The sequence below is a fragment of the Meriones unguiculatus genome, chromosome 11, assembly GCF_030254825.1.
Source record: "Meriones unguiculatus strain TT.TT164.6M chromosome 11, Bangor_MerUng_6.1, whole genome shotgun sequence".
Lineage (NCBI taxonomy): Eukaryota > Metazoa > Chordata > Mammalia > Rodentia > Muridae > Meriones > Meriones unguiculatus.
Window position 1 is genome coordinate 92,918,268 of NC_083359.1, and position 60,948 is coordinate 92,979,215.

The 60,948-nt window shown below is 50.2% G+C and overlaps 3 protein-coding genes across 8 annotated transcripts; all 3 read left to right on the forward strand.

Moving 5' to 3' along the window:
• Positions 1-20,380: 20,380 nt before the first annotated feature.
• Slamf9 (SLAM family member 9) lies at positions 20,381-23,476 on the forward strand. The gene is made up of 4 exons (XM_021650593.2): positions 20,381-20,515; positions 20,933-21,274; positions 21,973-22,245; positions 22,971-23,476. Exons 1-4 carry the CDS (start codon positions 20,473-20,475, stop codon positions 23,168-23,170), a joined length of 858 nt encoding a protein of 285 aa, XP_021506268.1. The 5' UTR covers positions 20,381-20,472; the 3' UTR covers positions 23,171-23,476.
• Positions 23,477-26,460: 2,984 nt separating this feature from the next.
• Igsf9 (immunoglobulin superfamily member 9) lies at positions 26,461-44,391 on the forward strand. Of its 5 annotated transcripts, none has more exons than XM_021650582.2 (21): positions 26,461-26,585; positions 28,846-29,106; positions 29,323-29,511; positions 34,144-34,296; positions 35,181-35,335; positions 35,586-35,703; positions 37,072-37,213; positions 37,327-37,472; positions 37,574-37,716; positions 38,894-39,034; positions 39,609-39,725; positions 39,927-40,077; positions 40,292-40,415; positions 40,652-40,827; positions 41,098-41,348; positions 41,559-41,643; positions 41,732-41,908; positions 42,190-42,232; positions 42,488-43,348; positions 43,588-43,715; positions 43,934-44,391. In XM_021650582.2, the coding sequence occupies exons 2-21, from the start codon at positions 29,049-29,051 to the stop codon at positions 44,104-44,106; spliced, it is 3,531 nt and encodes a 1,176-aa protein (XP_021506257.1). In that variant the 5' UTR covers positions 26,461-26,585; positions 28,846-29,048; the 3' UTR covers positions 44,107-44,391. The 5 variants fall into 5 exon arrangements, with proteins under 5 accessions (XP_021506257.1, XP_060220692.1, XP_060220693.1 ...); XM_060364709.1 differs by having other exon boundaries at positions 39,999-40,077; XM_021650580.2 differs by lacking the exon at positions 26,461-26,585 and adding an exon at positions 26,871-26,976.
• A 1,343-nt stretch (positions 44,392-45,734) lies between these two features.
• On the forward strand, positions 45,735-52,461 carry Tagln2 (transgelin 2). Of its 2 annotated transcripts, none has more exons than XM_021650585.2 (5): positions 45,735-45,870; positions 50,378-50,586; positions 50,850-51,024; positions 51,288-51,390; positions 51,690-52,461. In XM_021650585.2, the coding sequence occupies exons 2-5, from the start codon at positions 50,407-50,409 to the stop codon at positions 51,829-51,831; spliced, it is 600 nt and encodes a 199-aa protein (XP_021506260.1). In that variant the 5' UTR covers positions 45,735-45,870; positions 50,378-50,406; the 3' UTR covers positions 51,832-52,461. The 2 variants fall into 2 exon arrangements, with proteins under 2 accessions (XP_021506260.1, XP_060220694.1); XM_060364711.1 differs by lacking the exon at positions 45,735-45,870 and adding an exon at positions 46,862-46,998.
• Positions 52,462-60,948: the final 8,487 nt, after the last annotated feature.

The following is a 60,948-nucleotide window of genomic DNA, read 5'->3' on the forward strand; positions in this document are numbered from 1 at the left end:
CTTATACCAACCAGGACTCTGGGGCTCAGGTGAGGGCACCACCCACAATGGGCTGGGCCTGCCTCCATCAGTCACTAATTAAGAAAATGCCTTGCAGGCTTGCCTACAGGGCCACCTGGTTGGGGGCATTTTCTCTTGACTCCCAAATGATTCTAGCCTGTGTCAGCTGACATAAAACTAGATGACACAGGGTCTTACTGTGTAGCCCTGGCTCATCTAGAACTCTCTGTGTAAAGCGGGCTGACTTTGAACTCATAGAGCTCTGCCTGACTTTGCCTCGTGAGGGTGCCGTCTGCCATGCCCTGCCTAGGAAAAATATTTTTGGTGAAGGTCGGTTGGATCTTCAGTGGCAGAGCCTGAAGATTAGCAGGCTTAACAGCGCTGCTTCTGTGTGCATGTGTGTTTAAGACAGAGGCGGCTGCGGTATCTTCATCTGTTGCAATCCACTTTTTTTTTTTTTTTTTTTTTTTGAGACAGAGTCTCTCGCTGAACTTGGAATTCACAGATTCAGCAATATTAGCATATTAGCCAGCCAGTGAGCTTCAGGGATCCTATCATGTTCGCTTCCTCCGTGCTAGGATTACAGGCACGTGCCACGACGCCTGGCCTTATAGATTGGTGCTGGGTGTCCAAACTCGGGTTGTCATACTTTCGTGGCAAATACTTTACCAATGAGCTATTTCCCCAGCACTGTTCTTTTTTTTTCACTAGTTACAAAATTCAGAAATTCTGAAGTTAGTTATCTTTCTATTGATGTAATAAAATACTGTGTGACCATAGCAACTTACAGCAAAAAGAGTTTATTTGGGTTTATGGTCCCAAAGGGATAAGCATCCATCATGGCAGGGAGACATGACAGCGAGCAGTAGGCATAATGGTAGGAGCAGAAAGCTGAGGGTTCATATCTTGGACCATAAGGACAAAACAGAGAGCATGGTAATTGTGTGAGGGTTTTTTTTGTTGTTGTTATTTTTTGTTTGTTTGTTTTTTGTGTTGTTTGTTTGTTTGTTTGTTTTAAGCTCTCAAAGCCCAGCCCCTGTGACATACTTCTTCCAATGAAACCACACCTCCTAACCCTCCCCAGACAGTGTTAGCAACTAGGGACAACCATGGGGGACATTTCATTTGAACCACAGGCCCAAACAAGGAGCTCCTGGTGGACCGTGGCAGCTAGAGACATAGACCTGAGGTGCTCTTTGCTTTTGGGGTTCACTTTCCCTATAAGTCTCTTCTTAATCACTCTTGCTAATGCATACAGAGCTAGACTATGAGGCTCTTTGCTTCTCTTCCTTTAATACAAAGCTAAGAGAAGCTGAAAACTTTAGACTTGTGTTTATAATAGACTAGGGAAAACCAAAAAGGAATGAGGATAGGTCCCAGGAATGTGTTTCATAAGACACAGGCTATGTATCTTTATCTGCATTGCCTCCGTTGACGGCCTGTCTGAAAGCCATCTCATCCTATTCATCTGCTTCCTTTAAGCTAGAGCAGGCTCCAGAGAGAGAGAGAAGAATTTCTTCTTAACTGCCTGAAACCCTCCATGTCAGATCTGGTGCCCTATCTACAAATCTACATTTTCCCCAATAATTAACACAACAATCCAGTTCTCTCTTACAAAGTTCCACACCTATCTACCTGTCCACCCCTGCCTCTTTCCAGCTTCCTTCTTAGAGGATGTAGTAATTGTCACTTAAGTACCATCTGGTCTCTGTTCATTGTTCCTCCTGGAGCAGTAGTGGAGGGAAATGGAAGAAGGCATTTGGGGGTGGAGAGCCTACAGCTAGGGTGGTCAGAGACTGCACAGAAATGCTCCTGGGGAACAGAGCAGGAACTAAGGCTGGGCAGGGCAGTGAGCCTGGGGCCTGGCACTCCCCACATCCGCACAGAAAGTATGAAGAAGGGAGCCCACAGATCCCCTATGCACACCATTACAATCCTTAACGATTCCTTCTGCCAGGAAGCCCCTATTATTTCCATCTAATCCCCCCACTTTTCTCCATTACAGGTTCCTGTCGTGGAAAGTTTGGTGAGCCTTTAATTTCATGTTTCTGCATGTCTCTGTGTCCTGTTCCTGTTTTCATGTCCCATTCTGACCACCCACACATCAAAGAGGACAGCTGTCTGGCAAAGGGTTCCACAGGCCCTGACTTCAGATCAGTCAGGAAGTCTAGCTCCATTCTACTAAGCTCAGATTTTTGTGCAGATCCGCACAGTCTGTCCTGATTATCTGAAATCTGCGAACATGTGCACTTCTTTTCATTTACAAGCAAAGGTCCGTTACATACATAACTTCACATGCTGCTTTTACTACTGCCCCTCCCCCAATTCCTTATCTTCGGACTCATTCTATACATGTATTTAAGAATTTATCTATCTATCTCTTTTTTTTCTGGTGGCTCTGTCACAAGCTGTATAATTTATTATACAGCTACGTTATAATTTATTTAATTAACCCTCTATAGTAAACATTTTTGTTGATTTTAACTTTTTGCTCTTATAAACTACACATATCATATTATATACAGTCCTGATAAGTTATTGTCGACTTGATGCATGCCACAGTTATCTGGAAAGAGAGAACCTCAACTGAAAAAAAAACGCCTTCAACCGGACTGACCAATAGGCAAGCCTCCAAAGAAGGCATTTTCTTAAGTAGTGGTTGGTGTAGGAGGGCTCAGCCCATTGAGGGTGATGCCACTTTTGAACTGTTGGTCATGGGTTATATAAGAAAGCAGGCTGAGCAAGCCATGGGGAGTAAGTTAGTACTCCACGGTCTCCGCTTCAGTGCCTGACTTGCCTTTACTTCCCTGGATGGTGTCCTACAAGCTCTAAGATGATATGAACCCTTTCTTTCCCAAGTTGCTTTTCGTATTTATCATAGCAGTAGAAACCTAAGGCATGAACATATTTACATACAAGAACAAAGGAATAAGTATAACTCAAACACACACACACTCCCCACTTTACCCGCCATGCTTGAGAACCAAAGCACTCTCCCCACACAATTGTCATCATTTATCACCAAATGTTAACGACTCTCAAAGCTATCTTCCAGTCCAGAACAGACACTTAATTTATAGGCTCTAAATTGATGTATATCTCTACCAAGCAATGCCAAGAGCACCTCCCCTTAGGACGAGTACATTTTAATGTATCATTTCCTCCCTACTTGAGCTCCTTCTCAGTCTCCTATCTCCAGCCCCCTCTCTCCGCACCCTCTTTCTCTGTCATCAAGTGCTGGCTATCTACTGCCAACCTCACTCACACCCATTCCCTTATTTCCCTTTCTTTGCCGGTTTCTCAGCAGATGCCCTCCTCTCTTGCCTGAGAAGTTGCAGTAGCCTCGCCGTCTTTTTTATTCACCCCCTTTTCTGACCCCTCTTCCCAGTGACTCTGTAGGATCTCACGTATAAATCTAATTGTAGTACTCTAAATCCTAATTCTTCCCGTCGTTCTGGAGTAATGTGAGCTTCAAGGGTCACTGTCTCTCCAGACTCATTTCTCCAGTACCACCCTCTTGCTTCTCCAGCCTCGACACATTCCTCAGAGTTCAAGAATTCTCCGGACTCCTACCCTTTCCTTATGTTGCCTCCATCTTGAAATGGAATTTCCTGATTTCTCCGTCATACCAAACCTATATTTCCGTCATACCATGCCTATACTTCAAGGTGAGGTCCAGATGGCCTTTCCTAGTTGAGCCTCCTCTCCAGGTAGGACGGAATGACCACTTTATACATTCACACTTACAATTCTTCGGCTCTTTTCTTGTCTATCAAGACTCGAATCATCACATTTCCTCAGTGTATGGCCTGTAGAATGTATTTAATAAATGTTTGATGGATGAATAAGTCAATGAATTAATAATAAGTAAACCCTGTTTCTCTGCCTTCCAGTAAATTGATAAAAAATGAGAAACTGACAGACACATTGAGTGCTCAGACTTCTGGTGAGTTATGAAGGTCACTTCTTGTGGGAGAGAGTACAGATACTTGGAAACTCAAGGGCTCCCTGGCTAGTACAGAACTAGAGACCACGCTTGGGAAGCGAGGAGTACCCTCATAATTCTACAGGTCTTCTGTGTCTTAGGAGTGAGCCAAGGTACCCTGTGGTCCAGAAAGGAGCTGTATTCATCTTCTCACAACAAGAATGGCATGGGAACCCCTCAGTGCATCTTATTTCTACAGTTCTTCATCATAATATTCAGACATGAATACTAGCTGTGGATTTTGGCTCTAAAGGCTACCTTGGATATATGGGGTTTGCTCTGTGAGGCATTCAGAGCCAAGAGAAAGACCTCTTTTTGTTGCATCAGGATGTTGCTTGGGATGAGAACCAGTAAGGAAGCTGCATATCTGGGTGGAGTGAGGAATCTGGTGGTTTTGTGTACTGGTGTGTTTCATAAATATGGACTTTCAACCTGGCAAAGCCTCTGAGTGAGAAACTGAAGGTTGAGAATCCATATTAGGCTTTTGGGTTTTTTTTATGATTTATTTCTTTATTATGCATAAAATGTTCTGTCTGCATGTACACCTGCACACCAGAAGAGGGCACCAGATCTCATTATAGATGGTTGTGAGCCACGATGTGGTTGCTGGGAATTGAACTCAGGATCTCTGGAAGAGCAGACAGTTCTCTTAAGCTCTGAGCCATCTCTCCAGCTCCATACTAGGCTTCTTAATCTTGGAGTTCTTAAAGTCTAGACTTGAACCTGACTCTGGAAGTGGGCCTCTTAGATCTGCCCTTTGAAATGAGGACAGGTGTAAATTGTGGACAAATGGGAATGTCTTCAAGAAGAATAACGCAACTACCTACATAGAATTAATCCAGTTAGAACGAAGCCTGTTAATGAGGAGACACTTCTAGTGTATATAGTAAGGTCATGGAGGGAAGAAAAGGAAAAACAAACATTCAGAGGTAAGAAGAGAACAAGAAGGAGAGGAGAAGAAAAAGGAAAGGGGTGAAGGGAGGCAGAATTCTTGTTCCATTCTGGTCCAGCATGACGGACTAGAGACCCAGATAGCTACAAAGATGCTTTCTAGGAGCCTTAGCCTTGGAATAGAGAGAACAGTAAACCAACGGACCTGTGGTTGTATAGTAGGTCCTGTCCCCAAGTCTCACAGCTAGGGTATATCACCAAGTTCTGTCAAACTCTGTGTTGGAAGGAGACACGCTGTCTCTGCAGTGCCAGAGAGAGAGCCCACACTGTCTCAAATGAAGTTCTACAAAGATGGAGAACATCTAATTTCTCTAACACAACAATCCCTCTGTTCCTAGAAATAGCAGCGGTGGCCGGTAGAGCAGGTTATGTACTCCATACAAGCCTTAGCACCAACCACGGTGAATCAAGTCCATGGTGAATTACCAGCTGGGGGTTACTGTTGGGACAGAATAATGACAGTAGGGGGTCCTAGCCCTCCAGGGAGACCCAGGCTGCTCAGGGATCCAGCCTCTAGTGGTCAGTAGCTCTTTGTGCAGGAGCCCTCTTTCCAGCTGATGCTGGACCATTGCATCAGGTATGATGGTTTCTTCAATGACGTCCAATGTCCCTTCATCCCTATGGGAGTGTGTCTAGAGCTAGGAGCAGCAGGAAATTAGGAAGATTGTTGGACACGCCCAACCATTTATCCTTTCCCTCCGAGGACTGGATGACCACTAAGGCTTTCTGGCTGCAAGTCTGGGAATGCCAGAGGGCCCCGTCTATGGGAAGTTGTTTAGAGTCACTGGATAAGGATAAGGCAGGCTCTGGGCATGAACTTATCTCTCATCTGGGTTTCATAATTTCAGTCTTGTGTGCTATGCTGGAGCTTGGTCCTCAACCTCATGGGCTTCTCTGTCCAGGGCTCTTTTCCTGAGCTCTGAGCTTGTGTCTCCCCAGAGCTTTTTTAGACCTCTGTGCTGAGCCCCATCCCATTGCCAGAACCTGAAGAGGGCAACCAGATGACTCTGAGGAGTCCGATGAAGCTGAACCCCTCAGTACTGGCTTCATGTTTACTCTTCTCCATGCATGAGGTGGACATGCCTGGCAAAATGTGGTCATCACCCAGAACTCTGCATCCAAGAAACCAAAGAGGGAGACTCAGGGCTTTACTGATGTGAGGTGGCCCCCAAGGATGGCTGAGTTCAGGAACAGAGCTCCTGACTATAGATCAGACTGTAGGATAAGTGGGAAAGGGAGAGGAGGTGCTCTCTAGAGATCTAGGCATCAGGGGTCAGAACTCTCTGGTGGTAGAGGAGGGTTGTCCATGGAGGAGGAAGCCTGCAGCCTGAAAAGTAAGGCTGGCCTTCTCACCTTATCTGTCATTCAATTGCCAGTGTCTTGTCCTCTCCCCTCTCTGTGTGACAAGGGCCTCTTGTCCTGTTGTGGGAATCATAGTTGAGTTCTTCTGTCTTCCGTGCTCTACCTCAAAGGGGTGATCTTGGGAACTGCCTGGCTCCTCCTGGCATAGTTGCTTCCTTCTTCTTCCCAGTGAAGGTAGAATGGAGTACTGATTTTCTAAGATCTCCCAGTGCTACGCCCTGTGTATCCTGGCCTCTGAGAGAGGCATCTGCCCGGCTGGATGAGGGAGACAGGCACACAGCACATGAATAGAGAGACACAGAAGTGCATATGTCTTGTGTATAGTTGAGATCAGGAGGCCTACAAGTGCCCATCACTCTCTGAGGTTGGTAGATGTCTTCCAGAGCTGACAACATTTTCTGTATTTCCTGATTGGATGAGCCACTGGCATGAGTCTACATGCCATGTTTCATAGAGAGTGTTGAGGAGGGACAGCAGCTGTTTCACTGAGGTGCTACTGAAGGTTTCTTCAGAGTGGCTTGCAGGCTCTGGAGTCTGAAGGTCAACTACATTGTCATGTCAGTGTCTTTCTCAAATGGTCTTAAATTTCTGCTAGCAATCCCACCTTCTACCATACATGAGTCCATCCCAATCCAAATACACGAGGCAACAAAATATGCCGAGACAGTCTGAATATCTGTGCTTTCTTTGGTCCCAGAGATCACTGAAGGATAGCCCCCCTCACCTTCCTCTGAGTAATGGGCATCCTGGTTCCTGTCTCCACATTAGGGTGCCACAAGCAGTAAAATCAGTTTACAAAGTGGCCATTGCCTTTGGTCATAGAGTCCCATTGATTTCTTTCAGGGGACTTGATCTCATTATCAATGAAGATCAATAGACTGGTTATACCTCTGTTAATTTGATTCTATCAGTTATTTTCTCCATCTTTATCTTACCCTGAAGACAAATTTTATATGTGACATAGTAAGAAATTAATCTTCCCTAAAGATTGTTCTAGCTTTATCCTGAGCTCCTGCGATTTAATTTTAGAACCTTTCATGCAGGTATGATAGGAATGTCTATTTGCCCAGGGGGGTTGGTCACCAGAAAATTCAACAAAGCCATTTACCATGGAGGCAAAGAGCCAAATATGATATTTTCTCCAGAGAACTGTAGATTGAAGCTATCAGCCCAACCTTTGGATGGGCTGGGAGCTCTGGATTAGCCACATGGGTGGCAGTCTGTGATCCACCTCCAGTAAAAATTCCAAGGCTTGGGAAATAGTCATAGTGTGTAGGGAAATGCTGTCCTAACTCACCAGTGGCGTCATGCTTCATAGTTCTCTGGACTCCTACGTGCTGCTTCTTCAGGAAGACTTTACTCTGCCCCCTCTCCCTATACTAAATCAGTTAGGAGTGTAGCAGTTTCAAGTGTGTTCAGTGAGTCCTTCTAGCAAATCATCGAAACACAGGGTAGATTTCGGGAACCCTCAAACTTGGCAAATGGTGTCAGAGCTAGGGCAGCCTTTGTGTGGACTGTCTTCCCTCTAATGGTGGTTGAAAAGCTCCCATGCTGTTCAGAGTCTATGTAACTTGACAAGATAAATGCTGACTGGTTAGGAATGTGAGGTCTGAAGAAAGCAGGGTAGGAGAAGCAGTTGCAGCAAGGAACGAAGTCAGTGTCTAAATTCCATCCATTAGAGCTCTGTCCCTGGGGTCAGAAAGCACAGGAATGCCCAGAGAAATGCTGTTCCTTCCAGTGGGAGGCATTTTTCTTTTTCCCCAAAGAGGACACTCAATGGTAACAAACAGAGTTGTGGTCCCATCTTTTCCATTACTCCAACGAATTGTCCCACTTTATCACACGCTTTTACCTAAGCTATGGCTTTTGTAGCAAAGCATCTTAGTAGGCAAGCGTGCACAGTCCCCTTTGATATGGCTCAGGTTTCAACATCCTTATCGCCCAGCTTTCTCAGGTTAATGATTTGCAGCATGGGCTCTCCTTCCTTCTTCCAACTCTGAGGAACCTCTCTGCCAAAGCAGGCCGCAATTACTGTAAGGGCAGGTAGCATTCTTGTGGGGCTAAGTCAGAGATAGGGTGATAAACATGGTTTTAAAGGGTTTGGTAGGGTTGCTCGGGAGGATTTTAGAAAAAGCAATCCATCACCTTCTGCGGAAGTCTGGCAATCCCACCTGCCAGCTCCCGAGCAGAGTGTCTATAGGGCCCTTAGAGCTGAAGACTTGCCTGGGGCTTAAAGAAATACTGAAATGGGCTAGACTGGTCCAATTTTCATTGCATTGGGGTTCTTGTAACATTTCCACTGAAGGAAAAGCCTGGATTTTTTTTTTGTTGTTGTTGTTATTCGCCTGTTTTTAAATTATTTATTATTTTTTTATGTGCATGGTGCTTTACCTACATGTATGTGGTCTTTTGAGAAAATGAAGTGGTTGGGATGAGGTGCTAGCCCCTCCTCCACCCCCAATACAGTCACTCACAATGACTGCAGGGATCACCAAGCTTAAGAAAGTTCTTCTCCTGTCTCACAATCTCACAATGGTTGGTCTAGACTCTAAGTCTCCTTAGTAAACCAAGGTCAGGCTCCCACACAGAAGAAGAGTGTAGCCCTGAGAACAGGGTGTCATGGAGAATCAGGAAGCCATCTTAAGTGACAAGCTCTTTGAGGAACTTGACAGGAAGGATGGAGCATTTTGCATGTGATAACTTGAAGAGAGAAGATGAAGTTGCCTTCTCATGCCAAAGTATGAAGTCCAGGCTGAGGTCATCCAAGATGAGACATAGAAATTATCTATAAATAAGTGAATAATCAAATGAAGGCTTATACCTTATTAAAAACATTAATAACAGGGTTCATGGACATACTGAAGCATGAGAGTCATGGAAGGACACATCCTGGCCGTGCCAGCTGAGATCTGTCTGGGTTCTCTGTTAGCCGGACCGCGGTATTCAAGGGCCAGCAGAAGGAGCGGCATTACAGAGATGAATGCAATAGAAGGCTGCTGTTTCCCCTCACAGTACTTCATTACTTGATATAGATATTCACTGAGTATTGCTCATCTTTTCCTTAGCTCTACCCCAATGATAGTGAGAGCCTCTCAACCCCAATATCCCACACCTGGAGTGCTGCCTTGCATCTAACTGATGCTTAACAAATATTTGCAGGATGAGTAGCTGATTTCACGTTGGCTGATGAAAGTTCTGATGAAATGAAGAATGATCATGGGTTCTGATCAGTTCTGAAGCCTGAAGAGTACTGAGTTAACTAAGAAAAATGCCAGCACGTGCAAAGCTGTCTGTGTGGCCAGCCGGCGCTCCTCAGGCAATCCTCTCTGCTTCCTAATGCTTGCTGCATACACCGCCAATCTTAAATGCAAATCAATAATAACAAATGACCACATAGGTAATTGATAATGACACTAGCTGCAGTAATGGCAGTTACTAACATACTTTCTATGTGCAAGAATGTCTCCAGATTTGGGCCTTATTATCCTGCAAAACCATTTAATCAAGTAAGGTACCAGAAGACATTCCATCTCACCCCGATCAGGATGGCTATCATCAAGGAAACAAATGACAACAGATGCTGGTGAGGAGAAGAGGAACTCTTTTGCCCTGCTGACAAGAATGCAAACTCTTGCAGCTGCTATGAAAATCAGTACTTGAAATACTAAAAATAGAAGTACCAACCGTGCTAGCATTCTTGTGTCTGCTCAAAGGAACTGAAGTCAACACATCACAGAAATACTTGCACATATGTGTTTGTTGGCACACTATTCACAATGGCCAGCCAGGAAGCCGGACTAGCCTAGATGTTCATTCATCGACAGATGGATGCATAGAGAAAATGTGGTACATATACACAATGGAATTTTATACAACTGTGAACATAGATGAAATCATGACATTTGTAGAAAAATGGACAAAAGTTGAAAAATTATTAAACAAAATTAGCCAGATTCAGAAAGATAAAAATTCTTTTCCCTCATATGCACAACCTAAATTTAAAACCCTTCTCTCTTTTTCTCTGTCTCTCTGTCTCTGTCTCTGTTTCTGTCTGTCTCTCTTTCTGTGTGTGTGTGTGTGTGTGTGTGTGCCACAAAATTGGAAAGGGTGTCATGAGAGGGGAAGAAGAGCTTTTAACTGAGGTGGGAAACAGAGTAATGAATATATTTAATTGAAAAGCAAAGTGGGGGATCAGTTGGGGAACCAGCAGGAGAGGACAATGGGGAAGGAAACCAATTGAGGCCAGAGTAAAACCGCTCATATGCATTAAGACGCTTTTTCTTTGTATTTTTGGCTAGTGTCCAAATTTTTTTTTAAGAAAAAAAAAAAACACAATAAGACAAAACAAACAACACTAAACAATAACAACAACAAAACTGATTTTGGTCCCAACTGTGCATTAAATTTTGTGGACTTGAAGTTGTTCTACATTCTGGACTTGTGGATTTTGTTTTTGTTTTTAATTTGTAAGATAAGAAGCTGGACAAGCTCAGATGATTCTAGGTTTTATTTTCCCCCCTGTGGTGTTCTCTGAGGCAACCTACTTTCAAACAAACTCTGCCCCCGTGTGTGAAGAGATAAAAGCAAGAGTGTCAGGAGGAAGCTCTCCCCTCCACCCTGCTGCAGTCTGTGAGGCTGCTCTGTGGAAAGCCCAGGAGAACAGGTTAAAAGCTGGTAGAGCCCTTCTCGCGCTCCCCAGAGGCCAGTCCAAGAGGAAACCAGGCAGTGTCGTCTCGTGGCTTTGCCTAGGGGAAACAAACCTTTTGTGAGTGTGGACAAAAGACATCACCTGGCTAGAGAGCTTCCTTTCTGCTCTCACAGCATTGAAGAGCAGGCTGTGGCTCTATGGTTTACAGCAGAATCACTTGGTGATGCTGCATGATGAGCTGGGCTTCATAATGCCAGCCTTCAGTATCCTCCACAGCTCACATTCATTGAGACCTCATCATGGACCAAGCTCTATTCTAAGTGCTTTTCGGGTATTATATCAACTTGGTTTTAACCTGAGGCGTGCATGTGTGAGAATCCTGTTTTGCAAGGAAAAAGCCAGGCATCCTAGTTCCAGTATTATAGCTTTTCCCACCATCTATTCCAGCGCAATTTGTTGCCCATTAAAGCCAAGGATAGCTCCTTACTTTCTTGATACATGCAAACCTTTCCCACATATCTGCCTATTCTTTCTGATTTTAAGGGAGGACAATCTTGTGATCTAAGACAGGTCCCTTTTCCTGTGCTCGGGATGTCATTCCATACAATCTTCTGGGTGAAGGATGGGTGGGGGAAGAAGCCTTACTCCATTCCTTATCTCCTCTTCGCCTCTATTTTCAACATCTTTTTTTATGTCTCCTTTCCTTAGCATTTGAATACAGTCATCTTTCTCCCAGCACCGCTAATAAGGTTCCCTCATACACCATGCTTTCCCTTTTCTCATCACTTATTTCCTTTCCTCATCAAAGGTAAATCTGAGAGAGTATGATCCATAATCTCTTGTCATGTCTGTAGAAGGCCTCTAGAAGCCCACACCCTTATGTGGATAAGCCTTCTGTTACTCTGCATTAAAAAGCACAAGTCCATATTCTTGCTCTTCTTTGTCTTTCTTTTTAAGCCCCTCTCTTCCTCTTAACTTTCATGATATCACGATTATTAGCATTTCCAACTCTGCTTTATTATGCTGCCTAGTCCTGAAATTCTTTTCAGTGTCAGAGTAGCCCGTCCAGCCTCTAAGGATTAAGAGGATCACTCAGACCCCTGTGCAGAGCGGTTTCTCTACTCTTCACCTTATCTTAACCTTTTTTCTGTCTGCCTTTCTGGTTCTTCTGCTCTAGATGCTCTCCGTGCCTCAGTGTGCTCTGACGTCTCTGACCTCTCTTCCACCTGGATAATGAATGTCTCATCTTCATCCCTCTGCAGGAGTGCTCTTTTCTCCTCTGTTTCACAACGACTCCTTTGGATGCACTTCAACAATTTGACGATTGTTTTGCTCCAGCCACCACTGGATAATCATCCCTTTAACAAAGACATCTAAAAAGGAGCAGGGAAAAAAGGGAAAGCATTTGTTAAATGCACAGGCCTGCTCCACAATGGAGGATGGAGGATGCATGCAAGCCGACCTGTTTTGTTTTCAGGGAAAGAAGACTTGCTTGGAACTTACTAGCTCCTCCAGGACCATAGCTCTTCATGTGGTTCCCCATCTTTCCAGATCCAAAGAGAGCTTTCTGGATTCAAACAGCAATTTTTTGCTGCCCTTCCTCCCAAGGTTTTATATAAGAATTAGAATGGGGAGATTTATTTCTCATTGACTTACTTGCTTTTAAAGACCCAGATAGAAGAGAAAGGCTACCTAAACTTTACTGGTATGAGTCCATCACCACGCACAATAATATCTTAGCGTATTGTGGCTGCAGATTTTGATTGCCATCTTGGCAACAGTAAGGAACACCTTTGTATGTGTCTGTTTGAGGACTTTTAGAGGATTAATTGAGATGATAAGAACTGTCCTGTATATACACAATATCATCCTCTTGAGTTGGGGTCCTGGACTGAGCAGAAAAAAGAAAGCCAAGTGAGCACCAGCACTCATCTTTTTCTGCTTCCTGGTCTACCATGAAACTATCTAAGGTCACATGTTTCTTGCCATGATGAACTGTATCTTCCTGAACTGTGAGCCAAAATAAAGTCTTCCTCCCAAGGTTGCTTCTTCTCCAGTATTTGGCCACATTGATGAAAAAAAAAATCACTAAAATACTGCTTTTCCCCCTAAAACACAGCTTTGGAAAATAACCTGGGGGGAGGAACTGTTTCTTGGGGGGGGGGAGAATGGTTCAAGAAGGAATGAGAAAAATGAGCTAAAGAAAGAAGAAAAGCCACTCAAATGTGTGCCAAAGATGAGTGCTGATGTGTACAATGAAGGTCTCATCACTCTAAAAGCCTGAAGTTCTCTGTGGATCTCTGCGAGTTCAAGGCCAGCCTGGTCTACAAAGCTAGTCCAGAACAGCCAAGGCTACACAAGGAAACCTGTCTTGAAAACAAAACAAAACAATAAAACAAAAAACCACCAACACCACTGACAAAAGGAACCACAAGGAACATGCCTCAGAATTGTCTCCTGGAAGGTTGAGGAGGCTGAGGCATTTACCCACCCATTCCCCCACCATCCATTGACTGGTTTATACCTACCCTTTACTTCTAAGCTGCACCTGTGCTTGGGCTGGGTTAACCTCTCTTTGCTATAGTAAAATCAAGGCAACAGAAAAGCAGAGCATGCCCAGGATAAAAACTTCAGCAAGTGAAGTAGGGAGGATGACTTAATCATAAAAACTCTCTAGGACAGAAATTCGGTGTCAAAGAGACACACCGCAGAAAACCTTAAGTGCATGGTATAAACAAGATGTTGGGATGGATCTCTTCCTGCTTGGCTACCCTGAGCTGTCAACAAGACAGCTGCCAGAAGATCAAAGGCAGTGTGAGGGAGGTCAGATGGCCCGTTGTAGTGGAAATTAAGAAGAACCAGCATCATTGCTCTTAGAACCCCTTTTCCATGGACAGAGGGCTGAGAGAGGGCACCTGAAAACACAGCGTCTTTGGATAGAAGCATTACTTTGGAAATGTTCCCTGCAGAAGACAGTCTGAGGGCACAGTAGCCTAATAGAAGCCCGGAAAGTTAAAATTGATTATGGACTAAGGTCTGACTCCTACTAAGGAGCCAAGAGCATGATGCTATACTGTAGGTCCTGAAATCTGCCAGGGAGGGAATATTTACGGTGGCCAACCAATGAGACATGGCCTGCTTGGCCACCCAGACAGCAGCACTATGATAGGGGCACTTGAAGGTGTGTATATGGTGTGTGTGTGTGTGTGTGTGTGTGTGTGTGTGCTCTGCGATTGTGCAGGGAGACATATTTCAGATGTCTGGAAGAGGAAGGAGTTGAGAAATACCATCCAGAATAGAGATGTCGTAACGAGCAAAATTCAACAGAAAATAGTTCCTTTTAGCCATCTCCCAGGACACGAAGTACGAAGTCACTCAGCCAGATAATAACAATTTGTTATTCCCACGCTACTCCCTCATCTTTCTGGAGAGGGAATCATGAGCTGTAGGAGACCTTGCTGAGCACCAAGAAGGAAAGGGGAGAGGTGGTGGTGAGCTGAGGGTGAGTGGCACAGAGACCTCCCTCTCCCATTGGGTACCTATGCTACTAGAGAGAGATTATTTCACCGTAAGTTGGGTCTGGAGTTTTAATTTATCACGCAGGATAAGAACTTCTCAATTCCGAGCTGAGACCCTGGGCAAAGTTCTCACCCTGGGCAGCAGGAGACTGCAGATGTGAACAAGATGAAAGAGACAGTGGGATAAAGAAAGGAGGCGTCATTTGGATCAAAACCCATGCGCTGAAGCAACAATTCTTTGAAAATCATTTTGAGAAGTGGCTCTCTCCATACTGGACTGGAGGAGCTCAGTGCAGAACGGAGGTAGCATTTACTTTCCTCTTTCCGAAGATGCAATGGACTGTTTGTATTTATGGGGCAGGCTCAATAAATGGCCTGTCACCCCGGGTAGCAGCGTGCTCACTGTAGCAGCGATGGAGGCGGCCTCTTCCTCTCCCTTTAAGAGATAACTTTCTGAGCTGTTATGTTAGGAGCTGACAGCCTTCAGCTACCGTCCTCTGGGGTTCACCATTTTTACGGCAGCCCTAGCCAAGAACTGCGTACATGCTGGACACTGATATCTGACACTCTTGCGCAAGACCTGTACAGCAGGCTGTGGCCCCTCCCTCCCTCCTTCCCTCTTCTCCCCCTATGCCCCTCCTCTAGTCCACTTATAGGGGAGTCTTCCTTCTCTTCTGTCTGACCCTAACCTAGCAGGTCTCATCAGGACTGGCTGCATTGTCTTCCTCTGTGGCCTGGTAAGGCTGCTCTCTCCTCAGGGGGAGGTGATCCAAGAGCCAGCCACTGAGTTCATGTTAGAGACAGCCCCTGCTCCCCTTACTAGGAAACCCACATGGAGACTAAGCTGCCATGGGCTACCATCATTTTAGGTCACCTCCATGCATGGTCCTTGGTTGAGGTATCAGTCTCTGCAAGGTCCCCAGGGCCCAGTTTTGGTTTTGGCTCTGGCTCTGTTGGTCTCCATTTGCAACTCCTGTCCTCCCCCCACCAGCTCTTTCTATCTCCTCCTTCTTTCATCTTTTATTCTTGACTCCAACATTTGCACTCTTTAAATCCTGAACATTATACACGTAACCTTGTTTTCTTTTTATTTTTGCTTTAATTTTATTTTTTATTTTGTGTAGTTCATTCGTGTACATAGTGGAATGACTAAATCAAGTTAAGTAACACAGTGTTAACTGCCTCAAATCATTTTTGTACTACAAGCACCTAAAATTGTCAAAAATCTCTGAGAATACTGTAGTTATGAACTGTAATCGCCACACTTTGTACTGTAGATCTGTTGAATTTACTCCTCTGTCCAACTGAAACTTGTGTCCTATGACTATTTTTTTTCCCCATTAGACCCCATCCCCAATTTCTGGAAACGACCACCCTACTGTCTACTTCGGTGGGTTCAGTTTTGACAGTCCTATATCATGTGACGTTTAATTTTCTCTGTCTTGTTCTACTTAGCATATTACATCCAGGTTCATCTCTGTTGTTGAAAATGGGTTTCTTTCTATTTTTAAGGTCGAATAGTATTTCAGCAGGCATATGTCGCACATTTGCTTCATCCATCCATCCGTTCATTGATGGATACTTGGGTTGATTCTGCCTCTTGGCTGTTGTGACTAACGCTACAGTACACACGGACTGCAGACAGATCTTCAACATATTGGTTTCATTTCCTTTGGACGCAGATCAAGTAGTGAAGCTGCTGGATCTAATTTCTTTTTAAATAGATGGGAAGACTGGTTTTAAAAACTTCTATGCTTAAGTTAAATCCTGACCTATATTTATGGAAAATCCAAATGAAAGAGGCTTGGTACTCACAATTTGCAGCATAAGAAGTATCGCTTTCTGTCCTTCACTTAGCAGACCTTTCTCATTCTTGAGGTTTTAGCATCAACATCTCTTCTCTCTCAACGTTTTTCCTCATTCCTCCTGACTGCAGCTTTGCTAGTTGGAGGCCCTTTTGTTTTCTTTTTTTGATAATAAAATACCATGTTTGCGTCCTTGTCACAGCATGGGCCTTGTTGAATTGGTAGAAACTTAAAGACTTTCCAGTTTGAGGATCCATCTGGTGCCAGAGATGTCATAGAACATTCAAGCCAGTGACTGTCCAGTCTTTTTTTTTAATTAATTATTTTTTAATTAATTACAGTGTTTTCACTTTGTATCTCAGCTGTAGCCTCCTCCCTCATTCCCTCCCAATCCCACCTTCCCTTCCTCATCTTCTCCCATGCCCCTCCCCAAGTCCACTGATAGGGGAGGTCCTCCTCCCCTTCCCTCTGACCCTGGTTTATCAAGTCTCATCAGGACTGGCTGCCTTGTCTTCCTCTGTGGCCTGGCAAGGCTGCTCCCCCCTCAAGGGGAGGTGATCAAAGAGCCAGCCACTGAGTTCATGCCAGAGATAGCCCCTGCTACCCTTACTAGGAAACCCACTTAGACTCTGAGCTGCCATGGGCTACATCTGTGCAGGGGTTCTAGGTTATCTCCATGAATGGAGATATATTTGGAGTATCAGTCTCAGAAAAGATCTCTGGGCCCAAATTTTTTGGTTCTGTTGCTCTCCTTGTGGAGATCCTGTCCCCTCCAGGTGTTTCTATCTCCCCTTCTTTCATAAGATTGGTATACACTCACTTATAAGTGGATATTAGACATGTAATATAGGATAAACATACTAAAATCTGTACATCTAAAGAAGTTAAGCAAGAAGGAGGACCCTGGGTAAGATGATCAATCCTCACTCAGAAAGGCAAAGAGGATGGACATCAGAAGGAGGGAGAAAACAGGGAATGGGACAGGAACCTACCACAGAGGGCCTCTGAAAGACTCTACCCAGCAGGGTATCAAAGCAGATGCTAAGACTCACAGTCAAACTTTGGGCAGAGTGCAGGGAATCTTATGACTGTGCAGTCTTAGTTTAAATACAGGGGATAAAAACTATCTAATGCAACCTACTACATCATTATAGCCAAAGCTTAGTTTTTCTGTTTTTTTCCCTTTTCTTTCCTTCCTTCTCTCTCTCTCTCTCTTTCTTTTTAACCATTTTCTTTTAAAATTTCAATGTGTGTGAGTCTGTGAAGGAGGTCAAAGGGGTATTAGATCACCTGAAGCTGGAGTTACAGACAGTTGTGAGCTTCCTGATTTGGGTTCTGGAGATTGAACTTGGGCCTTCTGAAAGTGCTCTTACCCACTGAGCCATCTCTCCAGCCCAAGAGCTTTTCCTTTTTTAAACTTCCTAAATTAGTATATGTTCTACAAAAATAACGGGTTTCCCTGTAATCCTTTTACTCTGTTTTATACATAACATACTTTGATTGTATTTGCTCTCTATTATCTATTATCTTTTTTTGTCTTTCTCCTACTCTTAAGTAATCTTCCTTTTACTTTCATGTTTTCAAAAATCTGGATTCCGAATGTGAGAACGAAAACACACTGCTTATTTTGTTTAGCACAATTACCTCTGGTTCTGTTTCCATTCCTACAAGTGTCATAACTTCATTGTTTACAGCTGAATAAAATTTAGGTGCGTATCCATATCACACCTGCGTTATCCAGTCACCTGTTGAGGGGCCTTAGGCTGTTTCCATAATAGCTACTGTGAATACTATTGAATGTGCAGGATTACTGCAGTACCCTCACTTAGATTCTTTTGAGTATATTACCCAGGAATAGTATAGCTAGATAAACTCCATACTGATTTCCATGGTGACCCAAAAAATTTAAATTCCTACTAGTTTCAGTTCTACTTCTAGTTTCATTTCTGTGACTGTGATAAAATACCCCAGTAAAAAGAAACTTGGGAGAAAAACAGTTTATTTTGGCTCATGATTCCAGGTTACAGTCTATCAAAGCAGGAAGAACAGTATCAGGAGCCTGAGACAGTTAGTCACACCAGATTAACAAGAGCAGAGAGAAACGAATACACACATGGCTAGCCACATCACACACGCAGTCAAGAACAGAGGTAAGTGAATGCATGCATGCTTGCTTCTTTGCTTGTGCTTACTTCTTGTACAGCTCAGGACCCCTGTCTAGGGAATGGTGCTGCCTCTAGTGGGCTGGATTTTCCCACATCAATCAACCCCAGAGACATACCCACAGGCTAACTCAGTGTAAACCATCCCTCATTGAGACTATTTTCCTAAGTGATTCTGCATCGTATCAAGTAGACATGCAAAGCTAACCATCCATTACACAACCAAGAGTGTACATAGGGCTTTCTTTTCCAGGGGATGTTTCTCACACTTTGATTCTCTACAACCTCTTTTCAAATCAGCTTTTTTCCTATATTGTTTCTATATCAACACTGATAATATGAATGATTTGAAATCTTACCATGACACAAACAACTCTTTTTAAAACCATTGTTGTTATTATTGCTGTTTTCCTTTTGAGACAGTGTATCACTGTGTAGCCCTGCCTGGCCTGGAACTCAGAGTAATCCCCTGCCTCTGCCTTCTGAGTGCTGGTATTAAAAGGTGCATACCACTTTTTTCACTAGCCTGAAACTGTATTGTAAAAGAGAACCAGCCTTTCTTTGCTGCCCAGGGAGGGGTCTATACGGTGACCCTCTCAATTCCCACCACAATTTAAAGGGACACTCACACAGTGTCTGAAGCCTTTGCTATCCTCCAGGTGGAGAGGAGGATGTCCTCACATTCCTTACAGTAAGAACCCACTTAGGTGGTGTCACCAACCTTGGATTCCAGATGGAACAATACATCTGCAAAGGGCAAAGTGATGTTATCTACATCAAAAATCTGAGGAGGACCTAGGAGAAGCTGCTACTGACAGCTCCAGCCATTGTTGCCACTGAGAACCTTGATGATGTCAGCATCATCTCCTCCAGGAACTTCCTCCAGCCAGCTGTGCTGAAGTTTGCTGCTGCCACTGGAAACACTGGCCATTCACTAACCAGATCTAAGAGGGCTTCCGGGAATGATGTCCCCTGGTAGTCTCCAGACCGAGAGCTGACCTCCAGCCACTCACAGAGGTGTCCTATGTGAACCTGAGAACCATTGCTCTGTGTAACAGAGATTCTCCCCTGCCCTGTTGACATTGCCAGTCCATGGGACAAGGGTACTCACTCGGTGAATCCTGTTTGGTGGGTGCTGGATTGGAAGTTCTGCACATCGGTGTCACCATCTCTGGTGAGCACCAGAGATTGAGGAGGAATAGTAAGTGCAGCCGAAAAAAGCCGTGACCATGAAGGAAAGTCAGGGTGGAAGGGTTGTACCTGCTCCTGCTCTTTCCAGATGGAGGTGACAGGCTGGTCTGGAGGTGTACAGGTGTCCTTTGTGAAGTCCTCTCGTGAAGCGTGGGATGTCTAGACGGCTGCTGGGGACTAGTCTGTGGCACTCATGATCAGGCTGCTGGATCAGGTGGGAAGCGCCACGCAGTAGTCATAAACTGTTCTGGAGACATCTAAGCAAAACAGAAATGTGAATAGAAGACAGTTTGTTCAAAAGAGATCAATCTCCCACCCCCAAATAGCATCACAAATGGGAATACAAAGAGCTTTAAATAGAAAGACTTTCCTCACTCATCCATTCTAATGCTATGAAGATGCATTTAGCAGGGGCCAGGAACAGTGAAACATACAGAGGAAATAAAAGATAAACTCTGTCAGGGGAGATAAAGATCACAGAAACATAGGAAATACTGAGTGGGTGGGGAGAGAATGCTGAGTCCAACAGCAGGCTATTGTGTGCATATATAATTTCTATTGGATCTGGGCATGCAGAGGGCTGGAGATAGAAAGTCTTTATTAGGAAGCGAGATTTGAGCTGAGTTTGGGGATGGGCAATCTTGAGCCAGTGAATAAATCATCTGTTAGGCAAGATGTCTTCCAGGGAGGAGCTTAATGGGGACAGGGGAAGTTGGAATAAAAATTATTTCCCGCTCTGCTTCCTGTCAGTGTCAGTTAGTCATTCTGCCTTGAGGAACCCCTTAGCAGTGTGTGTTCCTACAGACTGGGGGACTGACCAAGTCACCCTTTCCAGACAGGAGCTTCTGACATGGGGGCTCTTCTGTGGTCACTTCTGCTGCTGCTTCAGGAAGGTGAGTGGCTGCCTGATTCTGCATAAGACTGTCTCTGTACCACTCCGTTCTGCTTGGCCTTGGGTTAGCAAGACCCTTCATTTAGGGATGAATGTGTCAGCCCTTTTGTTGACATGGATTGTGCTGGGTGTGTACCAGGAGTGATATAGCAAGATGGAAGTTTTGAAGAACTTGTATGGGGTTGCAGTTCCAGAAGGAAGAGGAATAAGAGAAATTTTGGATGGTGAAGAGATAAATGGGAATTGTCCCCAGTCAAATCAGGTGCAGTTGAGATCTAGAACTACAGGAGGTAGCTAGAGAGTCGAACTAAGCATGGAGCTAGAGAAGGCACTCCAACAAGGATGAGCCCGTAGCTACCATGTTAACTAGCCTCAGCTACCCAGAGATATCAGCTGGGCTATATCCATCTCTTTTCAGCCAAAGGGTTTTCTGGAGATGATGAGGCTTCTGAGGAAGTGGTTGCAGTCCTTCAAGAGTCTATCAACCTCTCTTTGGAAATACCATCCAATGAAGAGGTTAAGAACATCATCTGGACCTCTCAGAAAAACCTTGCCGAAGTGATGCCAGGTAGAGAGGGACAGCCAGCCACAATCATCGTGATGGATCCTCGTTATGGGGGCAGATTGGGCATCACAGAGCCTGGATACTCCTTGTGTATCAGAAATCTGACCTGGGAGGACTCAGGGCTCTACCAAGCTGAAGTCAACTTGAATTCATCTGAGCTCTACATCACCAAGTCTTACGATCTCCGTGTCTACCGTGAGTTTACACTCCTTTCATTCTGGCTTTCCTGAGCTTGGAATGGAAGCTCAGGAGCTGAGGTAAACTTTAAGAGGCTGAAACTGGAAGGCAGACTGCCCCAGGTCTGTTCTGTTCTAGTGCCTGAGCTTCAGCTGCAGGGAGAGTGAGGTATTGGGTACTGAGGCTGTTTCCATGGAGGTGTCTAAAGAAGTAACAGAGTAAGGACTGAGTATAGAGTACCTAAGGCCCCTTTCTCACTCAGGAGACTGCTCTAGACAAACAGCCCTGGAGCCAGTTATTCCCATGTGTGATTTGAGGGTTGATAATAATTTCTTCTCCACTTGAACAAAAATTTCTTCTGTCCACCTGCCACACTGAATCCACTTTGGATCTTGGAGAGCCGATTACAATGGAATGTATTTAGGGAGGGGAGGGATGACGACATTCTGTGTACTTAGTGAGGCAGAAGCCGATTTGGAGGAAAGAGGAGTGTAAAGCTAGGAGAGTGAAGTTAGAAGGTGCCAGTGGTGGACATCTGTCAGCAGATTCTCTGGGACTCTAACTGTAAGTTTTATGGTGGTTTTATCTGGTTTTGCTTATTTGTTGTTCGAAAAGGGCCTCTCATGAGAGCAAAAATACCCAAGGTTTGAGATACCGAGGAAAACTGACCCAACTCCAGAATGTTCAGTAGGTCTTTGTGTTTTCTTCTCTTTTAGGGCGGCTGTCAAAGCCCCACATCACTGTGAACTCTGCGATCTCCGAGGAAGGTGCCTGTAATATATCCCTGATGTGCTCTGTAGAGAAAGCAGGCATGGATGTGACCTATATCTGGCTTTCATCACAGGACAGCATTAATGCATCCCATGAAGGCTCTGTCCTCAGGACATCCTGGAGGCCTGGTGACAAAGCCCTTTCTTATACTTGCAGGGTCAGCAACCCCATCAGCAACTCCAGTTCCCGCAGCATTCATGTTGGGTCCTTCTGCGCAGGTACCAGAACCCAAGAGACTGAGCCTATGCACATCCTGTGCCTCAGGGCACTACCTCTTCCTCTTTCTCCAATGCCTATGGTTCTTCTTCTGAGACAGAGTTTTTCTGTGTATCCCTGGCTGTCCTGGAACTCACTTTGTAGACTAGGTTGGCCTTGAACTCAAAGATATTCTGCCTGCTTCTGCCTACCAAATTCTGGGATTAAAGGCATGTGCCACCACTATCTGGCAAATCTGTGATTTTTTTTTTCTTTTTTGGAATTTTCAAGACATGGTTTCTTTGTGTGGCCTTGGCTGTCCTGCATTCACTTTGTAGACAAGGCTGGCCTGGAATTCACAGAGATCTGCCTGCCTCTGCCTCCTGATTGTTGGGATTACAGGCATGTGCAATTGTGCCCAGCCAACCTGTGACTTTTAAGGAGAGTACATAAACTCCATAACATAACCCTGTCCTGTAGAGGCTTGCCACTTTGTCATGGCTGTAGAGGCCAGCCATTTTGTCCATTGCTCTGGATTTCCAGGTCATCTTCTGTACTTGGCTGGAGATTGATGGCCAGATCTCAGTCCTTGAGCTCCTGTGCACAGAATAGGCATTTCTCGAGACATTTGCCATAAGATACGAGCTTAGGATTATCCCAAGAGCCTTTCTATGAAACTTTAGGTAGATATCTGCCCACTAACGTTACCGTTCATCTAATGAATTCCTTTCCTTTCTTTCTATCCCAGATCCTGGCTACCCGGAGAAGCCTTCAATGTTCTGCGTTCTGGCCAAAGGCTTGCTCCTTCTCTTACTCTTGGTAATTCTAGCCGTGGGATGCTTCATGTGCCAAGCCTGGAAAAAACGTGAGATGGCAACGGTGAGGAATCTCAGGAGAAACCGCATCAAACTAAGGAAGAAGGAGAAGCCTGGCCCTAACCCAGTCTGACTGGCATTTGAGGACCTCTGTTCTGAGCTTTGTTTCAATCTCCAGGGAAATCCTTGTGGAGACAGGCGGGGGAGGGGATCAGAGTTGAACACCTGCGAGGGCCGTATTCCCCAGAGACACCATCTGACCATAGAGTCCAGTCCCCTTCTCTCTGGAGGGGCTGCACTTGGTGTTTCCATTTGTGCTGGGCAGCCCAGGAAAAATCTGTTTCCCGCCTTCGCTACCTGTCCAGTCATCTTTACTGAAGCCCATGCTCCATCACAGGCTTGCCTTTGGGTGGGGAAAACAAAGCTGAAGACCGCGTTAGAGTGAAGCGCTTGTGTTTACTACATGCACCCCATCTCCACCAACCCAAATCTTTATATACTCCAAACTACACAAGAGGCTTTCTCAGCTAACTCAACTTGTGAGTCCTAAAGGACAGCATTCACTCAGAATTCTGCCTCAGTGTCCTGCCTAAAGGCTCTTTGTTCTCCTGCACCATCCTCATTCTGGCAAAGAAACTGAACTCTTCTACCCAGCGTGCCAAGTCTACAGAAGTTGTCCCACAGTAAGGTGGGAAGGGCCCCTGCTCAGTCCTCTGGGTTATAGTTAAACTTGGTGACCTCTGATATCTCCCTGATACCAGCTGCTTTGAGCCCTGCTGCTCACCTGGCAGGAGTGACAGCTTGCAGGATCAATTGCCAAGATCTTGGACTCTTGACTTTTGTTTCAGGTTGACGTTGTTCAGCTGGGTGTGGTGGTGCTCACCTTTAAGCCCAGCCCTTGAGAGGCAGAGGCCAGTGGATCTCTGTGTACAAAACCAGCCTGATCTACAAATTCAGTTCCAGGACAGTCAGAGGCTCCAGAGAGAAATCCTGTCTAAATTGATGGGCTTTTTGATTGGAATCTTGGATCAATGTAGAGCTCTTTGCATTTGCTCATTCCATAGCCCTATGTCTGATGTGCCTATCCAATCATTTTTCCCCAAATCAGATCTCGTGTATTTTACTTAGGCCAAATGCTAGGGTTCAGGGGAGGAAGGAGTACAAGAAAAGCCACTCAATCAGTAGGACAGGGATAAGTAAGAAATGAATCAGTCAGGGTGATATAGGATACACCAAGGAGGGAGCTGAGCAAGATCTTAGGACACTTAGGTGCCCTAGTCTGGGATACTGTGCTTACCCAACAGGCTTGGGGCACAGTTCCGTTCCACAGAGAACACATAATTGAAAGGGAGACATAGGGACTTCTTGGAGTTCTTACGGAGGCTCTGTTTCCACCAAGTTGGTATCTGATGGGATCCCTGCAGAGCCTTGAAAGAGGTTCCTGAAAGGTAGGAAAAGAGCCATGTGGCATGATGTCCTCCTCATCTTTGAGGAGGCTGCTGATCTCCAAAGTGTCTTCCAAGAATAAGACCATGAAGTCTATGGTAGAGGAAGATGCAACTGGGGACTCGTGGAGACCAAGGACACTTGGCTTTCAGGAAAGCAGGGCATCTGATCTGGCAACTAGGGCAGTCTAGGAAGAGGCTCTGTGAGAAGCAGGGGACAAATCCAGAAGCCAAGTCCATGTGCACAAAGAACATCCCTGGGTTTCTGTGAAGGAGATGGGGTCTCTCAGAGCTTGGGTAGGATGGTAGGATGTGGTGAGGTCGAAAACTAGCCCCCACTGAGCTCCCAAGACTGCAACCTGATCTACACCATTGTCTAAGAGCCAGGGCCCTTGACCCTCTAGAAAGCAGTCGCTGGCCTGAGACTGGTCATCTGGGCCTCCTTTAGGTCTTGAACAGTCTTGTCTTCAAAAAAGGTCTGTGGCCTCAGCTTCCAACACTTTCCATGACTGTCATAAGAGGTGCCACTTCAAGGTGAGGACCTGCCTGGGAAACCCACCTGGAGTCCATTTTATCCTGTAGAGGGATTGCCTATTTCTCGTGTCTTTTAGGAGTTGGCATAGTGAAAGCAAATAGAGAAATGAATGGTCCCTGTGTGGCTGGTCCAGGGATCTCCCTGGAGTTGGCAGAGTCCCTTCTTCTCAGAGCCAGTCTCTGAATAGAGAAAGCCCAAAACAGCCTGGAAAAGGAAGGCTGAAACCTCAAAGAGAGTGTACCCTCAGGAGCCAGGATAGTAACCTGGCAGTATGCTGTAAGATGCTCTTGCTCGCTGTTTGAAACAGGTTAACGCAAACTACCACCAAGCTTGTCACCGTGATGATAATGGACTAAACCTCTGTGTGTGCCAGCCCCGATTAAATGTTCTCCTTTGGAAGAGTTGCTGTGGTCATGGCGTCTCCTCACAGCGCCGGAGACCCTAACTGAGACAGGGGTAGTGGGGGAAGGCTGCGCTGATGCTCCAGCCTCCTCTCCCCGTAGTCCAAGTTCTTCCTGTGATTCAAAGCACCCAGGCACTCACACACCGCGGAACGTTCCAGCTCTCAGGACTTCCAAGAGGTGGAAGGCCAACCACAGCAATGGGATCGGATCTGGGTGACCATCACAGGGGGTGGGCGACAGTTACTGAGGTGTGCTAAAATCTTGTCCGCTCCCCACCGTGCTTTCATCAACTATATGCGCAATGCACCCCGTTTCAGTTTTCCCCCACTCAGACTGCGGTGAGGGTGAAGTCGCTTTCATGGAGGGTTTCCAGAGGAGCTCCCTGGGACAGACCTGGGAACAATGTCGCTCGCTCGAGCCTGGTGGGACAGCAAATAGCAACCCTGCTTCCCCACAGCAGAGCCAGGCTGAGTACAAATTTCTGCCTGTGGGCGAAATGTCCCAGGGTCACGTGATGACTTGGCGCTGAGGAGGGCCCTCTTGGGGAGCACCTGGTGTTCAACCGCGCTTTCGATTGGATCTAAATGCAGGCTCTGAGGGCTTAGATGGGAACTCTCCGGCAGGTTTCTTACGCCGTGTGGTCCGGCTGCTTATTCTCACTAAGCAAAAGGAGCTTGCACTCATTTGGCGGGTTTTCAGAGCAGATTACGGGAGCAATAAACTAACATGCATCTACCCCAGGGTCTGGCACCCTGCAAGGGGTTCAGGGGAGGACAAGACAGTTCTTTCTCTTTCCACCTTCGTTGTCAGGGTACCTGCCATTCCCCCCCCCCTCGGGCTTATTTCTCTATGTCGTTGGTGTTAGAAGTTCCGGCCATCCAAACCTGGAGCTCAGCCTTCAGCAAGCTACACACAAGGGAGGCGCCTGGGCAAAAGCTGGGAGCTCGCCAAAACAGACAGGTATTTCCAGTCCAGCGAGAGGAAATGAATGGGGGTGGGGAAGACGATAGGAGAGGAGATCAGATGGGCCCTGGACTTGGGTGGATCCCCAGGGAGGGGGCGGGGAGTCGTGCTCTCCTCGAAGTGCTCTCGCTCCTGGCTCAGATTTCAACCTCCGATGCCTCCTTTGTGGTGCCGTTGCTCGGAAAAGGGAGAAGGCCACAGGTAGGTTATAAAGGAAGGAGGGCATGCACGCAGCCTGCAAAGGAGGTAGGCTCCCGGGGCCCTTGGTGCACCGGTGTCCCTGACCTAGTAGTCCATCTGACTCGAGGCGGGAAGCGGCGAGCAGCCTTCCCACGCTTAGTTGTACAAAGCTCCACGAGAGGGCGACCAGAGCCCACGTGCGACTGCGTCCTTCTCTATCTAAACTACAACTCCCAGGCGGCTCGGGGGTCCCGCCCGCCTGGCCCGGCCTCTGTTGGCTCCAATTGGCCGCCGCGGGAGGGGGATTGGCGGTCTCCAGGGCGACGGGAGGCGCTCGGGGCATCTGAGGCGGGGAGGCGGGTCCGCCCCCTATTGTGTGGCTGCGAGAGCAGAGCTGTGCGGTGCGAAGCAGGTGAGGGTGGGGGCGTCCTGGGGCTCAGAAATGGGGTGCCGGCGGGGATAAGGGGAGCAGTGCGGAGTTGTGGGGAGCAAGGGGAAGCGGGAGAGCTCTAGAGAGAAGTGAAATCATCTTGGGGGGGGGGAGCAGAACTAGGGTAGTTCTGGAAGCGAAGTGGAATTGCTAATGGGTGGGGGGGGTGGTTCCCCGAGATCTGAAAGAGTGTTAAAGGTGATGTACGGGAGTTCCTGGCGGGTTCCAAAAGAAAGGCGTTCCAGGAGCCAGATAATGCGAGGGAAAAGAGAATTGTTGTGGTAGACTATCAGAAGTGTATTGTGGGCTGAGCCCATGAGGATTGGGGTGAGGGGGGATTCCCGGGAGAGCAGGGTGGGGAAAAGGGGGAGGGCAAGTGGGAATTCTGGAGGAGGCCAGCCGGGGGTGCTTTGAAGCGAGATCCTGATGCAATTGGTGATCAGGTGTGAGAAGCTGGAATTTTGCAGACACTGGAAAGTGTATGGCTGGGATGGGAGTCCTGGAGGAAAGCAGTGCTGGATGGGAAGACCAAAACGACGGAGGATGGATGGGGAATAGGAGTTGGAAAGGTTCCAGGAAAAGTGGGGTAAATTCTGGGGATGCCTGATCACCAGGCATTCTTGGTAGAATCACCAGGATTCTTGGTAGAGCCAAAAGAGAATGGCCTCTGTGGGGTACAATTTGAAGGGTTTCCAGGGAAGTCTAGGAGAGCTGGCTGGGTGCAGCAGGAGGCAAGGGAATTAACTGCCAGGAGTCAGGCATACAGGGGTATTATGGAGAACCAGGGATGGGACTGCCCTGTGGAAGGTATTTTACAGTGTTGAACTGCGTGAGGCCAAGGACAGGGTGGAGGCCCCAGAGCAGAGTCCACTTGGTTTTGCTGGGCCCAGGTCAGGGCCCTTTGGTCCTTTGTGACTGCCTTAGATGCTGAGGGGGTGGTACTGTTAGGAGTGCTTACCTTCCGTGCCTCAGGGTTCATTTTGTGTATCGTAGGGACTCCAAAGCTTTTTCATTTCTCTCTGATCATACCTCGAGGGTTAGGGAAGGGAGGGCCTGGTAAATCCCAGCACCCCCAGGATACTAGAGAGAAGTGTGTGGGAGTAATTAGGGTGAGGCACTAAGTCAGGGTGTCTGACCGAGGGAGGGTTCTCTGGCAGCATCATGAAGAAAGTAGCTGCAGCTGCCAGCCCAGGATCTGTCCAGACCTGGGCGATGCTGCCTCCCTCTCCCACCCGCCATCCTTCAGCAGGTGGGGAAAGGCAAGCTCCTCCTACCCCAAGTCCCTGTCTCACTCACTGCCAAAAACAGTGTTGACTGAGTGAAGAATGGCTCCAGGCTCCTGGGCTCCCCATAGAGGATGGGAAATGTGCTGAGGGATCGGGTATGTCTAGTCCATGATGGTATTCGTCTCCAGGACTTCCCTGATAAATCCCTCTTCTCTTGTGTGAGAACCCCCCCCCCCCCCCAGTTCTCTTTGCTCACTTTGCTAAGAACACCGTATCCCTTGCCAGGCATTCCCAGACTTCCTTTGCTTTTTCTAGGATCTGTTTCCTTACCTTGGTAGCCTCAGCCAGACAGCACTCTCGTGTTCTCTAGTTCACATCCTAGCTTAGTCTCAGGGCTTCTAGATCTCCAGTTTGTGAGCTAGGAGTGTGGCTGGCTATGGTAGAGTCTGGCAGGAATGAGGCCCTGGAGTTGATTCCCAGCGGTACAAAGCAAACGATCTCTCTAGCCTATGTGCAAATCCCATCCTTTCCTCTACGACTTCTTCTTTTTTTTTTCCCTTGGCTTGCTCTAATGGGGCTTTCTTCTGGACTCCTCCACTGACCGACTCTTAAATTTTGCATTTAGATCTGGTGGCTCTCCAGACTGGAACAACACCCTCTGTTGCGGGAGCTAGGCTCTAACTGGAAGAGTGAGAGCTGAAACCGGTTGCCCGAGGCAGATCAGAACCACCGATGCCCCCTGGGATTGCTGGGCAGTGGACATCCCTCCGGCCCCTCCATCTGGGCTCCTGTGGATAGGAGGGGCCGGGTGAGCAGGCCAGCTGGGCTATGATTTGGTGTCTCCGTCTGACCATCCTCAGCCTGATCATCAGCCCGGGGGCTGACGGTGAGCCAGAGCCCAGGGGACTAACAGCTCTGTGTTACACTAAGGGGCTGTTTCTGTGAGGATGTGAGAGCAGGAGAGGGCTAGGACTGGTTCGGAGAGGTTGGGGGTTCCTCCAGGCACGCAGAGTCTTAAGGAAACTAGGGAGATGTTGATGGAGCCTCCCTTCCATTTCTCATTTTGATCCCTTGCTGTTCCCTCATGCTACCCACCGCGTAGGTCGAAGGAAGCCTGAGGTGGTCTCTGTGGTGGGCCGGGCTGGGGAGAGTGCAGTGCTGGGCTGTGATTTGCTGCCTCCAGCTGGCCGCCCCCCTCTGCATGTCATCGAGTGGCTGCGCTTTGGATTCCTGCTTCCCATCTTCATCCAGTTCGGCCTCTACTCTCCCCGAATTGACCCCGATTACGTGGGTAAGACTTGTCCTTTAGGTGGAAGTGGGGGTTAGTGTCACCAACAAAGGCGGGCTGAGTAGGCTGCTCTGTGCCCTCTCCAATCTCATCTCCTGCTCTGCTGCCCTAACTGCTTAGCAAGCATGGTCCTGCTCCCCAGTAGTGCTAATTCGTCGAAGGATTCATTTATTTATACACGATGCATGCACACATTGGAGCTTTGCTCTTTTAGCTATGTGCGGCGTGTTGCATGGGGGATCCTGCAGCCGTATTTCCAGTATCCATCCTCCTAACTTGCTAATTGTTTGGTCCTCATCTCACTCAACCTTCCAGACTCCATCCTGATCCTCTGTAGTTTCTGCCCTTAGCCCTCTGCTGGTCTCTGCATCCTCTATCTGCTGCTCTATGTCTTACCACCCTCTACTGTCCAGAATGCCAGTTTGGAGGTTCCAGGCTTTGAGGGAGTGGGCTGAAGGGACAGCAGAGTGGGTAGGGACATGGGCTCTTTGGGTATGAGGAGCATAGTCTGATTCTGAGGAGCAGAGAGCATGAACGCAGACACGGGTTGCCAGGAGAAGCTCAGGTTCAGTTCCCCAAAGGTCTCGGCATAGATGGGATTGTCTGGGTCTCTGTTTCCGAAGGCTTCTGCAGATGTGTACTGTAGTCCTATGCAACACACCTCAGTACACCTATACAAGCACCCCAGTTTGTTCCTAATCTTGGATGGAGCCTTAATCTGAGTGGTTTACTATAAGGTCTCAGAGGGCCTGTAGGAGGTCCTAACGATGGATCTGGGCTGCTGGGTAAGAAAGAGCCTTGGCGCTTCCTTTCAGAAGTGAAACCCAGAAAAGGCCACCTGGGAAGATGTTGATGGGGTACCTTTTCTGCCTTTGGTTTGAAACCCGAGGGAAATCCTGGGATTGGCTGGGCTCTTGTCACTGGCTGGCTGGGCTGAGAGGGGAGGAGGCGCTGGTAGGTGCCTGCAGGAGAGAGTTTATTTTCAAACTGGGGGCAGTTGTTGGCAAACAGCCTAGTTGGGAGTGTGCTTGTCTCCACAAGCCCTGGGGACCTGATGAAAGTGGGCCTCAATTAGCACAGGTAGGGAGAAAGGCCCGCACAGCCGGCCTTCCTGTCTGTGCTTGCCTGTGCCCAGGGGGCTTTGGCTGCAGGAGCTGAGGCCAGGCAGGGGGAGGTGGAGAAGAGGTGGGAAGGGCTTTCCTTGGGACTCCACCTGGGAGATGTGAAACGCGCCTTTGCTCCAGCACCAGTCTTTTCTTTTGGTCCATTGGCAGATAAGCCACGAGATGGCTAGCTTTCTTTCCCTTTGCCGTCTACCTGTGGATTTTCTCCAGCCTGTAAGGTTGCAAGCCTTTGAGTTTCCCCCCTTACCTCTACCCTTTGTTCTCACTCTTGCACCAGAGTGGTCTGCAGCTCCTGACCAGCCACATGGGCCCTGCTCTGGTGAAGACCCCAGAGGGAGGCCTCTGAGCCCATTAACCCTTTATTGCTTTACAGTTCAGAAGGGGGCCTCTCGGCCTTTGTGCAGGGGACTCACAATTGCTGTTGCTAAGCAACAGGAGGTGGAGGTTGCTGAGGACAATGCTGTTCTGTCATAAACCCTGTGGGCAACCGGAGGGGTGATGGCCTGGGACTGACTGCATGAGGCTGGTGGCCTAGAATATTCGGGGAATCATGAGATAGTAGTTTTGGGAAGCAACCTGAAGGGAAAGCTGGTTTTGTATGGCTCTAGAAGCTGTGTAGTAGAGGAACCTAGGTGTATAAACCAGCACAGAAGTGCTCGAGGCATTATAAAATGACCTAGGACTAATAGATTAGGTTAGCTACTGTATTTAAAGTATTTAGCATAGCATCCGGGTGGTGTGAAACTGACTGGGAATTGGGGAAAGGCAGTCGGGGCTTAGGTTTCCTGAGGTGGGTGTTAGACTCTCTCTGAATCTGTGCAACTGGTTTTTGACCCTTGATTTTGTGCTGTTTTTTTCTTGGGAGTTTCAGGGACTTGTGTTTTACCACTGTGCTAAGTAACTTGACAGATCAATTCTGATTGTCCATCCAGAACACCCAAAGCCCCCTCTAATAATCTCCCCTTTCTGCCTTTGAGCCTTCGAAGCCGTCTGCCTCACTACATCTTCCCAGAAGGCCTCCTTGTGCCCCTGGCTTCATAGTGCCGTATGTGGGTACAGTCACTATCATGCTGTGAACTTCTATGTGAGTGTACACTCGTCCATCTTCACGGTTAGATTTAGTGTGGGTTTCTTGCCTTTCCAGAGCCCAAGGGAGCAGGCTCTCTTCTTCGCAGATTCTGCACGTAGGCAGATCCGAAGGCCATTTGTTTTGGCCCTGAAGATGGTAGGGCAGGCCTAGAGGAGGTGGGGCCTAGGATGCAGGAAGTCATAGGACTGCCATGCTGGCCACCTTCTTGTTCTGAAACACTGCAGCCTTTCTGGACCTCCTAGGGAAATTATTTCTGCGCAGCATGCTGTCCTGAATATTCTGGTCAACGGACACCAGGACTGTTAGCCATTAGCTGATAATACTTCGTAAGTGAACTCAGAGCTTATGCTCAGTGCCCTGAACATCCTTGAATCTAATGGCAGCCTTCAGCGGGAAGTGCGCTGACTTGCCTTGATCCCCTAACAGCTACGCAATTTCGGAAAGAAGTTTGACATTAGTTCCTTCATCAATAATGGATTTTTTGGGGAGGATTAAATATGGTGACAGTGTCTAATATTATGTGGCTCATATTCGGTGCTCAGTCTCTCTTCCTTCGTTCTGGAGCTCAGAGATCACCATGAGGAAAAAGTCCCATCATGCTGAGCACGAAGGAGGCTGCAGTCTGGAGTCTGCTGGGCTCTGTGGCCCAGCAGATTAAGGTGCTTGAGGAAGCAAGCAGGTTTGAGGAAGGGTATTACATTAAATATTTACCTGCTTGGCCCATTTTTTATCTCCTGGGTGGGGATTATACACCTAGACTTATAAGCAGGTCCACCCATGCTAGAGAATCTACACTCCAGGGACCAACTGTTAGAAGAAGAAAAAAAGGCCAGTAAGATCACTAGCTACCCTAGATCCCACGGCTCTCATCTTTCCAGTGGCATCAAAGGGCATGCAGGCTGAGTTTCTACTTCAGATAGGCCACCCCAGAAGTAGAGCGGAAGCGGCTTGGAGGGAGTGGGTGGTACCCCAGCAGCTTCAGGATTGTTGCTCTCTGGGAGGGCTGGGGTAGGCAGGACGCTGAGCACATCACCTGGGAGCTACCGTTGCCAATCCTGTGAACTTTAGGAAATTCCACTTGTTCACGCCAAAGGTCCAAGTCGGGGCGGGCAGCTGCTAAGCGTAGGGGGGCAGAGCAGCTGGGTAACCCAGGTGAGAGATACTGTGGGCTTCAAGGTGGAAGGCAGCAGGGAGGGAAATACCGATCCTTGGGAGGTAGGGTGTGAGAGATGGAGTGGATACGTGTGTGTCCGAGGGGGACAGAGGCATCAGGTTGTGCCAGGCTTCCCACAGGGCAGCACGGTATATCATGGTACAGCTCACTGTGGAGAGGAAACGGAGATGATACGTTATCAGATGAGGTGATGGGGCCGAGACGCCGCGGGCTTCTGATTTCAAATCTGCATCTTTGTTTGTTTCACAGCCTTTCCTTGAGCACCCACCGATGCCAGGTGCTAGGCCCCTCTCCCGCATCATCGTTGGCCTTCCACCTCATCCCCAGTTTTCCCCTTTCTCATTTTTTACTGACGAGGAAACTGAAACTGACAGGCAGGCTGGGGAACTTGCCCAAAGGAGCACACAGCTGAGCTGGACTGGTGCCTGGGTACTTTTGGCTGCCAAGCATGTGCCTTGCTCACGTAGACGGCACCGCTGAGGACTTTTAAAGCTGTCAGGGTGCGGGGCTCTCTCAGAGGAGGGTGCTGAGGGGCTGGGTGGGCATCTCAGCCAGCCTGGCGGTGTACTGTGGATGCTGAGCTAGTAGGAATGGAGCATCCTTTTGTGCTGCTGGTGCGAGGCTTTGTGGGGGTGCATGTGGTCAGTCAGCTGGGGCATAGAGGGGATGGGGTGGCTCGGGGAGCTTGCTGACTCTGCTGCCTGGCTGGACTGGACTCTGGCCACTCTAAGGCGCTTAGGCCGCTGATAATAGCTCTGAGGGATTACAGGCTTTGGTAGGCAGTGCCTGGGTCCCTGGGAGGGCCCCAGGCACTGCTGGAGACTCCAGGGACAGAGGCCTCTAAAGGCAGGAGTACCCCAGAGAATTTATATCTTGGTCTGATAAAGGAGCTCAGGGATGGTGAGTCTTGTAGGAGACCAAATGCTCGCTCTTTACTCTTCCTTCTAACAGTCTGGGAAGTCCAGCGTATTTCAGCAGAACATTGTGTCCTCTCGGCATGCCTTGAGTTTTTCTGTCTGGTCAGGGTCTCAGCTATTTTAGACAGGAGCAGTCAGAAGGATTGAACACAGCAGTCTGCCTTCAGTGACCTCAATCCCATCTGTTCCTCTGGAGACCCTCACTCTCGGATGACAGACCTGGGCTATTCTCAGCCCCTGGGGATGGCCCGTGTGCCCAGGATGGGGCGGGGTGTTTCTTTCGGACTCCCTTCTTTCAGCACCCTTGATTCAGGGCTTCCCTCCTCACAGGACGAGTCCGACTGCAGACAGGAGCATCTCTCCAGATTGAGGGGCTCCGGGTAGAAGACCAGGGTTGGTACGAGTGCCGTGTACTCTTCCTGGACCAGCACAGCCCCGAACAGGATTTTGCCAACGGCTCCTGGGTGCACCTGACTGTCAATTGTATGAAACTGGGGGTGGGCGGGGAAAAGTGGTGAAGAGAGGGAGGAGAATAATGGGGACCTTGGTATTGAAGGGAAAGAGCAAGTTCTGTGCAGCACACTGCTGATGCCTTACCCATCCTGGCATTTGCTCACAGTGTTTGCTCATTTACTGCTGGCCTCTTACCCCTGCCCTGCCCTCCGTCCCACCCTTTCAGTTCTTCAGATAAAATCCAATCAGCCTAGAGGCTCTGAGTCAGGAACGTCCACTCATTGGCCTTGGCCTTGGTCCTGGTTAAGGTATATTGAGCCCTGAATGATGGAGCTCACCTGTGCATAGCACATTTCATCCAGGACCTGTTTCTTCCTCACCACGAAAAGGGAGGCAGTTGAAATCATTCCCATTTCATAGGTGAGACTGAGACGGAGAATCAGGTAGAGAGAGTGCATGTGCCATTGAAGAGTGGCAGAGAGGATGCTAAGAACTGCACCTTGCAGCTAGGCGTGGTGGCGCACGCCTTTGATCCCGGTGCTCAGGGAGGCAGAGTCAGGATGTGTGTTCAAGACCAGCCTGGGAGTCTAGGACAGCCAAGGCTACACAGAGAAACCCTGTCTTGAAAAAACAAGCAAGCAAGCAAACAAACAAACAAACCCTCATCTCCTCATTCCCAGACTCCCCTGAGCTCTTGACTCTCCACCTAGCTCAGGACAATGTAACCTGTGCTCAGCTTGTCCCAGTGTTGGGATGGCCCTGTGTCTCAGGTACAACAGACTGGTGATCCCGGGTCAGTATTCCCTTGTACCTGGGCGGGCTGAGCTTCTGAGAGGAGGTCACCCTGGCTTTTGAACACTGCTTTGTGGGGTGATAGCCTTTTTGGCAGCCCCTGATGTGTCTTTCCCTCACAGCGCCCCCTCAGTTCCAGGAGACGCCGCCGTTAGTACTGGAAGTGAAGGAGTTGGAAACTGTTACCTTGCGCTGTGTGGCTCGTGGTAGCCCCCAGCCTTATGTGACTTGGAAATTCCGAGGACAGGACCTTGGCAAGGGCCAGGGTCAGGTGCAAGTGAGTGGGTCAGCGGGACTGGGAGGGCAAAACCAAACCAAACCAAAAACCCACAACAAAACCAAACAAACGAAACAAAACAAACAAACCGGGAGGGCAGAAGCCAAGCCAGGCGATGGGTCGGTGGAGGGCTTGCCATTGGCTTTCCCTGAGCCTGGGGTGCTTCTGCCCTCTGCTGGCCAGCTCTGGAAGTGCAGGGTCTGAGGCTGCCCAAACAGGAAGGGCCTTTCTTTAAAGACTCCTTACCTAGGTGCAGAACGGAACCCTGAGGATCCGGCGGGTGGAGCGAGGCAGCGCTGGAGACTACACCTGCCAAGCCTCCAGCACCGAGGGCAGCGTCACTCACACCACCCAGCTGCTGGTGCTAGGTGCTCTTGGGTGGGAGGGCTGGGGACCTGGGCCACTCGGATTGGAAGGCATGACCCGTGCTAGGGAAGGAACACAGAAGGTGGGGAGGAGGCTCATATCTGAGGAAGGGGGCCCTGCAGGGTGAGAGAAAGGATAAAGAAACGGGCAGGTTAGTACCCAGCAGTGTATTACAGTGCGAAGGACATGGGTGCTAGTGTTAGGCCCTGAATCACGGTACTCCCCTGAGTCCTGCTTTTATCATCTCAAAACAGAGGTTCTCCTTTACCTCTCACAGGACTCTGACAAGCCCAGGGAGTGGCATATAGTCACGCATGCCCAGCTCTTCCTTTTGGAAGAAAAGGCAAATGGGGCATGTGAGGCAGGAACCTGCCTTCATAGCACCTGGTTTCCTGTGGGGGAAAACAGATTACTTTGTGATACACTAGAGTACCATTCTCCTTGGTATTTGAGAAGAGGGGTGCTGGGTAAGAACCACAGAGACCCCAACATCAGGAAGGCCCCCCAGGAAGTCTTAGGGCAAGTCATCTCACAGTGCATCTTCCTCCGAGCCTTCACTTTTTCCTCTGCCAGAGCCCAAAGATAATTCTTACTGCGCTGCTTCTCGTGAGGGCTCGGAGACGAGTGAGCAGGGGGCTAGGCACTCAGCGTGGCCGGAGACAGGTGCTCTGTGTCTGCGTGCGCACGCCATTTCTCCCGTGTCACTGACCGGCTGTGCGGTGGGCCCCAGGGATGAAGAAGGCAGGAAAGGTGTGGTAGCTAGAGGCAGGTTTCCAGAAGGTGTGTGGCTAGGTTAGACTCTAGGAAATGGTATTCTGGACCTGGCGATCCCTAGAGAACAGAATCCGCCTGGCATGAGGACAGCCAGCTGTCCACACTGGCCTGAGAAAGCTCGACATGGGGGGGGGATGGGTGTGGCCAGGGGAGGCGCCAGGGTGGAAGTTTTCTGTGGGCAAATGGGGTCCTTTCTGCCTAGATGGCCTTCAGTGTTGAGGAGGCCAGGGAATCTAGATCCAGGCATTGCTGCAGCATTCTTTGGGGAGGTATCTATATGGGAGACATGGGATGTGACATGGACGTAAAGAGGAAATGAACAGAGTTAAGACTGACCCCCGCGTTTCTAAGCAGAGGGAAACAGGGTAAATAGGGTTGCCTTGTGTCATTCCTCGTGATACAAGTAGGACTTGGAAAAGGGTGCAGCCTCTGGAATAGGATGGGCTTTTATCACATGCTTCGCTTCAGATCCTCAAGGTCCTGTAGCGACTTGTCCCGCGTTTCAAAGGGCAGAATGAGGAAGAGATGTAGAAGGGCCCTAGGGTTCTGGCAAGGCCATGGGCTGAGGATAGCTTCTGCCTTTGGACTTACCACAGGACCTCCCGTCATCGTGGTTCCCCCTAACAACAGCACCGTCAACGCCTCCCAGGACGTTTCCCTGACCTGCCAGGCTGAGGCATACCCCGCCAACCTCACCTACAGCTGGTTCCAGGATGGTGTCAATGTCTTCCACGTTAGGTAGGGTAACCTGCCTCTTGGGCAGCGGAGGCAGGGAACCGATGAAATAGTCTCTGAGGGACTCCTTGTCTGGGTGAGGACAAGGTTCTTCCTCACACACGCCCACCTTGCAGCCGCCTACAGTCTCGAGTGCGGATCCTGGTAGACGGAAGCCTGTGGCTGCAGGCCACTCAGCCTGATGACGCTGGCCGCTATACCTGCGTTCCCAGCAATGGCTTTCCGCATGCACCCGCAGCCTCTGCCTATCTCACTGTGCTCTGTAAGTCCGAGCCCCACCCCCACCCCCTTCTGCAGCCTGATCCTCCCCACCGAGACAGGCCCCAAGATCTTGTCCTCCAATTTGTCTCTGCATTCTTCCAGACCCAGCACAGGTGACAGTCATGCCCCCCGAGACACCCCTGCCCACTGGCATGAGGGGGGTGATCCGGTGTCCGGTTCGCGCTAACCCCCCACTGCTGTTTGTCACCTGGACCAAAGATGGGCAGGCCTTGCAGCTGGACAAGGTACAGGTTTGGGACAGGGGAAGGAAGGTCTTGGCTAGGTGTTATTCTGGTCAGAGGACCAGCTGAGTTTCATTCAGCACCGTGTTTGGGAACCGCGCTTCTTATCAGAGGCCTGTTAGGCAGTGGCTGTGGAGGTGTAGCGAAGAAGTTTCCACCCACAGAACGTTGCCCTGTGAGCAACTGCAACAGAGACTCTGCTGGCAGGCCAGAGAAGGAACAAGGCTTCTGTTTCTTGATTCAAGCTGAGGATAGATCAGCAACAGATTCAGGGGTTCTGGTGAGGTGATAAGCCTGGAAGAGTGGGCGGTCATTCCATGCAGAGGCCACTTGGCAGGGCCGGGACATAAGAGTAGTGTGTCGGGGAAGGGATGAATCCGGCAGTGAGGTGGGAGCTGATGGGAGCGCCTGTAGGGACTTGAGTGGTGTAGAAAAGGCTGGAAAGACAGGTTGGGCCCTAAAGGAAAAACTGCATGCCAGCTTAAGATGACCTCATTCTGAGCTGATTGAGATCTTTTGTTTGTCTGAGGAGACTGTAAATTCCTTGAGGCATTGCGTCTTTTCGTCATAGTGTCCCCCGGGGGATTTTACAATTGTAGCAGTTGGTAGATTTTTCTTGTGAAAAAATCTTAAGGCGTTAGGTAGCAGCAGTGATTTTGGGCGCTTGTGTTGTGGGGTCAGGACTATGATTAGGAGTTGGCAGTTAGGAGCTGAGACAGGCCAGGTGAGGGGTTATGAAGTCTGAGACAGAGAGGGCCTGAAAACAGCTGGGCTTTCAGGCACCGACCAGAATGACAAGGAGTTAGGTGTAGAGAGCGAGGGACCACACTTCATCCAGGAGAATGGGGGCGCTTTCACGTAGAAGCAGGGGATGCAGAATTTAGCAATGGAGTGCTGGGTGGTCAGGTGGAGAACCCCAAGTGGCTAGGGATGCCATTCAGCTATTCTCTGTGAGAGGCACCCGTGAAGCTGTGCTGTCACAGCCTCACGCCTATTGATAATAGCCTCTCAGCAGGAGAGAAAGTCCAGAGAGAGGGTCAGGCCAACACCCAGAGCTGATGGGTTGATTTCCTGCAAAGAGAGTTTCCTGCATCTCTTCCTGTCTTGATTTGCCTCACTCCGCCCCAGCTTTGCCTCTGTTGAATTTCTCCCTCTACGTGTTATTTCCTCTGCCCTCTAGTTCCCTGGCTGGTCCCAAGGCCCAGAAGGCTCCCTCATCATTGCTCTGGGGAATGAGGATGCCTTGGGAGAATATTCCTGCACCCCCTACAACAGTCTTGGTACTGCCGGACCCTCCCCTGTGACCCGAGTGCTGCTCAAGGTGAGGCCCACAGCAAGCCTGCTGTGGTGTGGCCAGGTGGCTGAGTATGTGTGTGTTCTGAACCGTGTTAACAGGGTGGATTAAGGCAGACAGATGTGGGAGGGGCTCCTGAGTCTGTTTCTCGTGGTGAGCATAGCAACAGCCAGCAGAATCCACAGGGATGATACTGGGCAGTAGGACATCAGTCACGTACACACTCCCAAAGTGAGAGATCTGTCTCATCTCAGCCATTCTGCCTTCTGGAGTTCCACAGGGAGTAGAGCAAAGGGGAGAGATAGAGACAGACAGACAGAGAGATAGAGACACAGACAGAGGAGAAGGAAGAGAGGGAGGGAAGGGGAGGAGAGGAGCGAGAGAAAGCATAACTTGTAGAGATTCACCTACCTCAGAGATTCCTGCCCTGTCCCACCATTACCCAGCAGTCCTACCTGCTGGGAGCAAAGATACAGAACTGAGAGATGGAGAATGAGAGCATGACAGTGTGAACTGGGACATGGGAATGGGGCACACCAAAGCTTAGAGGTGCAAGAGAGGCTGTGAAAGAGGCCCCTCCCAATACAGATCTGGCCTGCAGGCTCCCCCGGCTTTCATAGACCAGCCCAAAGAAGAGTATTTCCAAGAAGTAGGGCGGGAGCTACTCATACCCTGCTCCGCTCGGGGAGACCCTCCTCCTATTGTCTCTTGGGCCAAGGTAAGGCTCCCAAATCCTGACTCAGCTCTGCCTGGGTTCATGCCCACTGTTTCCCCAGCTGTGTTCTTTGGGAAGGAGGATGTGCAAGGTTCAGACTGCCAGAGGCAATGCGGGCAGGGAAGAAGTTACCTGGAGAGATGAGTGGCCCCCTTGGTGAGGGGTGGCTGCATGTGTCTTCAGGGCTGACCAGTGGTTCTGTAGGTGGGCCGGGGGCTGCAGGGCCAGGCCCAGGTGGACAGCAACAACAGCCTCATCCTTCGACCCCTGACCAAGGAGGCCCATGGACGATGGGAATGCAGTGCCAGAAATGCTGTAGCCCAAGTGACCACTTCTACCAATGTCTATGTGCTAGGTTGGTGGCCCGGGAGTGAGCTGGGGCGGGCTGGGGTGGGGGAGCCATGTGAAACAGGACATGGGGGTATTGTTTTGGGGGAGGTATAGATGGGTATTTGTCGGTGTGGGATTCCCCAGGATAATGGGTGGAGGACAGAACCTCTGATTTCTTCATTTACCCTACCTACTTCAGGGTCCTGATCACCATCCCTCCCTCCTTTCCCCCTACTCAGGCACCAGTCCCCATGTTGTCACCAATGTGTCTGTGGTACCTTTACCCAAAGGCGCCAATGTCTCTTGGGAGCCTGGCTTTGATGGTGGCTATCTGCAGAGATTCAGCGTCTGGTATACCCCACTGTGAGTGACCCATTCCCTGACTTCACCCTGGACCTACCTGGCCCTCTGCCCTCCTTTTCTTCTGTCCCTCTATGCCTAGCCATATCTAGCTCTGCCGCCCTATTTTCATAGATTCTTAACGGTCTTAACATTCAGGTCCTGAGACTTTGGTGGTTGAGCAGAGGAGTGGGGTCAGCTCTGTGGACCTCACAGCATCCTCGTCTTCCTTGCTGATGAGATTTCCTTATATTCCCCAGGGCCAAGCGTCCGGACCGAGCTCACCATGACTGGGTATCTCTGGCTGTGCCTATGGGGGATACACACCTCCTAGTGCCAGGGCTGCAGCCCCACACTCAGTACCAGTTCAGTGTCCTTGCTCAGAACAAGCTGGGCAGTGGACCCTTCAGTGAGATTGTCCTGTCTGTACCAGAAGGTAAGAGCCCCCCACCTCTGTACTGTACAGAAAAGGGTGGGGAAGGGCAGGGCTTATGGGTTGGATGGGGGAAGGCCAGGGTGTTTGGGATGGATGGAGAAGGACAGGGCGTATTGGAGAACCTAGGGTGGAGATGCTGAGTAGTTTGGGGTCCAGATAGGACGAAGAAAGGCTATAGCAGAATGTGTGGGTACTTGGGGTTGGGGAAAACCAAGGGGAGGATGAAAGGCTCTGAGACGCCTATCCCTCACTTTTCTCTATCCTACTCAGGGCTTCCTACCACACCGGCTGCCCCTAGGCTTCCTCCAACAGAGATGCCGCCTCCCCTGTCCCCTCCTAGAAGTTTGGTGGCAGTGAGGACACCCCGGGGGGTGCTTCTGCATTGGGACCCCCCAGAACTCATCCCTAAGAGACTGGATGGCTACATGCTGGAAGGACGGCAAGGCTCCCAAGGCTGGGAGATACTGGACCAAGCTGTGGCGGGCACGGAAATCCAGCTGCTGGTGCCTGGTCTCATCAAGGTGTGTGCAGAAAGCAGCACAGAGAGGGAAAAGTCCTAGACGCGCTCCAGTCTCTTCTTCGTTCCTAATCCTCTCTTCTCATCCTGACTTGGCCATTTTCACCCCCTGTCCTACCTCATTCCTACCTCCCACATGCAGTCTTCACAAAAGGGACTGTGGTGGGCAGTGCTGGCCCTGATCTGCTCCATGGCTCTCACCTCTAATCCCCAGGACGTTCTCTATGAGTTTCGCCTTGTGGCCTTTGCTGATAGCTACGTCAGTGACCCCAGCAACATAGCCAACATCTCCACTTCCGGTGAGAACGCCGTGAGGGGTGAAAGCTGCCGGAGGCTCTCTGGGGATTATCAGCCCAGTGACCCCCCCTTTCCTGTCCCTTTGCCCAGGCCTGGAGGTGTACCCCTCTCGCACACAGCTACCAGGTCTCCTGCCCCAGCCTGTGTTGGCTGGTGTTGTGGGTGGGGTCTGCTTCTTGGGCGTGGCAGTCCTTGTGAGCATCCTGGCTGCCTGCCTCATGAACCGGCGCAGGGCTGCCCGCCACCACAGAAAACGTCTGCGCCAAGGTAGGTGCCGACACTCTCTCCCCTAGGATGCCCTCACCCCCCCCATCACTGGGGTCCTAAGTACTACTAGGCCACTTGAAGAGTTGCCCATCCACCAGCTGCTTCCTCCCGGGAGAACAGTCTCTCCCTTTTGCATGGTCCTGGTGCAGCATCCTTCCAATTTGGTACCCGGCCCTGCATACCCTTTTCCAGCTGGATGGGAATGGGGCTCGGAGGTTTCATTCCCCTGGGGTTTGGGAGGAACTTTACGTGGGTCACCTGCTGCTCCCGTGTCCTTACAGATCCACCTCTGATCTTCTCCCCACGGAGGAAGTCAGACCCACAGTAAGTCCCTTTACCTTCTTGGCTTCCTCTGCCTTTGCACCTCTTCCTGTGTTGTGACCTGCAGAAGGAATTGGGAATTAAGGGGAAGTGAGAATAGGCGTGTGCTGGCTGCAGCTTGTGGCATAGTCCCACCTCCTTGGTCTTCCTTCCATCCCTATCAGTTGGCCCTGCCCTTGCTTGCGCTCCCTAGCTCTGGTCTGTTGTGCAGTAAGCCTTGCAAGGCCAGACCCTGATTTTTCTGTCCTTTTTCTTCAGCTCTGCTCCTGGCTCAGGCAGCCCTGACAGCGTGGCCAAGTTGAAGCTCCGGGGCTCCCCAGTACCCAGCCTACGCCAGAGTCTGCTCTGGGGGGAGCCTGCCCGACCTCCTAGCCCTCACCCGGATTCTCCACTTGGTCGGGGACCCTTACCACTGGAGCCCATTTGCAGGGGCCCAGATGGGCGCTTTGTGATGGGACCCACTGTGGCCCCCCCACAAGAAAAGTTATGTCTGGATCGGGCAGAACCTCGGACCTCAGCTAAACGCCTGGCTCAGTCTTTTGACTGTAGCAGCAGCAGCCCCAGCGGGGTCCCGCAGCCCCTCTGCATTGCAGACGTCAGCCCTGTGGGGCCTCTTCCTGCAGCCCTGCCCAGTCCCCTACCGGGTCCAGGACCCCTGCTCCAGTACCTGAGCCTACCCTTCTTCCGGGAGATGAATGTAGATGGTGACTGGCCGCCTCTGGAGGAGCCCACGCCTTCCCCGCCTCCAGACTTCACGGATGCTCAGCCCTGCCCCACCTCATCTTTCCTCCCGCCACCTAACTCACCTCCTGCAAACCTCAGGGCAGTGCTTCCTGGGACACTGGTGGGGGTTGGGGCCCCCTCGGAGCCCCCTTACACAGCTTTGGCTGACTGGACGCTGAGGGAGCGGGTGTTGCCTGGGTTTCTCTCTGCCGCCCCTCGGGGCAGCCTCACCAGCCAGAGCAGTGGGCGGGGCAGTGCCTCCTTCCTGCGCCCTCCCTCCACAGCCCCCTCTGCCGGGGGGAGCTACCTCAGTCCAGCTCCAGGAGACACAAGCAGCTGGGCCAGTGGCCCTGAGAGGTGGCCCCGAAGGGAGCACGTGGTGACAGTCAGCAAAAGGTAAAGGCAGTAACTACCGGTTCTTGCCCTGGCCCTCCATCCTGCCCTGCCTTTCCTGATCCCTTCTATCCCCTGACACCCTCCCCCTTCTATCCTCTGCACCTTCCACGAGCCACTTAACACCCTGAGACCAGAAGACCCCTCCTGTTGGAAATTCTGCTGAGGTCCAGGAAGCTCAATGTGACTTAAGAGGACCCTAGGTTCCTCCGCCCACACTTTCCACCTATCGTTTGTGACAGAAGGAACACCTCTGTGGATGAGAACTATGAATGGGACTCAGAATTCCCCGGGGACATGGAGCTGCTGGAGACTTGGCACCTGGGCTCGGCCAGTTCTCGATCCCGTCCGGAACTTGAGCCAGAGTTAGGTATGTGAACCCAAGCTGGCTGCACTGCTCCACACCCACCGTCCTGAGCTGGTCCGCCTGTTTCCCCGTCAGTTCCCGAGTTTCAGGCTTCCTGCCCTGGAGTGTCTTTCGCTCCTGGACTCACTGCACGCAAAGGCCCTTTGGAGCCTTAGGCCCGAGACCTTCACCCCTCGTGAGTCACCCGTCTCTCCTCACATTGTCCTGTCTTCCCTTTGAAGGTGTGAAGACGCCAGAGGAGAGCTGTCTCCTGAGCACAACCCATGCTCCTGGCCCCGAGGCCCGCTGCGCTGCCCTTCGGGAGGAATTCCTAGCTTTTCGCCGCCGCAGAGATGCTAGCAGGGCCCGGCTGCCAGTCTATCAGCATTACCCTGAACAGGCTACTCTGCTGTGAGCACGCTTAGTGTGAGACTAGGGAAGGCATACGGATCTGCAAAGGAGGCTGAGACCTTGGCTCCAAGCTCGGGGTGCCCCTACCTCTTTGTGCCCAGGCATAAACCCTGATGGTAGGCTTGCGTGAGCTTGGTACAGAATGGATGTACTGACTCTTTAGTTGAGTCTTGGGGTTGAACAGGGACGCGCGCGCGCGCGCGCGCGCGCGTGTGTGTGTGTGTGTGTGTGTGTGTGTGGTGTTTATGGTGTGGGTGCAGGCTTTTTTTTTTTTTTTTAAACAGGTCAATAAAAGTCTGAAAAACGTTTCTCTGCTACCTATCTTTGTGTCTAAGAGAGGTGAGGAGGTCCCTGGACTTGCACAGAGAAGATCCTGAATGGGACGCATTCAGAACTCATTCAAGAAAATAGTTGTTGAGTGCCTAGTAAGGCCAGCTAGTAGAGACTTGCTGTTAGGCTAGAAGCCATGAGAAAATACAGAATTCACTGAGGCCATGCCCTTGTCCTTGGGGAGTTCTTTTTAGTCAATGAGGCAGACAGACATATTCCCGCAGACTGTGTTCTATGGTAAAGCTGGAAGCTTTATCACAGAGTTCAGTTTGAGTCAACAGTTTGTAAGTACTTAGAAGACGTGGGAGTTCCTGGGACCTTCACAGATGATTGACAGCACTTGTGTGCCACGCACTGCTCCTACGTTCTGTCCACCTGCTGCTGGAGTCTCCACAGCTTTGAGTTTATTCTGTAGACTGGGCAGCTAAAGCACAAAAGCCACACAGCAGTTAACAGGCGGAGCAGGTAACGAGGAAACTGTTCACAGGCAGCCGAGCACCCTGAAGGCCCAGAGGACTGAAACTTGACATTCAGTAGGTCTGAGTGGGACTTTGGGGAACAGAGAATGCAAAGTTCAAGGTGGAGCTGGCTGATGGTTTTTAAATATCAGGCTCAACAGGGGACTGCACCGTAAGGTGAAGAAAGAACACTGATGGATTTTAAGTGAGGACTCTATTAACTGAAGCCTGGGAAAAAAGTACAAGGTGTTCTTCAACTATCACTCTCCACTCCAAGGGGCAGAAAACTGCCTGCCAGCTTCCCCCAATAAGCCCTACCCCCTTCTGATCTCTCCAAGATCTAAGAAGAAATGTTAGGTTATTAAACAGGAGATGGAAGGGAGGGAGAAGCTGAGTCTGAACCCCAGGGCCCAAGCCCTACCACACCCCTTGGGCCCTGGGCAAGGAGTGACCTCACTGTTCGTTTTTGCCCAGGCTTGAAGTTAAATGGCAAGCAGACCCACGTGGGGGTGCTGTCCCAGCCTGCAAGCTACAGTTCTGTCACACCCTCCCCAATCCTGGGGGAAATGCTCTTCCTGTACCTCCATTTACCTTGGCAGCTTTTTTTGTAACAGGAGGCTTCTTCTCACAGAAACAGGCTAGCAACGGCGACCTAATCTAGGCAGAAAGTTGCCTACTGGGATAACAAGTCTATGGCTGTTGAGTGGAGGTTGAGGAGCTCCTGGGTGAAGACCTTTTGTAGTGGCGCCAAGGACTCAGCAGGTCCTTTAACCCTCACTCCTGCCTACTGACCACCTATCTTAGAAGCTCCAACATTCCACAAGGCTGCGCCTTTAAACCCTCTCGGCCCTTGCCCCGCCCCTGGTCCGCCCCGTCTGAGGCGGGACCCTCCGGAAAACTCTAAGCTCGGCCGGGTCTTGCGCTCCACTCTCCACTGCAGCCCCTGAAGTGCGCGTGCTCTTATCCAGCTCTCTTGGACGGTGAGCAGGACTGCGGGACCAAGGAAACGGGGTGGGGTCGGGTTATGTGTGTGGTCTGTAGAAAGCAAGAAGCCAACACTTGAGACTCGCTCCAGGCGTGGCGGTGGAAGACTGGCGGCTGCTAGGGTCCGCACTGGGTGCCCCACCCGTGCTGTCAGGTCCGGTTCCCAAGCCTTGACTCTGCCTTGTTGGACACTTAAGTAAGGCGAGCTTTGCCGGTGCATAGACGGGGCGTCCGTCCCAATGCAAAGGGCCGTGTCTCAAGCCGGGGCATCCCGCTCCAGTGCGCAGTTCTTTTGGGGGGAGAAGAAAGGGCGTCCGACGTTCGTAGGCTGCATTGGGTGGCGGCGAGAACAAGGGTTCTGGCGCGCGCCCTAGTGCAGTCTCCCGGATCCCCGAATTTACCGCGCGCGCCTATCACTTCCTGGTGCGGGAGCACGTGTGGGCGCTGCCTGACTTTTGTGCCTTCGAAAACACCTTTTTTCGCCCCTTCCCGCTAGTTCGCTTTTCTGGGTACTCGGGGTCACCAGCTGGGGTCACGGGTCTCGGTGCACAGTGGTGTGGTCTTCTGTGAAACCCCATTCCTCCCTTGGAGTGCCTTTGACCTCGGACATCTCGGGCCTGCAGCCCTGACTGCACTCGGATGTGCCCTGTCTGTAAGGGTTGGCTGCTGTCCAAGCTTTCCTACCCTAGCCTGAGCCTCGCTGCTCCCTCCCGTGCCCCCTGCTGCTGGGAAAGCTGGTGGTGGCCGCGGGCGGGCGGGCTGCCCAGACCTGCGTCACCCCAGTGGCGGGAGGGCGGTGGGTGACTCATCCACCGTAACGGCCCAGGGTGTGGCCGTGGGGGTGGGGGCGGCGATTGAAGGGGCTGGACCTGCAGACCGGAAGTAGATTACCTCCCTGCTGGGCTCTGCAGGCCCACCTGTGTTCTTATCCTAGAGGATCTGGTACACTTGGCATCTGTAGAGCAAGAGCAGCGGCGTGCGTTGTGCGGTGTAGGAGAACTGTGGCTGGACGGGCTCCTCTAGCCTTCTAATTTAGAGCAGTAGTCGGGGACAGCGCCTCATTTCTAAACTCCTCCCAGTTTCTCCTTCTGCGGCTGAGGCTACACCTCAGATTGCAGGCCAAGGTAGGGAGGGGTGAACAGGGTGTATCGGTCCAGAGCCGCAAATAATCTTTGTCCTTGCAGTCCCCTTGCACACCCAGGACTTTACTGTCTGTGTCGGTCGCCAGGAGGTTGGACCCTAGTCAGGCCTAACTCCATCTCTTCGCCCTTTGAGATTGCCAGGTGTGGGCTTTTGAGCTCCTACCCAGGATGTGTCGGTCATCTAGACTTCTTAGATTCTCTACCCACAAACTGCCTATGCCCCCCAGGGCCTCCAAAGCCGCCTCTTCTCTTGAGTCTGACTATACCCTGAGAGCTGTTAGGATCCCTTTGCCCAGAGCCTCCACCCAAGTCTGTGTGGAGTGGGTGTTCCTGCCTGGGGGGGCCCCCACCCTGCCTCCATTCCTGTGTTTGGTACACAGAAGCCATGGCAACGGCCTCCACCCCCTCCTCTCCTCCTGAGCAGGCCTTTCGGGCTTCCTGTTTGTGGAGCTTAGCTTTCTCTTCTGCTCTGGTCTCTAGGTGGTGAGGGGGCTGCCCCTTGGTGGGGGAGGGTCTTCCCAAAGGCATCCCCTTAACCACAGGGCTCCTCACTGGCCTTCGGCCTACCCGTGTGGCATTTCTTTTTCAGAAGAGTCCCAGCTCACTGAGTTGGGAAGTACCCTACATTCCGGTCGCACAGTGAGAGGAGAATCCCCTTGTCTTCCCAATAAATTACTCAAGAATTGTAGAGGCCAGCCCTCCCCACCTTGGTGCCCTCCTTACCTTCAGGCCTTGACGTTGAATTGGGTGAGGTAACCTTCCAGCCATGGTTTGGGTGGAGCCCAGGGGTGGAAGGCCTTTTGTGGTCCCACCTCCTTTCTCAGTCTTTGTAACCTTGTGGGCCTGGATGAGGATTGTTCCCAGGGCCACAGTCAGCTCTAGAGATTGCCACTGCCAGCCCACCGCGCAAGCTGTCCAGCTGTTGTCCTCACTCGGGATGCCCAGTTCTGGGCATCTCCCACACCTGTGTTCCAGCTGGACGGATCTCTTTAGCCCACACCAGAAGGAGACTTGCTATTTTCTCTTTCTCTGAGGGAAGGCTGGGGTCGGTCTCCTGGGTGTAACTAGGGTGGGTCTCTCCAGCTGCAGCAGCCACAACCCATCAGCTGCCTGCCTGCCCGAGGGGGTAGGGAGAGAGACAGCTGCTGTCCTGCTGGCTGGGATAGCCTCATCTGAGAACTCCGCCCCGTGCCTCTGCCGCTTTGGGGTTCTAGGGTCATGGCCTCAGAGTGGAACAGAGACACTGCAGCTGGAAGCCAGCAACCGTGCCAGCTTCGTCCAGGCTCCCAAGCCAGGGGAGGGACCCTCAGGATTCACCTGTCTGGGGGTAGATCTGGGGCAGGGGGACACTGGAAGGGTCTGTCTTCAGACTCTCTTCTCCCTTTCAACCCTCGTATTTGGGTTAATCATTCTCTTGCCCTTTCGATACCTGTGCCCAGGATTCAGGTCCGTTGGCTCCTTGGAAACAACCCTCAGTGACAAAAGTGAAGCAGTTCCAGAAGGGAGGTCTAGATATTGGCAGGGAGAGGAGGCTTGCATGTAAAAGCAGCCTTTAACCCCCCACCGTTTTCTATCCCGTTTTCTAGCCATTCTTTTGTGGTCTGAGGTTACGACACCGTTCTTGTATAGCCTAGGAGCTGAGTGGCTGCACTGGACTAGAGAAGGCAAAGATGTCGCCCACCCTGACTTTCTGCCCAGGCCTCAGCCGCTTCACTCATCTACCTGCCGTCACCGAGCTTATTGTGTGTGTGGCTTTTGGTGTGGTGGGGGTCAGGACCCAGCCTGACATTTATCTGGTCTGGCTGGGGGAAGTCGCCTAATGGAGTTTAAAAATAACTGATTTATAGGGAGGATCCTGCCGGAAATGTGCAGCTGGATAACCCAGAGGAGGAAGGGGCGGCCTTGTGGAAGGGTGGGGGAGGGGGCTGACCCCTGCACACAACCTCTGCCCAAACATATGACATTATTAGAGACTGGCCTGGCTTCTTGTATTTTGGCAGAGCACCAGAGCCTGCTGAGGGGGTGGTGGGAGTGCTCAACCTGGGGTGCATGAGAGAGGGAGCCAGAATGACTTCACCCCTTAAGACTGACCTGGCCTGAAGCCAGATGTAGGCTCCCTTCCTCTGTGTGGAGGCGCTTGTCCTGTGGATACCATTTTGTGAGCCGTCAGAGACAGCCGGCTCATTTCTGACCAGAGAGGACCGAACCCTTGGCAGTGGCTGGGAGTAGCAAGTGAGGGACAGTGCCCCTCCTCTGTCCCTGGCTCCCCTGCACGGCAGCAGCAACTCCAGTAGCTGCTCCCTGGGTTCCTGGGTGTGGGACCTGTCAGTGAAGCTGTGGGTGGTGCAGGCTCACTGCATTGCATTGCTGCCAACTCAGGCCTGTGGTCAGAAGCCAGCAGTTCTCCCTAACCAGGGTCCTCAAGGAAAGCTAAACCCGGCTCTGTGCTCGGCCATCCTTCTCTCTCCTGCCAGGTTTCCCCGAAAATAACACCCAAGGCTCTGGGTTAATTTACCGTTTCTGCGGTAACTAACTGTGAACTTAGTGGCATCAACTAATGACACACTGGGTGCTGTAACAGTTCTAGAAACGCTGGCAGGGCTGCATTCACCGGGGCTGAGGAGAGAGGGGAGAGGCCATTTCCTTTTCTTTTCCGGCTTCTGGGGGCATTGCTTGACTCATGACCCTGAAAAGCACCCCCTTTTCTTTCTCTTCTCCCATGATGCCTCACCGTTTTACTTACTGAGAATGAGAACTCTCTGGCTAATACGGGCAAATCACTCCACCCCATCCTGCTCCCCCTCCCCTTTATTTAGCTACGTAAGGTGATATATCGACCAGTTCTGGGAATTCATAGAAGGACACCTTTGGCAGGAACGGGGTGGGTTAGTCTGCCTCTCACAATTCCTAGAAGGGAAAGGAAAGGATTTGTCTTGACTGCTGGGCTCATCACAGGAAATTCCCTTCGCCTGCTAAAATGTGGGCCTGCCTTTCCCAGCGAGCCCACCCAGACTGCTTCTGTCCCTCCGCTACTTCTGTCATTCCTGGAACATGATCTCAGCTGTGCAGCTTAGTGTCCATTGTGTACACTGTTTCTGCTCTCCACACTTTGTGTGTCCCCTTGATGGCACCATGGATGATGTAGAACTGAAGTCATCTACTCCATAGTGTATTCCTGTGGATCCTGGGCTTCTTCTAGATGCAGAACCACTCATTCAAATGAAATTTGGTACCTGTGTGGCCTCATACGGGCTGGAGGTCAGAGCCCTGCTGTTGGTAGCTCCCTCTCTGGCCCTCACAGGCACGCCATGCATTGTTGTGTGGAATGTTGACCATGGGCCTGGTTTTGTCCTCTCCACAGCTCTTCACCGTCACCACCGCTTATTCAGAATGGCCAACAGGGGACCTTCATACGGCCTGAGCCGGGAGGTGCAGCAGAAGATCGAGAAGCAGTACGATGCGGATCTGGAGCAGATCCTGATCCAGTGGATCACCACTCAGTGCCGAAATGACGTAGGCCGGCCCCAGCCTGGGCGGGAGAACTTCCAGAACTGGCTCAAGGATGGCACGGTGAGTGTACTGGAAGGTCATGGTGGATGTCCTCTTGTAGCAGACGTTCACAGGCGCTGGTAGAATATCTATTTGGGAAGGGGTCGAGAAGGTACTCCAGGCAGTGACTCTAGAGGAGCAAGGGAAGACTACACTCTGGCTCTTCTTCTGGGTTCAGGGGCAGGAGACATCTTGGGGCTCACCACAGAAAAGGCACCTCTCTGGTTCGCTGTCTTAGGTGCTCTGGTCTTCAGTAGGCATGTCTTCTTCTCTGCCTCTACCAGGTGCTGTGTGAGCTTATTAACTCGCTATACCCCGAGGGGCAGGCCCCAGTAAAGAAGATCCAGGCCTCCACCATGGCCTTCAGGCAGATGGAGCAAATCTCTCAGTTCCTGCAGGCAGCTGAGCGCTACGGCATCAACACCACTGACATCTTCCAGACTGTGGATCTCTGGGAAGGTGGGCCAGGGCCCAGGGCTTTTACCCAGGAGACCAGGGTTGGGCTGGGCCATCTTTACCCATAGAAAAGAATAGGTGGTTGGTTTCCTGAGGACAAGTGTGAGTGTGTGCATGCGTATTTGATGGTGGATGGGCTGTATTGCAGGCTGGGGTTAGAACAATGAATTAAAGTTTGGGTGCCAAGCTTGTAGACCTAGTGACACATAGAGTTCTGGCGTCCAGTGTCCTACCCCTGCTGAGGCAGCGTAATTGTTTTCTTCCAGGAAAGAACATGGCTTGTGTGCAGCGGACACTAATGAACCTGGGTGGGCTGGCAGTAGCCAGGGACGATGGGCTTTTCTCTGGGGATCCCAACTGGTTTCCTAAGTAAGTATCTGTGGGCTAGCCATAGGGCCCTGCTGGTCCAGTATTCTTGCCCATTCCTGTCCCTGGAGAATAAATGATGTTGTTGCCGTAGAACCAGTCCATACAAAGCATCTTTAGAACTCCAGGGGGTGGGTGGGGGTGGTAGTAACAGTGACTGTCCTTTTGGAGAGACAGAGGTGCCTCGAGGTATCCCAGGGCTCTAAGAGGCACAGTGGGTGTCAGCTTACACGCCTCAGGGCAGAATTTACTGGGGTAGCTAGCCTATGACCAACTCCTAACTAGAACACCTATTTACCCAGGAAATCCAAGGAGAACCCTCGGAACTTCTCGGACAACCAGTTGCAAGAGGGCAAGAATGTGATTGGGTTGCAGATGGGCACCAACCGTGGAGCATCTCAGGCTGGCATGACTGGCTACGGGATGCCTCGCCAGATCCTCTGATCACACACCCCTCTCCTGCCCCTGCCCTCCATGAATGGTTAATATATATGTATATATATGTTTTAGCAATGACATTCCCTGAGAGCCCCTGGATCGCTAAGCTCCCCTCTGCCAGGGTGGGCTCCTATCTTGTCACCTCTGGCAGTGCTTGATGCTTGTCTCTCTCTCTCTCTCTCTCTCTGGGCTTACTAATACATTCCTTCCCCACAAACATCAAAACTGGACCAACTTTCCCCCTGGGACCAAAGCTTCCTTTCCCCAGCATGTTTCTGCTTTTCTGACCTCTGTGATTTCACCCCATTCTTTGGCTAGGAGTCTAAGATCCTGCCCTGTGCCCCAACACTCACTGACCTCCTTTCTACAAGTACACCTCTCCTACAGCTGTGGCTCAAGGGACTTAATTTATAGGGAGGGCCTGTGGCTGTCACTGCAGCCACAGCTGGGCTTTACTTACCACACATCTGGGCAGCTTTCCCTAGCAGAGGCCCTTTTGGCTTCTTCTTTTCCATTCCTCTCACTGTGGCTAAGGGGTGGAGCAGAGGAGACAGAGGTAGAAGAGCTACTCACCATGGTCTGGGCCTTGAGGAACACGAATTTGCTGATTCTAAATAAAGAATCTCGTTCTTTTTAGGATGGACTCCGGCTGTGTCTAGGGCCACTGTGCCCACTCTGGGGAACGAAGTCATACTAGGCTGGGAGAGAGGGCAGAGATGAAAGGATGTGCTGTCCTCTTTTACTCATCCTCTCTCTGTCGTTCAGTTTAGGGGAGGATAGTTTGGGATTAAGAAGGGACAGGACCTCACAGCTGTCCTTGGTGGGTAGGAACCTTAATGCTGATTGTGGGGCCTGTGTCTGCAGGCTGGGGGAACATCACTCCCCAGTGAACTGGGCTGAGTCTGCTGCTCCTGGCTGAGTACTGGCCTAATCAAACTGGAGGCTTTCATGCAGACAGGGGCAAGAGGGTTCCCCATGTTGGAATAGGTCGAAGGTGCTGAAGGTGGGGGTCATGGGAGCTAGACAGAACCAGAAGCTGGGAAGTGAGCAAGAATGAGTTGGTGGCTGGGGAGATGCTCTGTCCGTTGTTCCCAAGCACCTGTGAGCTGCATTCCAGGGAGAGCCTCTAGACTCCAGTCTTGGACAGCACGATCAACTCCCAGTCACTGTCCTCAGCCCAGCCCGTGAGTGAATGAATACTTGGAGCTGTTGGTCTCCCATTATTGCAAGCCTTCTTAGGCTGTCTTCATGTCTTCTCATGGAGGACCTGAGGGACTCCACGTCAGCTAGTGCCCCACCCCTGCCCACTCTTCACCAACCAGTCAGTCTCAGGGCTGTGGTCTCCATGGTCTCCAATGTCGTCCTCCTCTACTTGGTATTACCTGTCTCTTTCAGAGACTCATGATACAGCAGTTTATAACCGAAGAGCTCTTGTATCCTCCTCCTTCCTTGCTTCACTGTGGAAGTCTTTTCCTAGAAACACCTACTGTGTGCCAGGCACCACGCCAAAGCTTATAGCCGTCAGCCTCCTGGCTTTCAGCCTTATCTTGACGCCACACTATTGAAAAGATAGCATTTTCTTACTGCACTCCCAGGGGCTGTGGCACAGATAAGACAGGCTGCATCCTCTATAAATCTCCAGGGGCTAGCTCTTGCTCCTTTATCTCTCCCTCAGGAAGGCTTTGTGGACTGTCAGTGTGAGAGAGTGATGTCATTGCAGAGAAAACACAGAATTCACTGATTTAAAAAAAAAATCCTTCCCTGGTCTAGTGATTTAGAGCTACGAATTGTTGTCAACACACTGTCATTTTCTGAGGGTGTGATATGCCTCGGTAGTAACACTGCCTGGTCCCAGAAGATTCTTATAGAAGGTCCTGAGGTGGGCATTACCGTGTCACGGGGGGCATTGCCCCTGCTCTATCCACTGGCTCTCACAAAGGGCAAGAAACTTAGCTAAGTCCACCTAGCAGTCCCAGGAAGGAGCACGTATTTGAGCCCCAAGTCAACCTGGCTGAAGGTCTAGTTCGGGCTGCATTGTTACAGCCTCAGAAACGGGTATGTGGTGGGACCGGGGGATGGACGGTGGCGTAATGGGACGCTGTTCCTTATTCTGTAAAACGGTAGAGAATGATTTCTCCTAAGGTTCCCGTAAAGATTGTGGAAGCCCAGAGTGGAAAGGACTTGCACGGCGAATTGCTCAGCAGGGCCCAAGAAATGGAAGTGGGGGGAGGGGAATAAAAGTTAGGCTTTGCGTGCACAGTGGACGGGGAAATTGCTTCTGCCCGGTGGTGTTAGGGCCCTTCACCACTGCACTGCTGAGCATGATCAAAGAAGCTGGCCCTCTCTCCCTCTCCGGAGCGTCATTTCCGAGGCAGACGCAGGTGGGGTCCAAGAGATGCTCGCTTTCCTTCTGGCTGTGCTCTCCAACCGCCAGGCTTGGAGAGGAATGTCAGTATCTCTTAAATCATTCCAGTAGGTGTTCAGCTCGGTCCTGATCAGGCTTTTTTGTTTTTGTTTTCAACTTGGCACAAATCGGAGTCATCTGAGAAGAGGAAGCTTGATGGAGAAAATCCCTACATCAGATTGATAGAGCATTTCTTGATGAATGACTGATGTGTGTGTGTGTGTGTGGGGGGGTTCCAGCCCACAGGGCCACATGGTCCTGGGTGATATAACAAAGCAGACTGAACAAGTCGAGAGCAAGCCCAGCAAGCAGGCTTCCCCCATAGCTTTTGCTTCAGTTGCTGCCTCCAGGTCCCGGCCTTGAGTTCCTGCCTTGACTTCAGTCCCCACTCAGTGGACTGTCACTTAGGATGTGTAAATCAAATAAATCTTTTTCTCGCCAAACTGCGTTTGGTCCTGATGCCTTTATTACAGCGAGAGAGAGCAGACGAAGACAAAACCCTTTTGGGGACTGGCGTCTTCAGATCTTGTGTGGGTTTTGTTTGCTTGCTTTCTAGCATTTGGTCCCTGCTGAGGTCAGTCTCACTCCTGATTTGGCTCTTCTGATCTTTCCTGGCACTCCTCCCACCTCTGGAATCCAGGATTGGGCCCCAACCCCGATGCTAGGAGAAACAGCTCCTTTGTATAAACGTCCCCTTTGCTTGCCATTTCCCAGTACACGTTCTCTGTATGTATTTTGTAACTGATACTGGAGGATATCAGCGACCTAAAACAGTCTCCTCCCAGGTCTCTCTGTGGTTTGCTCTTTTGCCTCCTCAAAGCTTTGTTCAAATACCACCTTTCCTGGCCACCCTACTTAAAATCACACACCACCTCACCTCGCATCCCTCCTCCTTCCCCAATGTCATTTATGACTGTCCAAGAGCCAGTATGTTTTACTTACTCATTTTCAGTCTCCACCCGTAGAATCTACACTGCACTGAGGCAGGGTTTTATTGGTTTTGTTCTCGGAGAGTGGTGCTACAGGTGCTGGGTAACTGCTTGCTGAATGAATGAACGAATGACTGTCACACCACCTACTTGCTTTCAAATCCCCGGCCTAGTAAGATAGTGCCCAGCCAGCCAGGAGCTCCGCAGCTCAGCCCGTCACCAGATCTGAGATGGAACCAAGCTCATTTGTCAGCTCCCACGCTTCCTCTGTGCTAATTTTCACAAAGCAGAACCCCGAGAAGCGTCACTATGGCCAGGGCAGCCCCGAAGTAGTAGATGGAGGGTAGTGTTTCAAGGGTCGAGGTGGGGAAGGGGAGGAGCAAAGGAGTTTGAGGGCGGAGTCAACTGTGCTTCACTTACTTTGCCCTCAGCGGCCGGGCGGAGGTGTAGAGAAAGTGGGAGTGGCCCATGGTGGCCAATAGAAGGGAGAGTTTAGAGAAGGGCAGCGCGGGGGAAGGGGGAAGAGGGGAAGGGGAAACACAGAGGACCCAACCAGTTCTGTTTACTTGTGAGAAAAAGCGAGCAAGTGGGTACTCAGGTGTTTGAGGATTGACTAGATGAAGGCTCAGGGGCCCCAGGTAGGAGAAATGAGTTTGCGAAGAGACTGCCCGGTGAGTGTCTGTCTGCCGAGAGTGGAGGATAATGGGAGGGTAGAGGTGTTGGTTCTTGTGCGTAGGCATGTGTGTTTGTCCTCCGTGGAGAACAATAGGCGTCATTCCTGTCCCGATTGCTCTCTGAGAACTTGGCAAAGGGCCCAAGGAACAGTGGAACAGGGAGAGAGCTGGGAAAGAGGACTCTAGGGAAGGGAGCAAAAAAAAAGGGCCTGGGACTAAATTTGTTGAAGAAAAGGCTAAAAGAATGAATTAGTAACTGTCTCGTTGCAAGGAAGTGGGTTTTAGTTCCAATGGCCAGGAAGGTGGACTACAGAAAAATGCTCTGAAGTCGCATCTAGAGAAATTTAGGTTAGACAAGGAAAAAATGATCCTCTTGCCCCTAAAGGTTATTAGCCTCTGGAATCTCTCAAGGGTCAGAAGGAATGTCTTCAATAAATAGGACAAATCTCATTTCCTAATGGAGGAAAATGGGCAGTTCTGCCTGGAAATGCTCAGATACACTCATTTTTCATGTGTGTGCTTTTCTACACTTACTGGGGTGCTATGTCAGACCTTTCAGGGTAAATTACTGAGACGTGACCTCTTTGCTCAAACAGTTTGTGGTCCTGAAGGGAAATAGCGCATGGATGTGAGCGGTGATGATTCCTGAAGCCTGTGGTACATGTCTTTGATGAGAGCATGAGGGCTAAGTGGGAGGAATTACTTGTGAGCTCATCAACACACTGCTGAATTCCTGATTGCCATGGGCATCAGAGGTCACCCATATCAGGAATCATCTGCTCCCTTCCCATCTGACCAGGGGAGGATGGGAGCCTATTAGGGACACTTCTGCAATACCACATAGTCACTGGCTTTGTGGTTAGAGAGAGGGTAGTCTCTTCTTTCAGGGGGATGAACACAATCAAAAAGGGTTGAGTAAGGATGGTAGCCAGGAACTGGCAGATAAGTCAATATCACTGGAACCAGATGATAGAAACATTCCATCAGATGCTGGGGCTGTCCGTCTGCTTCACTCCACTTTTCAGCTGGTTTTCTAGTAGGGAAGTTTGGCTCAGCATGTGGCAGGAGCATGGAATGGTGATAATATTTGCTTTCATATTTTGCTACACACTGTGCCAGGGACCCTATGTTCTGGATTTATTTCATTATTTCAAAAAGTAATCCTTGAACATCTTTTCAAGGTGGGGAACCTGCTGGGTTCTAGGGATGGATGGTGTCTGCAATTAACAAGACAAGAAATACCTGCTTTCCTAAAAGGGGTAGGAAAAGTGAGGAGCCAATTATAAAACAACACGACTTGTGGTATAATAAGAGGGTGTAGGTCTTAGGGAGATCTCCAGATGGGGTGCTGTGACCCATCATCATTATCATCATCATCATCATCGTCATCATCATGCTTCTACCATACACTGAGCCCTATTTCCCTATTAGAAAACCAATTTAGAAATCAGATTCTATCATACACCTTCCATGGTGTGTGCGGAAGATGGTGGCATCTGAAGATACAAGGATGATTAGACGCAAAACAGGAGTCCAGGGATGGTGAGACTCCCCAAGCATGACGAGGCAAGGCAAGCGCCCTGTGCAAACCGGACTATAGCTCTTTGAAGTTAGAGACGAAGCCAAGAAATGTGATTGAGAAGGGAGAGTGAGGATCAGATCGTCAAAGGAGCTTCAAAGAGAAAGAATTTGGACAATTCCCAAAGGGAAGTTATTGAATTCTTTTTTCTGAGACAGGGTTTTATGTGGCCTTGAACTTGTGGCGGTCATCCTGCCTCTGCCTATGGCATGCTGGGATTGCAGGTGTGTTTGCCGGCATACCTGTGAGGGAATGATTTGGAGCTAGACGGCAGAGTTGTAAACTGTGTTTTGTTCAGAAAGTTCTGAGGCTACAAGGTGCTGAATGGTGTAAAATTAGGAAAGGAGATTATTGTGGCGCTTCAGGCGGAAGTGACAGTGGCCAGGGTTAAAGGTAGGACAGAGAAGGCTAAAAGAGGAGAATGGAGTTCAAAACCATGATTCTGTCACTGGCAGGAGGACACCAAGGAGAGAGAAGGGGGTTAAGAAAGACACTGTTTAGCTTCAGTAACTCATGTGCTAGCTGTCTCTGGGGTGAGAAATCCACAAAGAGAAGGGGCCTGCACAAAATAGGGAAGCTTCCCATTTTACACAGGACACAGGAGCTCAAAGAGTAACAGTAACTAGCCCAGCCAGACTAGTGAAGCGATTGAAATCTGAACTCTAGATAGCAGGAGTCCAAGCTACGGCTTCACCCTATCGTGGGGTTCCCCTGTGAAATGACTGACCCTGAAGAAGGGTTCAGCCTGCAGCTGGCTTGAGCTGTGGTTTTCCTGTGAGTGGAGGCCGGGGGCCACGGTGGAGGAAGGGAGAGGTCAGGCTTGGCAAGAGGTACGGGAAGTTCTGTACAGCTCTGCGGCAGCCACTTCTCCAGATAAATGGCTATCTGGCTGCTTTGGATGGGAACTGACTGAGCGCCTGAGGCACAGCCCCTGGATCCTGCTTCTGCAGGTTTCTGTGCTCAAGGTAGCCTGACCTTCTTAGAACTCTCTCAGATAGCCTTGATTTCTACCTTCAGCAGCAGAAGCTACTATGACCACCAAGACAATACCTCAGGGGTGTGCTTTCAAGACACTTAGATATTTATTGATCCCAGAGAGCCTTGTCACCTCCTGGTAAGGCTTTAGTATTCCATAGCCTTTGGAGAGAACAAGAAAAACGGAAGCTTAGGGTGTGGGAGTGATTTGCCTAGAGTCCAAGGGTTCCTAGGAGCAGAAAGCTTGCGTCGCGTGTCTCCCATTGGCTCCTGGTTCTCAGAACCAGAAGTGTTGCAGCCGGAAGGAGCTCAGAGTTCAGGAATTTGAACTGGTTCTGCATGAACTAAAATCCAGGTTTCTAGACTCCGGTCAGTCAGTTGGTGTTGAAAGTCAAGGGCCCTTGGGGGTGGGACTGGCTAGAGACTGCAGGGAACACAGGATGGTGGATTCTCCTAACCTGACCAGGAGCTCTAGCTTGGTAAACACATCTATTCTCTAAGCGATATCCTTACACTCCAGCGTGGGACTCAGTGGGGATGCTAGAGAGAAATGCAGACTCCAGCAGACTTATTAGACCTGTAGATCCAGGGTAGAGATTGAATTGCATCTCAAAACGAACTCTCCCTTAATTTTTAGGCAGTATATCCTGGAATACTGGAGAAAAGTTTCCCCAACAAGAAAACCGAGGTCTTGGAAGGGCCCTGGGCTGAGCCAGAACAGTTGTCCCTACCCCCTCAGTCCTAGCTCTGTTTGGTGACTGTGGTGGGGTTGCCAGGGGAACCAGGCTGTGCAACTTCCTGGCTTTGGCGGTTTTCCCCCTCCTTGGCCTTATCTCAGCATCCGCCACCCAGTCCAGGGCTGTGCACCGGTCACGTAGGAGGGGAAGCCGGTGCCAGGCGTGTCTAGGATACCAAGGGAACGTTGGCCCAAGTACTGGATGGGTAGGAGGGTAGTGGTGCCTAGTTCAAGACGTCTAGGAGGGTGGGTAGGGACGCAATTTCCTCAGTGTCTCTCTCTCTGGCCTGAGAATGGGCATGTATGGAAAGGTGGCGGTGACCAGCAAGGGGCTCTGTTTGTCTAACACTGATGTCTCATTTCTTGCGGAGTCGGATCCCAGCACAGCCATGACCCCTGGTGCATGCTGCCCTGTCTCCTTTCTAGACCCGAGTAGCCAGACCTAAGTGTCCACAGTAGTCCCTGCTTCCACCCCAATACACACATCCCTGCCTCCATAGTTCTATGCACTTCTGCTCTTTCTGCTTGGCTCGGGATTGCTCTCTGTGTTTTAAGCTCTCCTCCCTCACTGCCTCAGCTCGGTCTTCTTGGGCAGCCCTTAAGAACAGGAAAGGGAAAGGGAGTTTTGAGGACAGATGGAAAGCAGCTAGCAGTTTAAGTAAAGTAATTCGTGCATTTAGGCATTTATTTATGTTTTGAGCCTTACTTTGATTTTAAAAGAATTTAGGGTGGTTTGGAGAATTTGAGTGTTCCAGGAAAGGGGATGGTGACACAGCTCTCAGCTTCATGCAGCCTAGTAAAGAGAGTAGGATTCACTTTGTGTCCTCATGTTTGTACTGCACTAAGGACAAGACCCCTGCATGGCTGTGGGGAAGAAAGCACTGCAAACTGATGTTTGAGCATGGTCTTATCTTTTTACCACCCAGCAGGGGTGGGGGCCATTATCCCTTCCCAGGAGGAAACCAGGCCTAGGTCAGGGTCAAGCCTTGGGAGACTTTCAAATCATATTTATCCTTTTCCATTCTGTTTCCTCAGGGAACACAGCATGGGGGAGCTTCCTCCAGGCCCTCCAAGATGGGATTTTGGCTAGGAACCAGACTTAGAAGAAACAGCTTTACTAAGGATCAAATGGATACCCCTAAATGGAAGTTGAGGTTTTCGAAGGGATCTCCCAGGACTGAGTGACTATAGGAGTTCAAAGAGATCATGAGGGAGAGCCATAGCCATCTGTATGTAACATGAACCTCTCTACAGGAATGTTGAGTCCCACTGTCCAAGGCCAGCTACCCATCCTATTTCCTTTCTCACCTCGCTTCAGAGTGTGGACATCCTAATGCTGGTGGGCCGGTTTCCTCCATGCAATAATACACAGGGGCAGGAGGAAGGGGAGGACAAGGAGAACCAGTCTCCCCTCTCATTGCTCTTAGACAGGAGATACGCTTAAGTGAGAAGCCAGACTTTATTTTAATAGCTCTGCTGGATCACATCTCCTCCCTGCTAAACATGCTTATTCATCATAGAATCAAACTTCCTATGTCTCCTGCCTCAGCTAGTGTAGGAGCATCTCAGAGGCCAGCAGGGTGACTGGCCAGGCACCCTTCCAGGCTCCAAAGGATGAAAAGACTATTGCAGGGCCAAGTCCAAACCAGAACAGGCAAGCTGTGCTGCAGCTGCTTGCCTCCACTCCTCTCCTGGATACCGACCCTGGGTAGCAATCTAGGCCTTATTCTGGGACTTCCCTGGGAGTGATGCCATGGTAGGAAGGGTTAGGCAGATGAGGTAGGGACAGGGTTGAGCAGAGGAGCAATACTCTCCCTCTTCTTCTG

Bases quoted from the DNA above. Each gene is read 5' to 3' on its own strand.
- Slamf9 (XM_021650593.2), top strand. From the start codon at position 20,473: ATGGGGGCTCTTCTGTGGTCACTTCTGCTGCTGCTTCAGGAAG. The intron at 21,275-21,972 runs GTGAGTTTACAC...CTTCTCTTTTAG, and splicing joins TTACGATCTCCGTGTCTACC to GGCGGCTGTCAAAGCCCCAC. The intron at 22,246-22,970 runs GTACCAGAACCC...TTTCTATCCCAG, and splicing joins TGTTGGGTCCTTCTGCGCAG to ATCCTGGCTACCCGGAGAAG.
- Igsf9 (XM_021650582.2), top strand. From the start codon at position 29,049: ATGATTTGGTGTCTCCGTCTGACCATCCTCAGCCTGATCATCAGCCCG. The intron at 39,726-39,926 runs GTAAGGCTCCCA...GTGGTTCTGTAG, and splicing joins CTATTGTCTCTTGGGCCAAG to GTGGGCCGGGGGCTGCAGGG. The intron at 40,078-40,291 runs GTTGGTGGCCCG...CCCCCTACTCAG, and splicing joins TACCAATGTCTATGTGCTAG to GCACCAGTCCCCATGTTGTC.
- Tagln2 (XM_021650585.2), top strand. From the start codon at position 50,407: ATGGCCAACAGGGGACCTTCATACGGCCTGAGCCGGGAGGTGCAGCAG. The intron at 50,587-50,849 runs GTGAGTGTACTG...TGCCTCTACCAG, and splicing joins ACTGGCTCAAGGATGGCACG to GTGCTGTGTGAGCTTATTAA. The intron at 51,391-51,689 runs GTAAGTATCTGT...CTATTTACCCAG, and splicing joins GATCCCAACTGGTTTCCTAA to GAAATCCAAGGAGAACCCTC.